The 72,089-nt window shown below is 47.7% G+C and overlaps 1 pseudogene across 1 annotated transcript; it reads right to left on the reverse strand.

The window, feature by feature from the left end:
• Positions 1–3,437: 3,437 nt before the first annotated feature.
• LOC147097325 (semaphorin-7A-like) lies at positions 3,438–60,306 on the reverse strand (annotated as a pseudogene). Its single transcript, XR_015074356.1, has 14 exons — positions 60,192–60,306; positions 50,176–50,315; positions 45,004–45,057; positions 43,325–43,423; positions 35,641–35,743; positions 35,439–35,555; positions 30,816–30,937; positions 28,107–28,285; positions 26,685–26,793; positions 20,140–20,334; positions 16,510–16,625; positions 16,229–16,386; positions 6,396–6,451; positions 3,438–4,727 (listed from the first exon to the last, which is right to left on the reverse strand). The product of XR_015074356.1 is annotated as a semaphorin-7A-like (transcript).
• Positions 60,307–72,089: the final 11,783 nt, after the last annotated feature.

A 72,089-nucleotide genomic window follows, 5' to 3' on the forward strand; every position in this document is an offset into this window, starting at 1 on the left:
TTGATATGGGCTCTTTCAGGACTCCACGAGAACGATTCACTTCACAAACAACTCCTTCTCAAGGGCAATTAGGGATGGGCAATAAATGCCGGCCTTGCCAGCGACGTCCACATCCCATGAACGAATAAAAAAACCTCCCTATGGTCTAGTACGAGATAGAGATAGGTTACCAAGGTGGGTCGAATGAATCTAACGCAGAGGAACCCAGTCACATGTTAGTCTTGTTACACAGTTTCAGTTATAACTCACTTTGTTTTCCCAATTTTTTCCCCTCTTCTGAAAGTACCTGGTGTCCAACAGGGGCAAATAGCTCTCTAGTACCGTGCACTGATGACCATTCTTTAGCCGCGAGTCCACACACTGACTATTCAGCTGTGGATGCATCACAGCCGAGCCGGTCCTCAACCATCGTCCACACTGTCCAGCAAGAGTCACTGGGCTGGACAGCAATCCTGACTGATTGTCCCATTCCTGGCCCAGAAGCTGAGGCTAACATTAGTAACCCAGGTCACCACCTTATCTGAGGTCAGCTCGCTCAGTACAGACCAGGGGTGAAACCTGGGGCCCTCCACTCTGGACAGCTGAGAACCACAGTTTGGGATACATACTCTCAAAGGGCCATCAGTGGGGCATGTTTAACACCCACAGCCAATGTAAGACATCCAGAGCTGCAACCTTAGAGCAGAACACTGTTGTTACATAGGATTTACAGCACAGAAACAGGCCATTTGACCCAACAGGTCCATGCCAATGTTTATGCTCCACACGAGCCTCTTCACACTTTACTTCATCTCACCCTATCAACATATCCTTCTATTCCTTTCTCCCTCATGTGTTCATCTAGCTTCCCCTTAAATACACCTACGCTAATCGCCTCAATCACACTGTTTGATAGCGAGTTCTACATCCTCATCACTCTCTGAGTTAAGGAAATGTACAAGAAACACACAAAGGGCAAGTGATCCTGACCTTGAGTTATCTTAGCTCTTTTCCCCATTTGCATGTTCCTTATTCAATCATCCTTCTGCCTTAGAATAGAGTATGGAAAAATATTGACATTGATATTTACAGGGAACGGTAGCATAGTGGTTATGTTACTGGACTAGTAATCCAGCAAAGCCTGGGCTAATGATCTGGCAATACATGAGTTCAAATCCCACCACAGCAGTGGGGGAATTTAAAATAAATCTGAAATAAAAAGCTAGTATCAGTAATGGTGACCATGAAACTACTGGATTGTTGTAAAAACCCATCTGGTTCACTAATGTCCTTTAGAGAAGGAAATCTACTGTCCTTACCCGGTCTGGCCTATATGTGACTCCAGACCCACAGCAATGTGGTTGACCCTTAACTGCTCTCTGAAATGGCCACTAGCAAGCCACTCAGTTGTCTCACCACCTTCTCAAGGACAATTAGGGATGGGCAATAAATGCTGGCCTTGCCAGCGACACCCACATCCCATAAACAATTAAAAACATAATATGGAGCTCTCTGGTTCCTGTTATACAACTTTTCTGAGCTGTTTGCAATTTCCATATTTGATTGCTTGTGGATTCCTGCACTGGAAACTCAGATTAATTGCTGACAGGTTCACGTAGGTGACACCCAGAAACTGTCCGGTTTTGCCCTGGTAATTACCAGAAAGTTCAACATGTGGAAAGATTCCAGTAACAAACGGTCAACATTTAGAAACTAGCGCGGGTGAATAGACTGGGTGAATGGGTGACATGTTTCTAGGACGTCCCCTGGCCCCTCTTCGGCTCATTTAAGAGGTATGCAAAATCAGAATCATGGAATGACGGCGCATTCTGCAGACAGGCGCTGGCAATCTATCCATTTAGTCCTTTCCCATTGCTCTATTTAAGTTTTTCTCATTCAAATTTTTGCCCACTTCCCTTTTAAGAGCTATTATGGATTCCGCTTCCAGCACTGTTTCCATGTGCTAACAACCCTCTGCATTAAGAAAAAATTGTCCTAACTGCTCCCCTTGTTGTTTGGTGTTGGTCTTTATGCCCTCCGGTTACTCACTCCCCAAAGAATGGAAATAGTTTTTCCTTATCAAAACCCCCTCAGAATGTTCAGCACCTCACAGAATGATACTGGGGCTACATACATATGAATTAGGAGCAGGAGTAGGACACTCGGCCCCTCGAGTCTGCTCCGCCATTCAATAAGATCATGGCAGACCTGATTACTGATCTGATTACTAAAAGGGTTAAATTACGAGGACAGGTTGCATAGACCGGGTTGTGTTCCCTTGAGTTTAGAAGATTAAGGGGTGATTAATTGAGGTGTTTAAGATGATTAAAGGATTTGATAGGGGAGACAGAGAGAAGCTGTTTCTTCTAGTGGGGAATCCAGAACAAGGGGGCAGAACCTTAAAATTAGAGCCAGGCCGTTCAGGGGTGATGTCAGGAAACATTTCTTCACACAAAGGGTAGTGGAAATCTGGAGCTCTCTCCCCCAAAAAGCTGTGGATGCTGGGGGACCAACTGAAAATGTCAAAACTGAGATTGATCGATTTTTGTTAAAACATAAGAACACCTTGGGCTGGATTTTACCAGCCCTGAGGAGGCGGGTCTGGAGGCAGGACTGCTGGGAAAATCCCCAGAAATGGGAGCAGGTCCCAAACCCGCTCCCAACCCGCCTCCAACCAATCTTCCCGGGAGTCGGGTCCCCGATTTGCGCAGGCAGCTAAGAGACTTTTCCCAATTCGACTGCTGCTGCGGGCTTCCCAATGTCGGGGATCCCCGCCAGGGCAAGTGAGGCGTGCTGTGGGTCTGTTGTTATGTGGGTGTTTGGATGACAGCTGCAGAAGTGGTGTGAAGCATGCAATCGGACACAGGTTAGTATCAGAGCGAAGGAAATGTTGTGAAAGTAATTTTTAATGTGGTTAGCTGTTTCTGCAGGTGACAAGCTGCGAGGTGTTTGTGTAGGCTCATCTCATTGGGAGAAGTGACAGATGGCTTCTGCAAATCTCAGCTTCAGCTGCCATCTGTTTTATCCTAAGGAGAGAGTAATTGGAGAGCCTGGGTGCAAGGGCTCACCTTTGGACAGTGATTGTCAGTGTTTGACAGCACCTCAATGCTGTCAAACACTGTCAAATCATCTGTTGTAGCACTTTTTCTTACTACTGTTCAGACCTCGAGAATTACGAATTCGCTTAACAATGACAGACAAGGATGGGGATAGGGTGGGATATGTGTTGGTATAGGGGTTACGGGGATCGGGTGGGATATGTGTCGGTGCAGGCTCGATGGGCCGAAATGGCCTCTATCTGCACTGTGGGGTTTCTGTGATTGATTCTGTGATGTGATCAATAAAATTGGTCTTTTAATCAGACTATAGTTCAAAATTCAAGTGTACATAAAAGCACCTTGGCAATAAGTTCAAAGAACTCCCGGCAATAAATATGCCGGCAACTTATTAATTCAAAGTATATAAACATGCCCCTTTAATGATTCAATTGTACATAAAAGTACCTCCTTTAACAATATCTAAGCCCATGTCCAATTTTCATACATACTTCTTCATTTATGGGTGATCGGTTAAAGGAAACTAAGTCGAAACATAAACTGGCCAGTTTTCTCACTTCAATCTTCCTCCTGCTTGGTCTTCTCTGTTCTTCTTATTTCTGAAAACTCCCGCCACTGGGTTATAAGGCCTCGTTGATCGTAAATTACTCTCTGCCTCCCTTGGATAGGTCTGTTCCACTCCAAACCTTCCCTCATTGGGGTTCCATCCACATGACACATTCCTGTTCCTGTGAGATGTATGTTCTCCCCTTCTTGTTCAGGTGGCCTCTCAAACAAAGAACACATACTGACCACCATTTTATGTCTTCACAAACAAAGAACACATGCTGATTTCTTATATTTTAAATCCGTCTATTATCATCTTTCAATTCGTTCGCAATTTCGATCTCCACACAGTAGCAGCGGTTTTATTACAGTTTTTAGAATCTTAACATTGTCAAACAAGTGTGGTGCATATGTCTTTAAGAAAACCGGCAGATGAAGAGTCAGCAACTGACGTCATCTGACACCGGCTTTCCCTTAATTGGCTAGCCAATTAGGGCAAACGAGCGTCTGTTCATCAGACGTCGCTGGGGGCGGGACTAGAACCCGAAAACCAGCAGTCCCACCTCGAACTCGGCCTGGAAGGAAAGATCCCACCCCTTAAATCTGTGCCCTCTGGTTATCAACCCTTCAGCCATTGGAAACAGTTTCTCTTCATTTTCTCTATCTGAACTTTTCATGGTTTTAAACACCTCCATCAAATCTCCTCTTAGCCTTCTCTGCTCTAAAGAGACCAACCCCAGGGTACAAGAAGATGAATTGTTGCTCAAATTCAGTGCAAAAAGAGAGCTATGACTGTCATCAAAACAGAATACAAAGCAACAGTGTATCTGGATAAATATACTGAAGATCCACTGTTGTCCTGAATGAAATAAGAAATATGAAGCTGTTCATGTCCTCCTTCATTTGAAGTACATTTGTAAGAGCCACCCACACCTTCAGAAAGGTTGTTTAAGAAGAGCAGACATTCATCTTCATCCGAAGAACAGTCCAGCTTCTTGGAGTTATTGACCTTCCATGAGTAATCTGCATGAAGGGAGTGCTTTGGACAGGACAGGTACACTGGTATATATCCTTCGAGGGGGAGAGAGAGGAGCATATCATGGTCCGGTTCGTCACTGTTTCTCTGTGAAGAACGCAAATATCCAACTAGGAGGAAGAAAATCGAAATCATTAGTTTGCTGTCTTGTTAAAGCTGTCTTCAACAAACTCAGACTTCTGAACTGTTGAGATTCTGCATATTTTGGTGTTAAACTGCTTTTTATAATTATTTCAGTTCAGACTTTCCACCTCAGAGAACCCTAAACATTTACAGCACAGAAGGAGGCCATTCAGCCCATCGTATCCGTGCAAGCTCTTTGCTAGAACAATCCAAACTGATCCCACTCCTCTGTGCCTTCCCCAGAGCTCTGTATTTTCCTTGGCTTCAAACTGCTCTATAATGATCTTTGCCTCAACCACTGCCTTTTACAAAGCAGTCTATGCTCCAACAACTCTCTGCATTAAGAAATATTCTCCTAACATTACTCCTCACTCCCCTAGTGACAATTTTAAATCGGAGACCCCTTGTCACTGACTCCCTAACCAGAGGAAATAGTCTTTCTCTATTCACTCCATCAAAACGCTTCATAATTTTAAAAAACCTCTTATTAAATCTCCTCTTAACTTTCTCTGTTCCAGTGTAAGTAGTTCCAGTATCTTAAGTCCCTCCTCTTAACTCTAGTTTCTCATCACGGCCTGTGTCAACACCTATCTCAACTGAGATATTTTTAGTTGTTTGGGCACTTGGTGCTTTGCAAATGATTTGTTTTTGTTGCTTGGGGGTCATTTTAAGCTGACTCCCCGGGCGGGAAACCCCTGGGATCAGATGCGACGCTGGTTTTACATCCCGCCCAATCTCACTCTCTGCTGACATCGATGGAGAGTAAAATTCGGGCGAGGAGTCAAACTCCCGATCCCATAGTTTTCCCGCCCAGGGAAAGATGGTCAAACTACCCCAGTTGGGAGGGAATTTTATCGGGAGGTGGGTTTCTGGCGAAGGTGCAGGACAGCTGTCATCTGTTTGAGGCCCAGGCCATTTTAACTCCCTGGGCCCTATTTGCACCCCACCGGCTAGCGCCCCCCCGCCCCCCGCCCTGAAACAGACCAGTTTCGGACCGGTTAAAATCGCGGGAACTCGAGGCCGCCCACTAACACCAAGGTAAGTCGTGTGCGGGGGAGGGGGGGTGGAAATCAGGACTGTTTCCTGGGTGGGAAGGGGGCGATCCGGTGGCAGCAGAAGGCCAAACCCTTGTCGGACCCGGGGGGAAGCACTCTTGCGTAAAGTTCTTGACTTGCCTTGGAGGACCTCCTCTTCTTCCTTGCCAGGTTTTACCGAGGGGGGAAGGATTTGAAAATCGGGCGGAGTGTGACGCAGGTAGCTGATGTACCCTCGCCGGTTTTGCGCTACCCCCACCCCAGATTAATTTCACCCCCAGCAAATGTTATAACCTGGGGCTGATGCCCAAATGTTTAAAAGGGGAAGAAAGTCGGGCGTCATCTCATCACTCAAAAACAAAAATGGAAACTTTTTGGAAATTTAAAAATAGGAGAGGTTACCTTAGAATTTCTCACCAAAGTGTAAGCCTTTCAGCTAGAAATGTTTCTGATTATTTTTGCACCATTATATTCGAGCTGCTTGCCTAGAAATCATCTACTCACAAAATAAAGTGACCTCCATAATTTATGTGCCCATGAGATATATCTCTGAACTGGATTGAGACCTGAATCTGTGACCAGAGCAATGAATGTGCGCATCATTTCTCAAAGCAATCTCACCTTTTCGGTGATCACACTTTCTGAAATCACCTTTTTCAGGATCTTGGACAAGGTACCTGCAAAAGGAAGTACGATATAAAGTTTAGAGTCTGTGTGCTGGGGTGATGAATTTGCACAGTTTCCAATCCTTCCCTGTGCGGTTAGTTGCTAGTACAATACTGCCTTCACAGCCCTAAACAGCACTAATTTAATAACTTCATTACAGGGGTCACAAGGAAGATATGGACAGAGCAGTGTTAGACTTCCATTTAAAAATAATTTTCCTTTTAATTCGTGTTATCCAGATTCTCTGCTCTCACACCTCTTGCTTTTATAGGTTACTTCTTTTACAAAATATTTTGGTGTGAGGAAAACTGCTGCCCGTATCCTGATGGGCACCAAGTCCCGTTCACCCATCACCCCATCTGCTCGCTGACCTACACTAGCTCCCAGTCCAGCAAACCCCCCTCGTCTTCAAATCCCTCCACGGCCTCGCCCCTCCCTATCCCAGTCGCCTCCTCCAGCCCCTACAACCCTCCCAGATCTCTGCGTTCCTCCAGCTCTGGCCCCTGGTGCATCCCCCACTTCCTTTGTCTCAATACTGGCGGCTGTGCCTTCAGCTGTCTAAGCTCTGGAATTCCCTCCCTAAACCTCTCCACCTCTCTCTCCTCCTTTATGACGCTCCTTAAAACCTGCCTCTTTGACCAAGCTTTAGGTCACCTGTCCTAATATCTCCTCATGTGACTCGGTGTCAACTTTTGTCTGATTACATGCCTGTGCAGCACCTTGGGACGTTCTACTACTTTAAAGGCGCTATATAAATGTAAGTTGTGTGTGTATATTATATATAGATATACTGGTTTCAACTGTCTTTCATTTTTTATTCCTCCTCTAATGATCCTATAGACTGAGTTAGTGAATGCTCCACCTCCCAAAATCGTGACCTCTTCCACCTAGAAGAACAAGGGCAGCAGGCGCATGGGAACACCACCAACTCCAAGTTCCCCTCCAAGTCACACACCATCCTGACTTAGAAATATAATCCCCGTTCCTTCATCGTCGCTGGGTCAAAATCCTGGAACTCCCTCCCTAACAGCACTGTGGGAGTGCCTTCACCGCACGGACTGCAGCAGTTCAAGAAGGCGGCTCACCACCACCTTCTCAAGGGCAATTAGGAATGGGCAATAAATGCCGGCCTTGCCAGTGACGCCCACATCCCAGGAATGAATTTTTTAAAATGGTGTAACACTGAGCTCTACAGACAGCAACATTCCAAGTTCAATCCCGGATTTGTACTGGGTAATGGGCACTGTAATGGGTAATGATCGTGGGCACTCCACTGACAGGAACAAGCACTCTGACTTGAAAACTTCCCCTTCAGTGCTGTGGAAGTACAGTTTCTCACTTAGACACAAAATGGCTTCCTGGGCATAGAATAAAAACTTAAATGGCCGACAGCATGATTCACTAACCAGTCTCTAGGGAATTAGACAATTTAGGAATGCTACATACGTACTCCTTATCTGTAATAAGCTTACAAAGAGCCTCATTCACCAAACAAATAGCCAAGGACATGATAAGGTAAACATCGGCCCACAGGCCCAGTTGATACAGTGAGAGAACAGAAGGTACAGAGGGATCCCATAATAAAGGATTAGTTAATCTTATCCCAAGGTATTTCTGTTCGTTATTCTAACGCAGCCCGGAATACGTTGTTTCAGTAATTCGCAAGGTCTGTGCCTTTGTAATCAGGTATGATTCAATACTATGTCATGTGGCATAGAAAGCCTGTTTTGTTTCTGTACTGTATAAATATGTTACAACTTCTGTATTACTTTGAAGAGGTCTGATGTAGCCTTTGACTACACAACCCTTCCCTTGCAAGTAAATAAAGCCTGTCTTTGGCGATACTTTGTGTTTAAGAGTCTTACTCGGGAGTCGAGACTTCGACAGTATTACTTGGAGGTCCCACCGAGATCGCTTGCTGCCTTTCGGTAAGTCACGGACAAGGGCATCGTGAATCTCTAATGACAGATCCTGAATGGCCACAGTGATGTTTTATCACATAAAAGGATTTCTCATTAGATATTGAATTGGTGTGGTCTGTTTCTTCCGACGGGAGTACTGCGATCAAGTTAAGACTTGTGTTTCGGACTTGAGTTGAATCCTGTAACTTTTGCTTCTTTTATTGTTGACCACTGAAAGGAGGAGAATACTGACAACTCAAGTCTTTAAAAAAAAAAAGTATCGGGCAAAGAAGGCAAGAGGAAAGTCGACAGGGCTGAGTCCCAGACAGATAAGGTACCAAGTTAAAACTGCAGTATCAAGGGTGAGTCCCTTGAGCCGGGGTGAGAGACCCACGGCAGAAAGTATCGTTTGAGGATTGTCACTGTGTTTTAATGACCTGTATTACCAGGCTCGGGACTATTCTCCGTTGAGATACCTTCTACGAGGGTTCAAGCCCCTCGCATTAAAGCATAAGGATTTTATATGAATATAGAGGTTAAGAATTATCGCAACCATTGTTTTCCGTTTTGTTTGTTGATTATTGACAATGTTAAGACAGAAGACTCTCACATAAAGTATAAGTTAAATGTTAAGGACTCAGCTTGTAGTGGCGTACAACGCAAACTGAGAATTGACTATTTGTTTAGTTTAGAGTGTAAGATAAATGTCTGAATATTTGGTCTGTTTGCCTGTTTGGGCGGCTGCATTACTTGTCATTTCTTTGACTGTTGTTATTACTTGTTATTTTTCATCACTTGTGGTCCTTTGGACAGTCAGTAATAGTCGTAAGGGGGTAAGGGGTGAAACTTGCGATCTAGAAGAAAAGAGCCTAGTGAAAAAAAAAACCATACAAACTAAGATGGGAGCTGCACAGAGCAAGATCCCAGAAAAAAAAGGAACTCCCGCTTCTTATGTCTTTACCTACTATGGTCAGATATCCATAAATGATTTACCTAAGTGGGCTAGATGGACCAAGAAAGACAGACACCCTTTCCCCGTGGATGGTACATTTAATCTAGATAGAATCACGTGTCTAGAAAACTGCCTAGCAGGCAGAGACCCAATAATAATAATAATAATAATTCAACTTTATTGTCATTGCACAAGTACATGAACAACGAAAGTCAGTAAATTGGTCTGCCTTCTCAGATTGGAAAAGGGAAGCAGAAAAACGTAAGGAACGCAGCATATTAGCTAGTAAAATTGAGAACAAAAATAAGAGATCTAATGAATAAATTGATTAAACAAGAAAAGGTTACGCTAATGCCTTTAAGACAAAACCCGAAGCCTACCGCTCCTCCCTGTGAATATCCTCCCATGCCCACGGCTCATTCCAGTGATGACGAGGATCAGGGATGGTTCAGAAGACCAGCCCCGCCTCCTGAATACGAAGTGCAACAACAAGGCGCAGCGGGTGGTGAATCACCCGACCCCAGTGCTGTAAGTCAGGAGAATATAATCAACACTAGATAAGATAATTGAGACAACTCAGAAAAGGGATGAAGACGTTGAGGATTATATAGAAAGAATGGAAGCAGTTATGGGACAGCATTCGGGTATGACAAAAGAAAATTACCAAATCCCTTTAATTAACGCCCTTGTAAACGGCCTCAGAACAGAACTCAAGGAACCGTTGACTTTAGTTTGCCTTGACTGGAGACATAAAACCATTCCTGAATTGACACAAATCTGGAAAGGAATAAAGATCAAAAGAGTAAAGTTTCCTTGTTAATGGAGCAAGCAGCTTCTCCAGCCCCGACCGCCCAGACTACTATTTAATACCAGGGTCAAAACAGGGGATGAGGTAGAGGGTATAACAGAGGCGGATTTAGAGGAAATAGTAGAGGAGGGACTGGCAGAGGCCAGTGGAACGGAAGAGGCACAAACTCTCCGTGTTTTAACTGTGGTCAGATCGGACACTGGAAGTCCAATTGCCCGTTCCCCAAACAGCAAAATCAAGGCTGGGGAGGTGCCCCAGTAAATACAAATACCCAAGCCCAGGTTCACACTCGTCCACAAGCAGGCTTTACAACAGGGGATCCTTGGGGAGGTCAGATTATGGAAGGACAATTCGGACCCCCAGGGCAAAATTATTCAGCATGACACGGAGAAACGGCCCCGAACAATACCCACACTCTCCAATTACCACTAGTATTGCTAAATTCTAGAGATGAGCCATATCTATCCATAAATATGCAAGGCAAGAAAGTCCCTTTTCTCGTCGACACAGGAGCCACAACCTCACTATTGACAAAACAATACGCTACAGGAATTCCATGCACTGACAAGGATGTTACCTGCATAGGACTTTCTGGTGTCTCACAGACTCTGACATGGTCACAACCGTTACAAATACGAGCAGATAATTTTTCTGGCCAACATGCTTTTTTGTTATCAGACGACGCCCCTATGAATCTCTTAGGGAGAGATTTATTGTGCAAAATGCAAGCAACAATAATTTGCTCAGAAAAGGGAATACAGGTGTACATACCTATTGACAGATGCACCATGTATCCCTTACGCAAATGTTCCCCTCAAGTTATCCCACGGGAGACGGAGCAACTGCTCGATCAGATCCCGCCACAGGTATGGTCCAGTCACCCAAATGAAGTTGGCAAAATGCTAACTGCTCAGCCATATAGTCACATTAAAGCCATCCGTTCGATTGCCCCGTAGACCGCAGTACCCGATCTCAGCAGCAGCTGAACAAGGAATTCAGCCTGTCATTAACTCTTTGTTGGAGCAAGGAATAATTGTTCCAACCCAGAGTCAATGCAACACTCCAATTTTGCCGGTAGAAAAGAAAGAAAGTGGAAGGTGGAGACTGGTGCAGGATCTTAGAGCAGTGAACGAATCAGTATTACCCGTTTATCCAGTTGTGCCAAATCCTGCCACTATCCTGACCAGTATTCCCTCCGGATCAAAGTTTTACACTGTCATTGATCTTTGCTCAGCCTTCTTTAGTATCCCTATCCACCAAGATTCGCAATTCCTGTTTGCATTTACATTTAAAGGAACACAGTACACTTGGACGAAACTCCCGCAGGGCTACACAGAAAGCCCCACAATTTTTTCACAAAGCCTTAAACGCGATTTAGAAGACATACACTTTACCGGAGGGTCCACACTTATTCAATATGTCGATGATTTGCTGATAGCTTCACCTGACACACAGTCATGCCAGACTGACTCGCTTATCATGCTATGCGCCCTAGCGGCAAAAGGACATAAGATATCACGTTCTAAGCTGCAATTTGTGTCAGAGACAGTACAATATTTGGGACATGAACTTCATGGTGATAGCCGCCGTTTGATGCAAGGAAGAATTAAAGCCATTTGTGAGGCACCCTTGCCTACTACTAAACAGCAATTGAAACATTTTCTCGGCATGTCAGGATACTGTAGGCAATGGATCAATGGGATATTCAGATCTGGTACGCCCACTGCTAGATATCTCCGCACCCACAGGGGAAGATCCTCTCATCTGGAGTAAAAAGGCAGAAGACGCCTTTGAAAATGTTAAACAAGCCCTTACGTCAGCTCCAGCATTAGGGCTACCAGACTATCAGAAACAGTTTAACCTTTTCGTCCATCATAAATCGGGTTTTGCTCAATCTGTCCTGACTCAATCCCACGGGGATAAACAGCGACCCTTAGCGTATTTCAGTACTCAATTGGATCCCGTTGCATGCGGCCTGCCTGGATGCCTGCCAATTCTAGCTGCTGCCTATTACGCTGTACAACAGGCTCAAGGCATCACGCTTAATCACTGAACTGTTTTGTTTGTACCACAGTCAGTGGAGGTTCTGTTATCAAAATACGCCACTCAGCATCTAACATCAGCCCGTAGCAGCAAATATCAGGTTGCACTGTTATCCAACTCCAATCTCCTAATGCAAAGATGTTCAGTTTTGAATCCAGCCACGCTGCTACCAACAGAAGAGGATGGAATCCCACACTGCTGTGACACGGTTACCCAGTTAGCTACCAAGCCCCGAACAGATCTATCTGAAACTCCTGTTCCTAATAGTGACTTGGTATTCTACGTAGATGGATCAGCCCTTAGGGATGATAAAGGATCACCTAGGGCTGGGTATGCCGTTTCAGATGATCATTCAGTTGTGGAAGCGCTCTCACTACCTCAATCATTTTCAGCGCAACAAGCAGAACTCTTCGCTCTTACCAGAGCTTGTATATTGGCTACTGATCAAACTGTTAACATTTATACCGACTCCAGGTATGCTTTTGGAGTTGCTCACGATTATGGACAGATCTGGAAATTAAGGGGGTTTCTAACTTCCTCAGGATCGACTATTGAGAATGCTGAGCAAATCAATAATCTTTTGAAGGCTCTAGTGTGCCCCACTAAGATTTCAGTTATTAAATGTCAGGCTCATACAGGTAGTCAGGATCAGATATCCCTGGGTAACGAGCGGTCAGATAGAGCTGCTAAATCAGCCGCTCTGTCGGACACAGGGCCACTGGTCTCAGCCTTTGTTTTGCGTCAACAAAAATCAGATAATGACCCACCTTCTATTAATGATGTTTTAGCCTTTCAGTCACAGGCTAACTCGGACGAAGTGTTAAGTTGGGCAAGGGATTTTTGCTTTAAAACGCCTGAAGGGGTATGGGTTCACCATGACGGCCGCATGGTGGCTCCAAAGTCTTTACTTCCATGGATTGCCCGATGTGTTCATGTTTTCACGCATGCGGGCAAAGGGGGGATGGCAGACTATATTAATCAAACATGGTATGCACCAGGTATTTCGGCAATTGCAAAACAAATTAGTGAAAGGTGCACCATTTGCCAGGAAATGAATCCAGGCAAGACAGAGAAAGTACAGGCTGCCTCCCACCCAAATCCATCAGGCCCTTTCGTACATTTACAAATGGATTTTATTGAATTACCTCCATGTTTAGGATTTAAGTATGTGTTAGTAATTATAGATATGTTTTCAAGATGGGTCGAAGCTTTCCCATGTAAAAAGAATGATGCTGTAACAGTAGCAAAGTGCTTGTTAAAAGAAATCATACCAAGGTTTGGAATACCTATGCAGCTTTCAAGCGACAGAGGATCGCACTTCACTGGAGCAATTATAAAAGAACTATGTAAAGCTTTGCAGATTAACCAGCATTTTCACTGCAGTTATCATCCACAATCCGCAGGACTGGTGGAAAGGCATAACGGAGTACTGAAGAATAAAATTTCTAAACTTTGCAGTGAAACTGGACTTAAATGGGTCGAACTATTACCCTTAGCATTGATGATAATGCGAGCAGCAACTAACAGGACAAATGGACTGTCTCCACATGAGATTGTTATGGGACGACCCCTAAGACTGCCATTCTCAGCACCATTTACGGTGAAACAAATGGACATTCATAAAATGGACGAGGCTATGCTAAACTATTGCATTGCATTAACTAAATGTATTTCCAGCTTTCACCAACAGGTAAAGGAAGCTCAAACGAGTCCAGCAGAGGGAAAGTGCCATGACTTGGAACCTGGAGATGACGTCTACGTGAAGGTTTTTAAAAGGAAGAATGGTCTGCAACCACGCTTCGAAGGACCATATCAAGTGCTCCTGACTACAAACACAGCCGTAAAAGTCAAGGAAAGATCTTCCTGGATTCACGCATCCCACTGCAAGAAGGCACCGAATAGAGACAATTGAATTTTGAAAGACTCTAACAATGAAGACGTTACTTATATTTTGTATACTAATCGGACTACTGAGTCTAATATGCCAAGGAGATGGGGAAAGATCCCGAAAGAAACGAGAATTACACGTGAATACTTTTTTGTACATGTCTTACGAATATGCTAGACGCAGTAAGTCAGTATGAAAACCCAAAGAACCAAGGCTGGGCTGACTGGATATTGGGAGGATGGCTGGGATCAGTAGGGCAAATATTATTGCATGGACTAATAGTAGTAATAGCCCTGATTGTATGCATTGCTCTGTTTGTCACAACGATTAAGTGTTGTTGCAATAGGTTAGGCAAGGCAGTCTTGCCTGCAATGAATATGATGATAGAGAGAGAAGTAAAGTCAGTAGAGAAAAAGAATGGTCCCCTGGATGAGGAACTGAGACGATTGAATAAAATACAATTATAGAGATTAGAAACTTAGACAAATATATATATATATATATACTCCACATGCTCTCCTCTTTCTGCAAAACATATTTTCCACTCAAATGGGAACTGCAGGCTAGGAAAAAGAGAGAGGACTCCTTTCAACAACAAGCCAGTGTCGTCGACCTTGTATATCACTTGGTCCGCACTTTGGGGGCTTACATAGAAGCACTTGTGCTTAGGAGAACCCCACAGGTTAGTTATAAACTGTGTGGGCCATGAATTAGTCCTCCTCTATAAGCTGCTGTTCCCTATCTTTTAGAAAGTGCATAGTGGCACCCGCACTGCAGGCTAATATAAGCTGCAGGGAAAATTAGAACTGCAGGCTAATATAAGCTGCAGAAATATACAAAGACATAAACCTGAAATCAAATCAAACACAATTAAACCCCTACAAGAAAACACGCCCAAACACTAAGAATAAACAGAAGAAAGACGATCTTAGATAAGGTCAACCATCAATACAGGTATATCCCGAGGATGGTTCAAAACGGCAAAGAAGTCGGTATCCTTGGCTAAAATCTAAATTTGGTATGAGGACCGATAGGAAGAGGTTAATTTCAGTTATGTTGTCCTTGTAAGGACAAAAGGGAAGAATGTGGAAGTACAGTTTCTCACTTAGACACAAAATGGCTTCCTGGGCATAGAATAAAAACTTAAATGGCCGACAGCATGATTCACTAACCGGTCTCTAGGGAATTAGACAATTTAGGAATGCTACATACGTACTCCTTATCTGTAATAAGCTTACAAAGAGCCTCATTCACCAAACAAATAGCCAAGGACATGATAAGGTAAACATCGGCCCACAGGCCCAGTTGATACAGTGAGAGAACAGAAGGTACAGAGGGATCCCATAATAAAGGATTAGTTAATCTTATCCCAAGGTATTTCTGTTCGTTATTCTAACGCAGCCCAGAATACGTTGTTTCAGTAATTCGCAAGGTCTGTGCCTTTGTAATCAGGTATGATTCAATACTATGTCATGTGGCATAGAAAGCCTGTTTTGTTTCTGTACTGTATAAATATGTTACAACTTCTGTATTACTTTGAAGAGGTCTGATGTAGCCTTTGACTACACAACCCTTCCCTTGCAAGTAAATAAAGCCTGTCTTTGATGATACTTTGTGTTTAAGAGTCTTACTCGGGAGTTGAGACTTCGACAGAGCCCACTGTCATGAATGAGGAACAGTCTCTTCAGTGAGGCACAGGTGGGTTCATGTGGAATCACACACACTGATGACTTAGAGAGAAAGGCTCGCATTTATATACGACTTCAGCACGTCCCAAAGTGCTTTACAGCCAATGAAGTACTTTTTGAAGTAACGTAGTACACTGTTGTAACATAGGAAACGCAGCAGCCAATTTGCACACAGCAAGCTCCCACAAACAGCAATGTGATAATGACCAGATCATCTGCTTTAGTAATGTTGGTTGAGGGATAAATATGGGCCCAGGATACCGGGGATAACTCCCCCTGCTCTTCTTCGAAATAGTGCAGTGGGATCTTTTACATCCACCTGAGAGAGCAGACGGGGCCTCGGTTTAACGTCTCATCCGAAAGACTGCACCTCCGACAGTGCAGCACTCCCTCAGCACTGCACTGGAGTGTCAGCCTAGATTAGGTGCCTTTATGAGAGGAGGAAGAAGGTGGTTTGAAAAAAATTAGCATAAGAGATTTAAAATATAGAAAACTGTTCAAGACATACTTATTAGCTGTGAAGGGGACACATTTCTTTTCTCCAAAATTCCATCCACAGTAAGGGTCTCTGGCCATAACACAGCTGTCACAACTTTTGTTATATTTTTCACACTGCGCCAGTGGGAACCGAACCAGCTCTTTGGCAGTGGTAACGTACAGAAGCTTCTAGAAAGAAAAATTTTAAAATATATTTTCAATGTCTATTTTTTTTAAACAGAGAGAAAAATTATTTCTTATTGAGGTTATCATTTCCAGGTCAGGACGATGACCCTTGACCTTTGCACTTACAGTTTCAGAATCGAGAGACATTGATAAGATCGGTCCTGGCTCCTTTAACACCTCAAGTTCTGATATGGTGAAGGCTGACTGACCGGTCTCAAGAACCTTCTGGATTTTATCATTTCCTGTGGCGGGGTGGGGGGCGGAGGGAGAGGGAAAAGAGGCCCAAGGTTTCAATAATGTGAAAACAATATAAATTCTCATTCCTTATGGCATGGCAGCTGAAACCTAGAAGGGCCAAGAATCATGGGTGATTTTAATCTCCATATTGATTGGATAATCAAATTGGCCATGGTAGCCTTGAGGAGGAGTTCATAGAGTGCATCTGGGATGGTTTCCTAGAACAGTATGTAATGGAACCAACCAGGGAGCAGGCTATCTTGGATCTGTTACTATGTAATGAGACAGAATTAATAAATGATCTCATAGTAAAGGATCCTCTAGGAAAGAGTGATCATAGCATGGTTGAATTTCAAATTCAGTTGGAGGGTGAGAAAGTTGTATCCCAAACCAGTGTCCTGATCTTAAACAAAGGCAATTATAGTGGCATGAGGGCAGAACTGGCTAAAGTGGACTGGAAAAATAAATTAAAGGGTAAGACAATTGAAATGCAGTGGCGAACATTTAAAGAGATATTTTATAACTCTCAACAAAAATATATTCCAGTGAGAAAGAAAGATTTTAAGAGAAGGGAGCACCATCCGTGGCTAACTAAGGAAGTAAAGGATGGTATCAAATTGAAAATGAAGGCATACAATGTTGCCAAGATTGGTAGGAGACCAGAGGATTGGGAAATTTTTAAAAACCAGCAAAGGATGACTAAAAAAATAAAGAGAAGATGAATTATGAGAGTAAACTGGCAAGAAACATTAAAACAGATAGTAAGAGCTTCTACAGGTATATAAAAAGGAAGAGGGTAGCTAAAGTAAATGTTGGTCCCTTAGAGGATGAGACTGGGGAATTAATAATGGGAACGGGGGAATGGCAGAGACGCTGAACAAATATTTTGTATCTGTCTTCATGGTAGAAGACACTAACAACATCCCAATAATGGATAATCAAGGGGCCAGAGGGAGGGGGGAACTAAAGACAATCACTATCACTAAGGAAATAGTACTTGGTAAAATAATGGGACTAAAAGACGACAAGTTCCCTGAACCAGATGGCCTGCATCCCAGGGTCTTGAAAGAAGTGGCTGCAGAGATAGTGGATGCATTGGTTGCAATCTACCAAAATTCCCTGGACTCTGGAGAGGTCCCAGCGGATTGGAAAACCGCAAATGTAACACCCCTATTTAAGAAAGGAGGGAGACAGAAAGCAGGAAACTATACGATAGCAAAATACTGCAGATGCTGGAAATCCGAAATAACAGAAAATGCTGGAAAAACTCAGCAGGCCAGGCAACATCCGTGGAGAGAAATTAAAAGTCGACGTTTCAGGTGAACCCTTTTTCAAAACTGGAAAGGAAATAAAATAGATCGAAGGCAGGGCTGCGATAGAACAAAAGAGAAGTAAAGAGACATTAAGAGGTATTCAAAACCAGACGAGATAGTGATAGGACAGAGGAGACAAAAGACGGCTCAGATTAGGATGAGAAACAGCTGCCATGTGGGAGAGAGAAAAAAAAAGGAAAGGTTGGGGGGGGGGGGGGGGGGGAAGGGAAGACCCAAAACAAAGGGGTGGAAAAAAAATATAAGTAAAAATGTAATAGGGGCCGAGGTTATGATCTGAAATTGTTGAACTCGATATTGAGTCTGGAAGGCTGCAAAGTGCCTAATCGGAAGATGAGGTGCTGTTCCTCGAGTTTACGTTGAGATTCTGTGGAACAATGCAAGAGGCCGAGGATGGTGAGGTCCAAGTGGGAATGGAGTGGTGAATTAAAATGACAGATGACTGGAAGCTCGGGGTCACCCTTACGAACTGAACGGAGGTGTTCCGCAAAGCGGTCACCCAATCTGCGTTTGGTCTCCCCAATGTAGAGGAGACCGCATCGTGAGCAGCGAATACAGTATACTAGATTGCAAGAGGTACAAGTCACAGATCACAGAATCACAGAAACCCCACAGTGCAGATAGAGGCCATTTCGGCCCATCGAGCCTGCACCGACACATATCCCACCCGATCCCCGTAACCCCTACACCAACACATATCCCACCCTATCCCCGTAACCCCACGTATTTAATCCCCCTAACACTAAGGGTCAATTTATCATAGCCAATCAACCTAACCCGCACATCTTTGGACTGTGGGAGGAAACCGGAGCACCCGGAGGAAACCCACGCAAACACGGGGAGAATGTGCAACAGACAGTCACCCGAGGCCGGATTCGAACCCGGGTCCCTGGCGCTGTGAGGCAACAGTGCTAACCACTATGCCACCGTGCTGCCCATAAGTAATCGCTGTTTCACCTGGAAGGGGTGTTTGGGGCCCTGGACAGTGGGAAGGGGGGAGGTATAGGGGCAGGTGTTATATCTCCTGCGCTTGCACGGGAAGGTACCAGGCGAAGGGGAAGGGCTGTTGGGGGTGATAGAGGAGTGGACTAGGGTGTCACGGAGGGAGTGGTCCCTACGGAATGCTGAAAGGGGAGGGGAGGGGAAGATGTGTTTGGTGATGGGATCACTTTGGAGGTGGCAGAAATGGCGGAGGATGATCCGTTGAATGTGGAGGCTGGTGGGGTGAAAGGTGAGGACAAGGGATCTTTTGTCTCCTCTGTCCTATCACTATCTCGTCTGGTTTTGAATACCTCTTAATGTCTCTTTACTTCTCTTTTGTTCTATCGCAGCCCTGCCTTCGATCTATTTTATTTCCTTTCCAGTTTTGAAAAAGGGTTTCGACCCGAAACGGCGACTTTTAATTTCTCTCCACGGATGTTGCCTGGCCTGCTGAGTTTTTCCAGCATTTTCTGTTGTTATTAGCAGGAAACTATAGACCAGTTAGCCTAACATCTGTCGTTGGGAAAATGCTGGAGTCCTTCATTAAGGAAGCAGTAGCAGGGCATTTGGAAAATCATAATGCTGTCAAGCAGAGTCAGCATGGTTTTATGAAAGGGAAATCATATTTAACAAACTTGCTGGTGTTCTTTGAGGATGTAATGAGCAGGGTGGACAAAGGTGAACCAGTGGATGTGGTGTATTTAGATTTCCAGAAGGTATTCGATAAGGTGCCACATAAAAGGTCACTGCATAAGATAAGAGTTCACAGAATTGGGGGTAATATGTTAGCATGGATAGAGAATTGGCTAACTAATAGAAAGCAGAGAGTCGGGATAAATGGGTCATTTTCTGGTTGGCATATGGTAACTAGTGGGTTGCCACAGGGTGTTTATGCTCCACACCAGCCTCCTCCCACTCTATTTACTTCATCTAACTCTATCAGCATATCTTTCTATTGCTTTCTCCCTCATGTACTTATCTAGCTTCCCCTTAAAGGCTATTTGTCTGAAGTATTCCCTGTGGGAGCGAGTTCCACATTCTCCCCACTCTCTGGGTAAAGAAGTTGCTCTTGAATTCCTTATTAGATTTATTGCTGACCATCTTATATTTATGGTCCCTAGCTGACAATCAATGTATTGGTCATCCAGTAAAGTACAATGGCAGAATCAGGTATATTCTAAACAAACCATTAGCTGGCAGGACCTACCCATAGCCAGGAAAAGGACACGGGACACGTTTCCATTGAAGCCAACAACGGAATCCACTACTAGTTTCTTGAAGTGATGCCCATTCTGGATCATGAATGGGATTTTTCCGATGGGATGGATCCGAGTCTCCATTTCAGGATAATCCCCACAATGCTCAGTATTTTAACTGGAAGCCTTTGAGTGTCATTGACGCACTGCAACAATGTGGGAACAATAAGAGCCTGTAAGTTATTTACCGATTAGACGCACTTTTGAAATCCCTCTGCACCACATGGTTCCCTACCCAAGACAAGAGGTCGGAGAGCCCCTTGCACTCCCAGACTTCAGTCCAAACAGCTCCATGACCAGCAATGAGTGCATGACTCCAGCCCAGGCATCTCCTGGGACTACCTTGCGCTAAAGAAAGGTGGATCTGGCAGTTGTACTCCTGGGGGTGTTTGACGGATAAGTGATTTACTATACGACGTACGATAGCAAAATACTGCGGATGCTGGAAATCCGAAATAACAACAGAAAATGCTGGAATAACTCAGCGGGCCAGGCAACATCTGTGGAGAGAAAATAGAGTCAACGTTTCGAGTCAAACTCTTTGTCAAGACTGGAAAGGCACAGGAAATGAAATAGATTGAGGGGCCAGGCTGGGAGAGAACAAAAGAGAAGTGAAGAGACATTAAGAGGTATTCAAAACAAGACGAGATGGTGATAGGACTAGTGGAGACAAAAGACGGCTCTAGATTAGGTGTGAAATGCGCTGGCAGAATGAGACAGCTGCCATGTGGGAGAGAAAAAAAGGGGGGGGGGGGGGAGAGGAAAAGGGCCAAAACAAAGGTGTGGATAAAAAATAAGTAAAAATGTAACAGGGGCCGAGGTTATGATCTGAAATTGTTGAACTCGATATGGAGTCCGGAAGGCTGTAAAGTGCCTAATCGGAAGATGAGGTGCTGTTCCTCGAGTTTACGCTGGGCTTCCGTGGAACAATGCAAGAGCCCAAGTACAGTGAGGTCCGAGTGGGAATGGGGCGGTGAATTAAAATGACAGGCGACCGGAAGCTTGGGGTCATCCTTACGGACTGAACGGAGGTGTTCCACAAAGCGGTCACCCAATCTGCGTTTGGTCTCCCCAATGTAGAGGAGACCACATCGTGAGCAGCGAATACAGTATACTAGATTGCAGGAAGTACAAGTAAATTGCCGTTTCACCTGGAAGGGGAAGCTCGACCTCTCTCTTCAGCAGCACTGACGCACTCTGTCTCAAAGCTGTCCGGGTCCACTTCCATTTCATCCTTCGACTCATCCGACGCTTCAACAAAAAACTTTTTTTCTTCCTTTCCGATGTCAAGGATCGCAAGCTTCAGCAACTCTTGAACACCAACGCCCCTCCGGAACCTTCTTCTCCTTCACTTTCCTCTGACCCCCCTTCTCCCAATCTCACCCCCTGCCACGTCTTCAGTAGCCCCTCTGACCTTCCCCTCTCTGACCCTGAACGATCAGTCCTCAGCAAAGGCCTGAGCTTCATCCCCTTACACCCCCACCTCAATGAATTTCGAGCTTGACACGATGTTGAGCTCTTTTTCCGCCGCCTTCGTCTCCGTGCCCACTTCTCTGGCCAGGAGTCTTCCCCCCGCACGACTGACCCTTTCTCCTGCTTTCAGAATTCCCGTTCTACCTGGACCCCTCCCCCTAGTCTCTTACCCTCTCTAGATCTTTTCATCGCTAACTGCCGCCGTGACATCGGCCGTCTCCATTTCTCTGCTCCCCTCACTCACTCCAACCTACCTCCCTCTGAACTTGCAGCACTCCATTCTCTTAGATCCAACCCTGACATTGTCATTAAACCCACTGACAAGGGTGGTGCTGTTGTTTGGCGCACTGACCTCTACCTAGCGGAAGCTGAACGCCAACTCTCCGACACCTCCTCCTACCTCCACCTGGACCATGACCCCACTAGCGAACATCAAACCACCGTTTCCAAGACTGTCACTGACCTCATCTCCTCTGGAGATCTTTCCCCTGCGGCCACCAACCTCATAGTTCCCCAACCCCGCACAGCCCGCTTCTACCTCCTTCCCAAGATCCACAAACAGGACTGCCCTGGTAGACCCATCGTTTCAGCCTGTTCTTGCCCCACTGAACTTATCTCTTCCTATCTCGACTCTATCTTTTCTCCCCTTGTCGAGTCTCTTCCCACCTACATCCGCAACTCTTCGGACGCCCTCCGCCACTTTAACAGTTTCCAGTTTCCTGGCCCCACCGCCTCCTTTTCACCATGGACGTATAATCCCTCTACACCTCCATCCCCCACCAGGATGGCCTGAGGGCGCTCCGCTTCTTCCTTGAACAGAGGCCCGACCAGTCCCCATCCACCACCACCCTCCTCCGCCTGGCTGAACTTGTTCTCACATTGAACAACTTCTCCTTTAACTCCACTCATTTCCTCCAAATCAAAGGTGTTGCTATGGGTACCCGCATGGGTCCTAGCTATGCCTGCCTTTTCGTGGGATATGTGGAACACTCTTTGTTCCAGTCCTACTCAGGTCCCCTCCCTCACCTCTTTTTCCGGTACATTGATGACTGCATCGGTGCCATTTCCTGCTCTCGCCCTGAACTAGACAATTTCATTCACTTTGCCTCCAATTTCCACCCTTCCCTCACCTTCACATGGTCCATCTCCGACTCTTCCCTTCCTCGACTTCTCCGTCTCCATCTCTGGGGATAGGTTATCGACCAACATTCACTACAAGCCCACTGACTCCCACAGCTACCTGGACTACACTTCCTCCCACCCCACCTCCTGTAAGGACTCTATTCCATTCTCCCAGTTTCTCCGTCTCCGCCGCATCTGCTCCGACGATGCCACCTTCCACACCAGTGCTTCCGATATGCCTTCCTTTTTCCTCAATTGAGGATTACCCTCTACCGTGGTTGACACGGCCCTCGACCATGTCCGTTCTATCCCCCGCACTTCTGCCCTCACCCCTGCCCCTCCCTCCCGGAACCACGATAGGGTTCCCCTTGTCCTCACCTTTCACCCCACCAGCCTCCACATTCAACTGATCATTCTCCGCCATTTCCGCCACCTTCAAAGTGATCCCACCACCAAATGCATCTTCCCCTCCCCTTTCAGCTTTCCGTAGGGACCGCTCCCTCCGAGACACCCTAGTCCACTCCTCTATCACCCCCAGCACCCCTTCCCCTTCGCCCGGCACCTTCCCGTGCAAGCGCAAGAGATGCAACACCTGCCCTTATACCTCCCCCCTTCCCACTGTCCAGGGCCCCAAACACCCCTTCCAGGTGAAACAGCGATTTACTTGTACTTCTTGCAATCTAGTATACTGTATTCACTGCTCACGATGTGGTCTCCTCTACACTGGGGAGACCAAACGCAGATTGGGTGACCGCTTTGCGGAACACCTCCGTTCAGTCCGTAAGGATGACCCCGAGCTTCCGGCTGCCTGTCATTTGAATTCACCGCCCCATTCCCACTCAGACCTCACCGTCTGCGGCCTCTTGCATTGTTCCACGGAGGCTCAACATAAACTCGAGGAACAGCACCTCATCTTCCGATTAGGCACTTTACAGCCTTCCGGACTCAATATCGAGTTCAACAATTCAGATCATAACCTCGGCCCCCATTACATTTTTACTTATTTTTTATCCCCACCTTTGTTTTGGCCCTTTTCCTCCCCCCTTTTTTTTTTTCTCTCCCACATGGCAGCTGTCTCTCATTCTGCCAGCGCATTTCACACCTAATCTAGAGCCGTCTTTTGTCTCCACTAGTCCTATCACCATCTCGTCTTGTTTTGAATACCTCTTAATGTCGCTTCACTTCTCTTTTGTTCTCTCCCAGCCTGGCCTCTCAATCTATTTCATTTCCTGTGCCTTTCCAGTCTTGACAAAGAGTTTGACTCGAAACGTTGACTCTATTTTCTCTCCACGGGTGTTGCCTGGCCTGCTGAGTTATTCCAGCATTTTCTGTTGTTATTTAGTGATTTACTACAGATTGTGCCTGGTTGCTTGCCAAGAAGATTGTGTACCCAGCCAGTGGGGAGAAGGTACCTGAAGGCCAGGTTGTGCAGAGGCAAGGTGTGCCATGCTACTTGGGGAAGGGGCAGATGTTGGAACCACTTTCAGGACTGTGGTTGCGACTTTTCATGTGCTTTTCATGTTATAAATGCTATGATTCAAGGTTTATAGCAGGGAGTGTGAGGAACTGTCATGGCGGCTGCAACTCACAGACCTATTGTTTGATGAAAAGTGATTGGATATATTTTTTGCTGGTAGAGTATGAATTGTAGCAATGATGAGGGGAAAATATTTGAAATTGAGGCGAAAGCTTTTGTGTAATATGATTGGTGAATGTTGAAGGGAGACAAAATCTTATGTCCTGTCCACTAATCCTTACGTCGTCACATTTTTGTTACACTTTTTGTCAACATTTTCCATTATAAATTTTTATCAACATTTATAATGAGAACTATCTATGTAAACATGTCACGCTGTAATTACACCCTCCCACCAGCTGTGGCACTGTGGTGCCTCAGATTTGTGTTTTCCAGCAAATCAGCTTGTAATGCAGAGAAATTCCTAGGCTTCAACCAACTCAAAATCTTTGCTTCTTAAATTGCTGCAAATTTTGCTACTTAACTAGGGAAGTGTGAAGTGATAAATTTTGGTAGGAAGAATGAGGAGAGGCAGTGTACAATTTTAAAGGGGTGCAGGAACAGAGAGACCTTGTTGTGTATGTACAACAAGTCTTTGAAGATGGCAGGACAAGTTGAGAAGGTTGTTTAAAAAGCACATGGGACACTTGGCTTTATTAATAGAGGCATAGGGCTGGATTTTCATTGAGAAGTCAGGTAGGAGGCGGGACTACAACTTTCGGGGTTGTAGTCCCGCCTCCATTGAGTTCTAGCCAACCCACGCGATTTTGACTTGATTGACCTTGTTGAGCCCGCCCAGCGGGCTCAGCAGGCCAATTAGGGGCCACCCAGCAACAGGTGACGTCACAGATTGATATTTCATCTGTCAAGACCTTTTGACAGATGAAATATCAGCGTTTCACAGCTGTTTGAAGCTGTCAAACACTGGCAATCTGTATTCCAAGTTAATTCCTTCCTCTCAGGATGATTTAGAGATCTCCCCGGAACAGAAGGCTGAATGCTGCAATTTTTGACAGATCATGGCCATTCTGCTTTCTGTGCCGGTGAGATGAGGGACTCCCGAGACCTGAAGGAAGGAAGGCTGTAAAGGTAAGTAAAGGTATGTAAAACTTATTTAAACACTTTACACACATCAAACACACTTACCTTTGCTCTCATGCACCCATCACTCACCTGAACACCGGGCATCTCGACCCCTCCAAGCCCTTCATCCCGACGGTCCGCCTCCTCTAACTTGGCGTGGTTTGGAGCCATCGGGAATCCCACACTTCAACATTAAAAATAGGGATTAGGCTAAAAACTGTCCGTTAACTACCTGTTAACAGGCAGTTAATTGGCACTAATCCCCTTCCCGCCTCGGGGAGGTGGGTCCCAGTGTGGAGCGGGTACCCACCTCCTTTGAAACTGGCATGGAGGCGGGTTGGGGGCAGGATGGGTTCGGGACCCCCGATTTCGGGATTTTAATCCCCCGCACGTCGCCAATCCCGCCTCCAAGGCCCAATGAAAATCCTGCCCATAGAGTTCAAAAGCAAGGAATTTATGCTAAACCTTTATAAAACACTGCTGGAGTATTGTGTTCAATTCTGGGCACCACACTTTAGGATGGATGTCAAAACCTTGGAGAGGGTGCAGACATAAGTTATGTGGAGAGACTGGAGAAGCTGGGGTTGTTCTCCTTAGAGCAGGGAAGGTTAAGAGGCGCTTTGATGGAGGTGTTTAAAAGTATGAAAGGTTTTGATAGAGTAAATAAGGAGAAACTGTTTCCAGTAGCAGACGGGTCGGTAACCAGGGGACACAAATTTAAGATGATTGGCAAAAGAACCACAGGGTACATGAGAAAACATTTTTTTTTACACAGTGAGTTGTTGTGATCGGGAATGCACTGCCTGAAAGTGTGGTGGAAGCAGATTCAATAGTAACTTTCAAAAGAGAATTGGATAAAAACTTGAAGATGCAAAGAATTCTGGGTAATGGGAAAGAGCAGGGGAGTGGGATTAATTGGACAGCTCTACCAAAGAGCTGGCATAGGCACGATGGGCCAAATGGCCTCCTTCTGTGCTGTATCATTCTATGATTAACCATAAATATTACTATAAAATTCGAAGAATCATGTAAAAATAAGCACAGGATGTAGGTCTATAAAGTGGTCACTGAATTGCTATCCACATGCCCTGGTCCAAAATCCCTCACCCTCTAAGCTTGCTTCACCTGAAGACTATACTGCTCATGTGCGACACCATGAGAGAGTGACTAACGTAATAAAAATATAGACAGTCCAGCTCTTCAAAGAATAATTAGTCAATTACCCCTAAGTATATCAGTCATATTTTCTGCATCACAAAAAACTCAATGCATCCAATCGATGAACACTCAGTCGTTTCTTACCGTGCCAGGTCTGGGCTCAGGAATACCTTCAGTGAAACCTTTAAAAGCAGAAGTTCTAAACACGTCACTAATGTCCTTCATGGAGTACACGCATATTGCTGTTCCATTCCTGAGAAAAAGCAAGATATTTGATTGCATGTTCAGGTTAAGAAATAGAAATAAGACGAACTGTATTGAGTCTCCTGCAAGGTACCAAAACTGAAGACCCAAACCTTGGTTTTCCTGGCTGGGTTTGGACAAAATGTCCTCCACCCAGTGGAACAGTTTAAAAACTGTCTCTTAATTTTCTACTTTCATCTCCTGAGTGCAGAATCTGAACCTGATGGATATTAGAGTGTAGGATCTGAACATGATGGATATTAGAGTGTAGGATCTGAATATGATGGATATTAGAGTGTAGGATCTGAACATGATGGATATTAGAGTGTAGGATCTGAATATGATGGATATTAGAGTGCAGAATCTGAACATGATGGACATTAGGATCTGAATATGATGGATATTAGAGTGTAGGATCTGAACATGATGGATATTAGAGTGTAGGATCTGAATATGATGGATATTAGAGTGTAGGATCTGAATATGATGGATATTAGAGTGTAGGATCTGAACATGATGGATATTAGAGTGTAGGATCTGAATATGATGGACATTAGGATCTGAATATGATGGATATTAGAGTGCAGGATCTGAATATGATGGATATTAGAGTGTAGGATCTGAATATGATGGGTATTAGAGTGCAGGATCTGACTATGATGGATATTAGAGTGTAGGATCTTAATAGGATTGCGTGGAGCTCCATGGGCACTGGGACTCTCTGGAACTTCACTCAGGCAGCCTTTCTCCGTGTATGAGTCCACATACTGGGAATCACAACTAAACCCAACCCTGCCCTCTCTCCATGTCCACGATAGTGCAATAATGCCCAGGTGCACATTAAATGGTAAGGTTTTATTGCCCTCTCCCCCGTCCCCACATGGTTTGTTGCACCTTTTTCCCCTGGGAGAAACTGCCCCTTTAACCATGGACAAGGCCCGAAGTGTACTTCCTGCAAAGAACGTTCCTCGGATGAGAAACCTCTCTGACCTCAACCTGCTCACCCCCACATCACTTACACACATTTCATGAAGTGGGGTTGAATGCCTCTTGCTCGATTGGATTCTAAAGACCTTCTAATGCCCAAGAAAGAGTTCATACATTTTTGCGATATTTATTCATGGTTCATTGAATCTCACTGCTTGGGAAAAGTGAAGCAATTTCTAACGTGCAATGAAGATGTGACTGTGCGGGGCGGGGGATTGCGTCAATAACCTGAGCAGGTTCTTCCATGTCGGGATGGGTCAGACTTTGATGGACCAGCTTTTATTTTGCGTTGTGTTTCTATGTCCGAGGACCTAGTTTGCAATTCATGTGACTCACCAATTACTGTAAAAAATTCCATAAACTCTGTCTTCACTCTCATCGCTTGATCTAGCAATGAAGACGTCTTCAATCCTGTTGAAATGCACGTTGTCGGTAGGAATATTACACAGCAGTCGTGCTTTCAGAAAGGTCGTCCATTTATTTTGCAAGCGCTGCCTGGAACCGCCACTGTCATCCTTCAGAGAAAAGAGATCAGAGCCTGTAATATTGCATCACATGTACAGTAAACCTATTAGGAGAAGTGGAATGAAACTTGTCTACCATGAGGTGACCACAATGTGTGGTCCCAATGACTGAGTACTTAGAGCCACCTTAAATCCTTATGCTGTGACATCAATGAGCACCTCTTGCAAGCACTGTGATATAAACAAATGCAAGGTATCGATCGGAATTGTGTGAGTATAAGGTAAGGCTTTCACAATAAGATATGGATTTACAGAGATATGTGTGAATACAGACTGCCCTTGCTGCAATGTACCTTTCTGTAGGAATAGCACCAGTTACAGATAGTGATCATTGGATTCAACACTAGGTTCTACTAGATTGCTCCATGAAGCAACAGCAACAACAACTTGCGTTTATATAGTGCTTTTAACATAGTAAAATGTCCCAGGGGGCTTCACAGGAGCGTTATCAGACAAAACTTGACACCGAGCCACATAAGGAGATATTAGGGCAGATGACCAAAAGCTTGGTCAAAGAGGTAGGTTTTAAGGAGCATCTTAAAGGAAGAGTGAAAGGTAGAGAGGTTTAGGCAGGGATTTCCAGAACTTAGGGCCTAGACGGCTGAAGTCACAGCCACCAATGGTGGAGTGATTAAAATCGGAGATGCGCAAGAGGCCGGAATTGGAGAGGCGCAGAGATCTTGGAGGGCTGTAGGAGGTTACGGAGATAGGGCGTCCCTCGATGTTGTAAGTGGAGTTAGTGATCTGGCCACCTGATGGCTCAGTAAGGAACAATGGGCTAAAAATTGGGTGACTAGCGCCACATTTTAGCGCCTAAAGAGGCAGTCAGTGGCTGTAGCGCCACTGGCTGCGCCTCCTGCGATATTCAGCAGGGGCGCTAATGGTGGCGTTAGCCTGTTGCGCTGCGCCTCCACCGATGACGTCATTGGTGTGCGCAGCGCCCCATTAGCGCCCCGATCACAAACAGCGCCAGGTTCCCAGGGCCTTGCTGCACCGGCAGAGGTGCAAGTTAAGGTGGAGGTGCGGGGCGGCCGCTTTTTTCGGCGGCCGCCTGCCAGCACCTCCGTCGCCGGCCTCCTGGCACCCCCCCCGTGGCAATGCCGGCTGTTTCCCGAGAGCCCGGCACTTCTCCTTGGTGCCGGGCTCTTCTGCCGGCACCCGCAATCGGGGATCATGCTGTTGCAGGCCCCTCCCCCTTAACAGGGGGAGGAAGGCCTGTCGTATCGCTGCGGCACGTTGCGCTGTGAAATTCAGTTTCTGCGCCCTAAGAGGGACGCGGAGTGCCTCGAGCCGCGCCCCGTGTCCCTCTTGGGGCGCTCAAGCTGAATTTGCGGCGCTCGCTAATGCGGCGATCGCGGCGCAAATTCCAGCACCCAGGCGAACTTTGCCTAATGGTGGCGCCTCAGGCCAATTTTTAGCCCAATGAGTCAAACAAACCCCAGAAAATCTCAGGTTCACTCTGTGGCCTGAGCGGAGTTGGATGATCTCAACTGGGATGATGGGGCTGCTCCGAGTGGCCCTTGTTGACTGCAGGTTAAAGGAGTGGAATATCGGCCGGGGTTCCCGCTTCCCAATCAGCCAATGACTCAGACTGGAAGGGAGGAGGTCGAGCGAGGACAGGATCGAGCTCAACTTTATCATCTTGTAACTCCGGGTTCTGCCTTTCAAAGCCAACAACGGCTCGTGGGGTTCGTCTGTGGCCGTTTTGTAGCCCAAAGAGGAGGGAGACCGGGACAGGTCAGCGTCAGAGCAAAAGATGCAGAGATGGATTTAAATACATTCAACGCTTTTATCAACAAAGTGGATCGGCCACTGGCTATCAAAAGAAATGAAACTCGGGCGGTTTCTGTAACAAGCATCCGATCTGCATCGTCAGTTGTACACTCAGTCAGTAAGTTGAAAACCTACCCCAGTGTAGGGATATGATTTTAAACAGGGCCCTAAAGGTGCTCTACAGAACACTGAGAACAGACAGCAGGAGCGCTCTACTCCCATCTCTCAGGAAAGTGTGACAACAGGTTAGAAACATAGAAGATAGGAGCAGGAGTAGGCCATTCAGCCCCTCGAGCCTGTACCGCCATTTAATGAGATCATGGCTGATCATCCAAATTCAGTACCCTGTCCCTGCCTTCTCCCCATATCCCTTGATCCCTTTAGCCTTAAGAAATATATCTAACTCCTTCTTGAATATATTTAATGAATTGGCCTCTACTGCCTTCTGTGGTAGAGAATTCCACAGGTTCACCACTCTCTCTGGGTGAAGAAATTCTTCCTCATTTCTGTCCTAATTGGCCTACCCCCTTATCCTTAGACTGTGACCCCTGGTTCTGGACTCCCCGACCATCGGGAACATCCTTCCTGCATCTAGTCTGTCCAGTCCTGTTAGAATTTTATAAGTTTCAATGAGATCCCCTCTCATTCTTGTAAACTCCAGTGATTATAGTGAAGTTTCGCGGTGATGTAATAAACACCCAGCTGAGAACGGCAGCAAGTCACGACATGATACGTTGGGCTCACCCACCTTACATACACGAGCAATCCGGGATATCCAGGGGTCAATGTCCGGGTTATCCGGCAAATTCTTTTCTCTGAAGAACATGTAAACCAGATCGTCCATCTGTGACATTCCTACAAACTTAGGATCTAAACGGAAGAAAGCAGGATTATAGATAAATAATATGAAGGCTCGGAGAGAACAGTCTGATGCAGATCAGGGGCAGCACATCTTAAACTGGAAACTGGAGACACAGTAAATAAAAGATGGCTGGCAGTCTGTGACAAGATGTAAAGAAAGAACTTGCATTTATATAGCGCGCTTCACGATCTCAGGGCGCCCCAAAGCGACTTTGTAAAGTGTAGTCACTGTTGTAATGTAGAAAACGCGGCAGCCAATTTGCAGACAACAGGCTCCCACAAACAGCACCGTGCTAAATGATCAGATCATCTTTCACTGATGGTGGTTGAGGAATAAATATTGGTCAGGATACTGGGGAGAAATAGTGCCATTGGATCTTTTACATCTACCCGAGAGGCAGCCGAAAGACGGCACCTCCGACAGTGCAGCACTCCCTCAGTACTGCACTGAAGCGTCAACCTAGAGTTTGTGCTCAAATCTCTGGAGTGGGACTCGAACCCGCGTGATGCTATCTAAGGGTCCTGATGACATTCCAAACAATTGAAAGATTTGAAGCTCCAGCTTTTTCTATATCCTGTTGTCACGCACCTCCCCAATGTCAGGGAAAGTCTTCAGCCTTTCTCCCCGTGTGAGTCTGCGCTCATTCATGCCGTCACTGATGGTGCAAGTGCTGAGTTTTCCATGTGGCTTTATGTCACGTCAAAAACGAAGGAGTTCGACCGAGATTACAGAATGTGTGAAACTCTCTGTCTTGTATATATCTCCCAAGCCCACGGGTTCCATTGAAGACACTAATGCAGGCGTGAAACCAACTGAAGCCTTGAACTGTGGAGCCCTGCTAACCAATTTGGGTCAGGCTTTGCAACAGAGCTACCCTACATAACAGAATAGAAACTATTTGCTGCTATAAGTGTCTCCACAGACCTCAGTTTCCTCATATTGGGTTCCTTGTCGGTGAGTCAGTCACAATACACGATATTGCTTCACTCGTTGTCCCTGCTACATTAATATGTCACTTGGGTTTAGTTTTTTTGAGCAACCCAGTCTGTGCGTCACTGCACAGAGAGGAAACCCGAAGCACAAGATAAGAACATAAAAACATAAGAAATAGGAGCAGGAGTCGGCCATTTGGCCCCTTGAGCCTGCTCCACCATTCAATGAGATCCTGGCTGATCTTCTACCTCATCTCCACTTTCCTGCACTATCCCCATATCCCTCGATTCTCTTAATATTTAAAAATCTATCGATCTCTGTCTTGAGAGTGTGACCCCTGGTTCTAGACTCCCCAGCCAGGGGAAACATCCTCCCTGCATCTACCCTGTCAAGCCCTGTAAGAATTTTGTATGTTTCAATGAGATCACCTCTCATTCTTCTAAACTCTAGAGAATATAGGCCTAGTCTACTCAATCTGGCATAGGACAATCCTCCCCCATCCCAGGAATCAGTCTGGTGAACCTTCGTTGCACTCCCTCTATGGCAAGTATATCCTTCCTTAGGTAAGGAGATCAAAACTGTACACAATACTCCAGGTGTGGTCTCACCAGGGCCCTATATAATCACAGTAAGATGTCTTTACTCTTATTCTTAAATCCTCTTGTAATAAAGGCCAACATACCATTTGCTTTCCTAATTGCTTGCTATACCTGCATGTTAACTTTCTGTGCCACAGAAGTGCCAAACAATTACTATCTCCAACAAGCGAGTGTCTAACCACCTCCCCTTGACATTCAACGGCATTACCATCACCGAATCCCCCACCATCAACATCCTGGGGGTCACCATTGACCAGAAACTTAACTGGACCAGCCACATAAATACAGTGGTAACAAGAGCAGGTCAGAGGCTGGGTATTCTGCGGCGAGTGTCTCACCTCCTGACTCCCCAAAGCCTTTCCACCATCTGCAAGGCACAAGTCAGGAGTGTGATGGAATACTCTCCACGTGCCTGGATGAGTGCAGCTCCAACAACATTCAAGAAGCTCGACACCATCCAGAACAAAGCAGCCCGCTTGATGGGCACCCCATCCACCACCTTAAACATTCACGTTCTCCATCACCAGCGTACCGTGGCTGCAGTGTGTACCATCTACAAGATGCACTGCAGCAACTCGCCAAGGCTTCTTCGGCAGCACCTCCCAAACCCACGACCTCTTCCACCTAGAAGGACAAGGGCAGCAGGCGTATGGGAACACCACCACCTCCAAGTTCCCCTCCAAGGCACACAACATCCTGACTTAGAAATATATCAGCCGTTCCTTCATCGTCGCTGGGTCAAAATCCTGGAACTCCCTCCCTAACAGCGCTGTGGGAGCACCTTCACCACACAGACTGCTCCAGTTCAAGAAGGCGGCTCACCACCACCTTCTCAAGGGCAATTAGGGATGGGCAATAAATGCTGGCCTTGCCAGCGATGCTCAGATCCCATAAACGAATAAAAAAAAACTTGGATATATTACATTTAGTCCCCTCATCCAAATCATTGATATGGATTGTGAATAGCTGAGGCCCAAACACTGATCCTTGCAGTACCCCACTAGTTACAGCCTGCCAACCCGAAAGTGACCCGTTTATTCCTATTCTGTTTTCTGTCCGTTAACTAATCCTCAATCCATGCTAGTATATTACCCCCAATCCCATGAGCCCGAATTTTGTTTAATAACCTCGTGTGGCACCTTATCGAATGCCTTCTGAAAATCCAAATACACCACATCCACTGGTTCCCCCTTATCTATTCTGCGAATTACAACCGCAAAAAACAATAAGACGTCTTTACTCTTATACTGAAATCCTCTTGTAATAAAGGCCAACATATAATTTGCTTTCCTAATTGCTTGCTGTACCTGCATGTTGACTTTCAGTGATTCGTGTACAAGGACACCCAGGTCCCGCTGAACACCAACATTTCCCAATCTCTCATCATGCTTTTCTATTTTTCCTACCAAAGTGGAAAACTTTATATCCCCTTGAAGCCTCTTTGCATCTTCCTCACAACTTACATTCCCAGCCAGCTTTGTATCATCAGCAAACTTGGATATTTTACATTTGGTCCCCTCATCCAAGTCATTGATGTAGATTGTGACTAGCTAAGGCCCAAGCACTGATCCTTGCGGTATCCCACTAGTTACAGCTTGCCAACCTGAAAATTACCCATTTATTCCTACTCTCTGTTTTCTGTCCGTTAACCAATCCTCAATCCATGCTACCCCCAATCCCATGAGCCCAAATTTTGTTTAATAACCTTATCGAACCTTTTGTTTAATAACCTTATCGAACCTTATGGCACCTTATCGAATGCCTTCTGAAAATCCAAATACACCACATCCATTGGTTCCCCCTTATCTATTCTGCTAGTTACAACCTCAAAAACAGATTCATCAAACCTGATTTCCCTTTCATAAATCAATGTTGACTGCCCAATCCTACTATGATTTTCTAAGTGCCCTGTTACCACGTCATTAATAATAGATTCTAGCATTTTCCCTACTACTGATGTCAGGCTAACTGGTCTGTAGTTCCTCGTTTTCTCTCTCCCTCCTTTCTTAAAGTTGACTCCAATCCTTTCCTCACCCGACATCCCCAAATGCGCGCTTCCGGCTAAGATCGCAGCTGGATATTTAGCAAACGAAATCCAGGATCCCTGGCATCGGCTGCAGTCATTCGCTAATATTGGTAGACAGGAAAGCAGCAGTTCTTCTGTGGTCACCTCACCCTTCTAAAGGGGACGGATGTTGTGCTGAACTGTCTCGTGAGTCCCTCGATGTCACAAGTTGAGCAAATCCCATCTGGCCCCCTGAATGGCTCAGCGAATTTAGCCAATGACTCGCTGAGCCACACAGACCAAGGAAATGTCAAGTTGACCAGTCTGGTCTGTGCTGAGTTCACTGATCAAAGCTGGGGGCTATTGAGGGGGCCACAACTGGTCTCGTTGCCCATAGGTCAAGGGGGGATAACGGCTCGGGATCCCGATCATTATCCAAAGGCTGCTGCTGGAAGTGCACATTTGGGAATGTCGGGTGAGGAAAGGATCGGTGTGAACTTTAATCCCTCCCCCCACCTTCCAGAATGCAGCAGTTCTTAAAGGGCTGTTGCTCTTTCTGTTGTAGCACACTGTTCTGCCTGGGTATGGTGAAGAAGATGGAGTGCCAAGGGCCAAGTGCCAGAAATGTCCTCTTCATTGGGGGAGATTTGGATGTGTTACATGAGCAGCGTCTCCAATTTTTGTGGCAGAGGAAGCCCTCCTCTCAGAACCAATGTGCAGCGAGTGCGACAGGAGGGGAAGTCCCAGACCTATTCCCCGGCCTATAACTTCTGGTGCTTGTTAGTGAACCTCAGGAGGCACTCACGGAACTGATCCTGTCATGAGGTACTGCTATTAAGAGAGGAGGGGTCACGGAAGAAAATTGGAGATGGAAAAAAAATATGACGACCCTGCAGCAGTGACATGGGAGAGAGATACGCGGAGATCGAAACATTTAACAAGGGTGGGAAAAACGATTGTGTTCACACTTACCATCCATCCATTGGTCAATAGAATGTAACCATGACATTGCACCTGCTCTTCTATACCCTCGAAGATGCACACTGTTTCCATTATCATATAAAGGTGCTACGGAATAGAGTCGTTCTTCTGTAATTAGAAGTAAACACACACACTGAGTGAGCTGGTCCTTGGTGTCCAAAGGATTCTTAGCTTGAATTGCAAGGGGACCTACCCACAACCAATGAAGTGACGGCCTGTTTTGGAGTGTAAGGACAGACACCCATTCCTAAGGAATGTCCTTGTCCGCTGATAATTAGATTAAATTCACCGTTGAACTGTGTAAAAAAAAAAAAGGTTGGTTAGCATTTTTATTTTCTAAAATGAATGGTTTAATCTGATGTAACAGATGACCAGTGGTCCAGGAGGGATTATTACTTAAATGGAAAGAAAATATTGCGTGCGGAAGCAACTCCATTATCGTTGTATCACCCGACTGCCAGGATGGGAGATGACGATCTAGTTGGACTTAGGAATTGTTAAAGTTAAAAAGGCCAATGTTGTTGTCCCAGGATTCCTTGGGGTGCCGCAGGGATCAGTGCTGGGGCCTCAGCTATTTACAATCTATATTAATGGCTTAGATGAATGGACCGAGCGTAATGCATCCACGTTTGCTGATGATACAAAGCTAGGTGGGAAAGTAAGCTGTGAGGAGGATACAAAGGGCTCGATTTTCCTGCAGGTGTGAGGAATTGTCGGGTTCCCCGAATGTCGGGGTTCCCACACGAATCTAAATGGGTCTGCCAGATTGATGCAATTTTCCCTCAATTGGCCAATTCATTTCCAGCGTGTGGGAACCCTTGCTAATTGACTATTTCCAGTCAGAAAGCCACACAGTATGATGTCACCATTCGTGGTGCTTTTAAGGTCCACAGCAAGCATTGCTTCCTCTGCAGGCTTCCAAACGAACCATACAGGATGGCAGAGGAGCCTGCAGCAGCTGTGGCCAGTGCCAGACCCCGAGCTGCCTCCAAATTCGACGAGGCTTCACTCCAGGCATTATTGGATGGGGTTAGGGCCCACAGGGAGGTCCTCGTCCCTAGGTCAGGGAGGACGAGGCCTCCCACTGAGACCAAGGCTGCATGGATGCAGGTGTCAGCAGATGTCAGCTCGCTGGGAGTCACCAGAAGAACCTGGATACAGTGTCGGAAACGACTCCATGACCTTCACCGTACAGGAAAAGTAAGTATGAAGTTTCCATCACCCTCAAACTGATCCCCATTGCCTTTCCTCACCAGCACTCAGCTTCAGCACTCTCTTCCTCCACATCCCACTTCACAGTCACATCCATGCACCCTTACCCATTCCCTCTCTCTCTATGCTCACATTCACCTACCTATTCCACCATGCAGCCCTCACACTCCCTCTCACTCTGATGCTTTGAACACAACTGACAACACACAGGGAGGGCCCTTGGTCTTGCAGCCTCACACCATCCCTCTACGTATCTTTGCTATGCAATCTCTACACTCACTCCTTCATTCTCACTCAAACTCCACTTGTCTCCCTCATTGCAGGAAAAGAGAGCTCACAACAACAGAGTGCGAGCCAGGACTGGAGGAGGCCCACCCTCAATAGCCCACCTGACCCCCTGGGAGGAAGGAGTGCTGGAAATTGTCGGGGCTGATGTGGCTGCGGAAGCTGGGGAAGGAGAGACAGGGGCAGGCCTGCAAGCTGGTGACAGAATAGTTTTCCATCTCTCTCATTGACACAGCATGAGTCGCTGTTATGATTCTGAAGCTACATCATTTGGACTTATGAACATCGCAAAATCCAATGTGCATGTAACCTTGGCATCACATCTCTAACTCTTTCCTTTACTCCCCCACAGGACCATCCAGAGCCCCCGTCCCCACTGTGGAGGAGGAAGAGGCTGAGCAGCCAGACTCCTCAGAGGAAGCTCCAACCTCTGAGGGCGCAGCGTCAGCAGAAGTAAGCGCAACCAGCACCAGCGCAGTCACTCACACCTCGGGGGGACCTTCGGGACATAGAGTAGTGTTGTCACCTGGTGTTTCACAGCTCACAAGTGAGCCTCAGCAGATTCTGGAGACAGGGACGGCAGTGGGGAGTCCTCGTCGGAGGGCGCAGGACTCTGCCAGCTCGGCTCAGCTGCATGTCGACCCTGTGTCTCTGGGTCCATCCGCAAGAGAAGAGGTGATGGATCTCCATGCACAGATGCAGGAGTCTCTGGCAGGTTTTGTTTCCAGGGTCGCTGCGAGTGTGGAGCGAATGGAGGAGTCCATAGCGTACATGAGCAGAGCCTTAGTGGAGTCATTGGCGCATGAACGCATCACCACGGAAAGGATGGCTACCTCCGTGGTAAGGCTGGCTACCGTAGAGGAGAGGAGGGCTGAGGCCGAGGAGAGGAGGGCTACGGCCGAGGAGAGGAGGGCTACGGCCGAGGAGAGGAGGGCTACGGCCGAGGAGAGGAGGGCTACGGCCGAGGAGAGGAGGGCTACGGCCGAGGAGAGGAGGGCTACGGCCATGGAGGAGCTTAGTCGCCAGGCTATGGAAAACATGGTGAGTGTTCAGAATAGAATGACATCTCTTGAGGAGCGATGGGCATCTATTGAACACAGAAACCAGACCTTCATGGAAGTCCTTCTGAGTAGGACTTCCAGTGTAGATACGGGTCCCCATGGCCCCGCTGATGTGCAGCAACTTGCAGGCGCTGAGGGGGACCTGATCCATGAGAGGGAGGTTGTTGGCACACCTCAAGGAAGTGGGGGCTCCTCTCCACGCGCTCACACTTCCATGTCACTGCAGAGCCCTCGGTCAGAGCCCCGCCGGCGTCCACACCCAAGTGAGAGAGGTGTCTCAACCCCTGCACAGCCGCAGGAGCAGCAGACTGCTTGCGAGCCCTCACAGGCTCGCCACCCCAGAGGACGCCCGCCAAAGGTGTCGAGACAGGAGCAGCAGGAAAGTCAGCAAGGGGCCTCCACATCTGCTGAAGCCACAGGGGAACCACTACGTAGGAGCACGCGTAAGAGAAAAATAAAGCACCACTAATCACAAGGGTAGTCACTTGGGTGAAAAGTTTTGTATATAGTTATTATGTCACCAGTATCTTGTTTATAAAAAATCTGATGGCAACTGCTGCAGTTGTGGCGTGTGTCATTTGGCAAATGGGGATTTCGCATTGAGGCCTTAGGATTGCTTGCCATTGTCAGGATGCTGGTCAAATAGGTAGAATGCACAGGGTTTGGCCATTGTTCATGCTCAGGTAAGAAGCAGCGAGGCTACAGTGTTTGATGTACTAGGCTAAGCAAATCTGGACAGGATGAGTGCGTTCCTTGCATCCCGGGCAGCAATGTTCTCGCGTAATGGTGCCGCTGGTTGATGGGCCTCTGCAGGATGGTCATTTTCGCACTCCTCCTCCTCCTCCTCCTCAGCATCATCTTCATCCGAGGCGGGTCTGTGAGGAGCCACTTGGTCCTGAGGAATCTGCAAGCCACGACGCTGTGCCATGTTGTGAAGTGCACAGCAAACCACGATGATTTTGGAGACCCTGGCTGCTGAGTACTGTAGGGCTCCACCTGATCTATCCAGGCATCTGAAGCGCATCTTCAGCAATCCGATGGTTTGCTCGATAATGCATCTGGTGGAAATGTGGCTGGAGTTGTAGCGCTCCTCAGCTTCGTTGGTCTCCTCAACGGCGTCATTAGCCAAGTCCTCAGGGGATAGCCCTTGTCTCTAAGTAGCCATCCCTGAAGTTCGTCTGGCGGCCTGAATAGCGGAGGCACAGTAGACTGGCACAGTATGAAGGAGTCATGGCAGCTGCCAGGGTACTTGGCACAAACATGCAAAATCTCCTTGTGGTCATACACCAGCTGAACGTTAAGGGAGTGGAAGCCCTTGCGGTTGACAAAAACTCCTGAATTGCGATGGGGTGCCCTAAGGGCCACATGTGTGCAGTCAATGACGCCCTGCACCTTTGGAAAGTCTGCCAGATGAGCTAATCCAAGCGCTCGTGCCCTCACACTTGCGCGATCCCTGGTGAAATGGATGTGACTGTGCGCGAGGGCAAAGTGGGCATCGGTTACCTATGTGATGCATGTGTGTGCGGCCGCCTGGGAGATGCCGCTGATGTCTGCTGCTGATCCCTGGAAGGAGCCTGAGGCAAAAAAGTTGAGTGCGGTGGTGACTTTGAGGGCCACTGGTAAGGAGTGTCGACCTGGTCCTCTGGGCTCCAGGTCTTGCTGCAGCATTGCGCAGATGTCAGTCACTACCTTTCGCGAAAGTCGGAGCCGCCTTTGGCACTGCTGCTCAGTCATGTTGAGCTAGCTGACCCTGTGTCTGTAGGCCCTGTTTGGGGGGTATCTCCTGCGTCGACGGCCTTCCATGCGCTGGCCCCTTCTGGCCTGTGCTGCCTCAGGTGGCTGAGCCGCAGCCTGTCGCTCCTGCTGGTGCTGGTGCTGTTGCTGCTGGATCTGCTGCTGGAGATCCTCTAATGCCAAGAAGGGAAGGAAAAAAAGGCCTCCCATGCTTCTGGTAGATGCCTCCGTTGAGGAGGCGCTGAGTTAGGGTGGCGAGAGGGGCTTCCCAGGAGCTCACACTGGAGAAGTGTGTGAGGCTCCAACCTTCCACAGCTGTGCCTAAGCCTGGAACAAGTTGCCCCAAGCCTGAAACAACAAGGTCCTGCAACCTACAAATGATGTCTGATTAAATCTCTTCTTTCCTGATTGACCTGCAGCTGATAGTCAGCAATCCGATATTGTTCACACCAGGTTTCATCAGCGGGGTTCCCACCAGGCGTGTTTAACGTGGGAAAAGGCTGAAAATAGCAAGGGCCCCTTAAAATGGCATTATAGATGCCAATTATTGGTGATTAAGGTGCCTGAAGACCAGTCCCGCCTGCTGCAGGCAGGACTGATTTGGGTCGGACAGAAACGCCGGGGTGAAAATTGGACGGGGCGGGGAATCAGGAGGGGGGGGGGTCGCGACCCCCCTATTTTTGCGATTTCCTCCCCCCCCCACACGCCTGAAAGCCTGCCTGACGGCTCCAGGAAAATCACCCCCAAAGAGTCTGCTAAGGGATATAGACAGGCTAAGTGAGTGGACAAGAATGTGGCACGATGGAGTATAATGTGGGGAAATGTGAGGCTATTCACTTTGGTAGGATGAATACAAAAAGAGACTAGCCCAGGAATTCGGGTCCCAACGCGTGAGTACGCACGGGGTACTCACGCGTGGACCCAGTGGAAGTGCCGGTTTCTTGCATGCACTGCGCATGCGCGGGAAACCGGCACTTCCGATCCTCTGAACAGAGGTTCAGAGGTCGAACGCGCGCGCAGGGGAGGCTGCGCGTGCGCTTTGAACGTAGTTTTTTTTTTGCAGGTTTTCACGAGAGGTTAAGCCTGTAGGATTTACACATTTAAAAAGCAGGCGGAAGGCCTGCTTTTTACAAGGTAAGTGGTCAATTAATTAAAATTAAAACATTTTTTCCACAGGTTTAATATTTTTTAATACTTTAAAGCAAGGTAAGTTTATTTTTAGTCCCTTTTTTTATAAAATTATTTTTTTCAAAAATTTAAATTATTGTTTAAAATAGTTATTTAATGTAATTTATAGTTTATTTAAAAAGTGTGATGTTTTTTAAAAATTTATTTGAAGGTTTACTGTTATTTTGAGGCCTGTAGTATTCATAAGTTTAGACAGGTCTTCCTGTAAATGCTATGAATGGGCTTTTCCCTCCTCCGATTGGCTGCCCATGACCACGTGATCCCAGGGGACACATCGCACTAACTACGCCCCTGGGACACGCAAGCACAGCGCGCCGGCAGCTGGGCCAGGCCCAGGAGCGGAATTCCACGGGGCCCTACAGCTCAACTGCCGGTGCGCAAGGTAAGTGCAGGTCGGGGGCTTGCACCCGCGGGAAGCCCTCGACCCGAATTTCTGGGCCACTATTTTTTAAATGGTGAGAAACTATTAAATGCCCTTCCACACAAAACACAGAGGGCTAAAAATTCAGTGGCGCCCCATTTGGCCCGCCAGTCTCGCCTGGGCGCCGGAAGTCCCGCCCCGGAAGGAGCCGCGAGCGCCAGCCCGATATTCAGTTTCAGTGCCCCAAACGGAAGCGCGGCGCTGCTCGAGGCGCCTCGTATCCCTCTTGGGGTGCTGCAACTGAATATCGCAGCGCAACATGCCGCAGCGCCACACGCTGCGGCACGGTGCGCTGCGGTACTGCAGGCCTTCCTCCCCTTCTTAAAGGGGAGGGGCCTGCACCAGCGCGATAGGAGACAGCGAGTGCCGGCAAAAGAGCCCGGCACCGAGGAGAAGTGCCGGGCTCTTGGGACACAGCCGGCACTGCCCGGGGGGGGGGGCTCAGGAGGCCGGGGACGGCAGCGCGAGGAGGTGCTGGCAGGCGGCGGGCAAAAAAAATGGCCGCCCCGCACCTCCCCTTTAATTAGCGCCACTACCGCCGCAGGTAGGCCCCCCTGAACTGGTCGCAGTTACAGCGGGGGGCGCGACCAACTATCGTGATTGGGGCGGTAGCGGGGCGCTGCGCACACCGATGACGTCATCGGTGGCGGCACAGCACTACAGGCTAAAGCCGCCATTAGCGCCCCGCTAAATTTCACAGGAGGCGTGGCCAGTGGCGCTAAAACCACTAAGTGCCCTCTTTGGGCGCAAACTGGTGGCGCAGCCCACCGAATTTCGAGGCCAGAAAGTTAACATGCAGGTACAGCAAACAATTAGGAAGGCAAATGGTATGTTGGCCTTTATTGCAAGGGGCTTGGAGTTCAAGAGTAAGGAAGTCTTGCTGCAATTGTACAGGGCTTTGGTGAGGCCACACCTGGAGTACTGTGCACAGTTTTGGTTTCCGTACCTAAGGAAGGACATACATGTCTTCAAGGGGGTGTAACGAAGGTTCACTAGATTGATTCCTGGGATGAGAGGGTTGTCCTAGGAGGAGAAATTGAGTAGACTGGGCCTATACACTCTGGAGTTTAGAAGAATGAGAGGTGATCTCATTTGAAACATACAAGATTCTGAGAGGGGTAGTCAGGGTAGATGTGGAGAGGCTGTTTCCCCTGGCTGGAGAGTCTAGCTAGGGGGCATAGTCTCAGGATAAGGGGTCGGCCATTTAGGACTGAGATGAGGAGGAATTTCTTCACTCAGAGGGTGGTGAATCTTTGGAATTCTCTGCCCCAGAGGGCTGTGGAGGCTCAGTCGTTGAGTATATTCAAGACAGAGATTGATAGATTTTTGGTCTCTAAGGGAATCATGGGTTGTGGTGATTGGGAGGGAAAGTGGGGCTGAGATCGAAGATCAGCCATGATCTTATTGAATGGTGGAGCAGGCTCGAGGGGCCGAATGGCCGACTCCTGCTCCTATTTCTTACGTTCTTATGTTCTTGTCTCAGAATGTATTTCATCAGAAATAAGCATGCTCAGGGACAGTGCAATTACCAAAGTAGTCGAGATACATGATACGTTTATTACAATTTGACTCCTTCCTTTGAAATGATGTCAGGCATTTTAGAGGCATGGCCATGAAATTGGGTTTGTGAAATTTGCTTTGTAGAAGGAGGAACACCATTTGCATCACACTAATGTCCATGGGATTTCCTCGATTACGTTGCAGGTTTGTGGCGCATTGGGGGGTAATTCTGACTTTGGGAAATAGTGTATAACAGGCAATAACGGCTTAACCACCAAATATACACTCTGACCGATCGGGAGAGGTGTATAACGGTCGAATGATCCGATATCACCCGCTGTACACTATCGAACAAAGTCAGAATTGCCCCCAGTGTGTCTGAGCTCCCTCCCATGCTGTCTCTCTACCCAACTTTGGCTACAACTTTAAAGGTGAAACTCACAATTAGGAGGAATAAATTATCCAAAATTACTTACGAATAGCCAACATCGTGGTTCCTTGGCATTGGTTCCACACAGAAGAATGTGAGTTGCGTTGAATCTTTGTAAGACCATGACAAAATTCTCACAGTAACCCTGGAGTTAAATAAAGGTCATAAATGTTTAAACCTTGTTAAAGAAATGGGACAGCACAATACCGCAGATACCCATTGAAAGAGATATCATTCAAAATGTGTTTAGGAAGGTTTCTATATAATATATGAAAAATCTCAGGCCCAAAATGCCACAGCCCGTCCAGCACAACAACCTCAGCAACTCCAACGGGTGTGTGGCCTGGAAATAGGCCGAGACCTGCAGGAGCTTTTGTTTGGAGTGGAGGCCAGGGCCTTGCTCCAAACAAGGCCACGGACGCTGACTCCCTGAGGCCTGACAAATCCTCGGAGGCTGATATGTTGAGAAGAAGGAGATGGCGGAATTGGGGGTCTAATTCTGGGCCATGAGGAGGGAATGGAACAATTTTTAAAAACTTTTTTTTAAAGACGGTTGCTGGGGATATAGTCTAGCTTTTCAGAGGGAGGAGGGAGGACACAGCATCCTTCCCAAGCCAACAGGCATTTTGCAGCTTCCTTTGATTAGCGGGCACCCGAGATGAATCCATAGAGTCATAACGGCACAGAAGGAGGCCATTCGGCCCATTGAGTCCACGCCGGCTCTCTGTAGAGCAATCCAGTCAGTCCCATTCCCCCGCTCTATCCCCGTAGCCCTGCAAGTTTATTTCCCTCAAGTGCCTATCCAGTCTCCCCTTGAAAACATTGAGTGTCTCCGCTTCCACCACTTCCGTCGGCAGCGAGTTCCAGGTCCTCACCACTCGCTGCATAAAAAAAGTTTTTCCTCACACCCCCCCTGTATCTCTTGCCCTAAATCTGTGTCCCCTAGTCCTTGTACCATCAACTAGTGGGAACAGCCTTTCCCCGTCTAGCCTATCCAAACCCGTCATAATCTTGTACACCTCTATCAAATCACCCCTCAGCCTCCTTTGCTCTAATGAAAACAAATCCAGCTTCTCCAACCTGTCCTTGTAGCTAAGACTCCCCATCCCCGGAACCATTCTGGTAAATCTCCTCTGCATCATCTCAAGGGCCTTCACATCCTTAACACAGTATCCCTAGTAGCACATGTGCCCACTAGCCCTATGCAAATGAGGTGCCAGCCACCAACCCCACCTACTCTGAAAGGGACAATGCTGGAGGTCTTGGGCAGTCAATGCCTGAAATTTCACGTTGGAAAAGCCGGTCGCGGGCTGCGCGGGACTAGCAGACAGCTGTGCGTCTGCGCGGCTCAGGGGGAACGTTGCTTATGTCTGACCTTTACATGTTAGTGATTCCCATGTCCACATTGATAATAAAAACTGCACGTTATTAACTGGCCTCTGAAACGGCCGAGCAACGTTGGATCATTGGGGAGGGGGTCTGCCGGGAGCCATGTTATAGTTCAGGAGTGGTGCAAAAAGTGGTAGCTCTCATTGGAAAGCTAGTTAGCCACGGGAGAATGTTTCCACTTAATAATAACAAATAAATGTTTGAGAGAAACAGCTGGGGAGGAAGTTGTACTCGATTAGAAGACCATATTACCGAGCCTTCTCCTGGGAAATTCCTTTAATTGTAGAGTTTAAACAACATGAAATGGACTGACACGTTTTCCAGAGCAGAACTCACCAAGTTGTCATTGTTGCATCGTGTGGTGGCATCGGAATCAATAGGCACTGCAATCTGGAGGGTGAAGAGATAAAGGTGGTGACTGATGTTGGACAATGCTCTTTAATATAAAAGATAACACAGCTGATCTTACTCCGTTGTTGCACCATTGTGAGGCTGTGCACAATCCTGCCCCAATTACGATGCCAATACAGCAGTTTAATAATGTTGTAGTATCTTACAGTGGGGCTGTAATGAAGAAAGACTTGTATTTATATAGCGCCTTTCACAACCTCAGGACGTCCCAAAGCGCTTTACAGCCAAGAGATACTTTTAAAGTTTGGTCACTGTTGTAATGTAGGAAACGCGGCAGCCAATTTGCGCACAGCAAGCTCCCGCAAACAGATCATGGGCCAGAACTTCGGGTCCCCACGTGTGAGTACGCGCTGGGTACTCACGCGTAGGGCCCAGCGAAAGTGCCGGTTTCGTGCATGCACTGTGCATGCATGGGAAACCGGGACTTCCGTTCCCTTGAAGAAAGGGGTTCGCAGGTCAAACGCGTGCGCCGGAGAGGCAGCGCGTACGCCTGGAACTTCCGTTTTTTTTGCAGGTTTCTCCAGGAGGGTAAGTCTCCAGCAGCTACGCTTATAAAAAGCAGTCGCAAGGCCTGCTTTTAACAAGGTAAGTGGTGAATTAAGTAAAATTAAAACATTTTTTGCACAGGTTTATTATTTTTAAATACTTTAAAGAAAGGTAAGTTTATTCTTAGCCCCGTTAGAAACTGTAATTAATTTTTTCAAAATATTAAATTATTGTTTAAAATAGTTATTTTATGTAATTTATAGTTATTTTAAAAATGTGATTTAAAAAAAAAATTTATTTGAAGTTTTAGTTATGTTTTGGGGCTGAACTCTATTCATAAATTTGACAGGTCTTCCTGTCAAACCTAATCATACAGATTCCCTGCTACCATTGGCTCTCCATGGCCCACGTGATCCCAGGGGACGCATCGAACTAACTGCGCCCCTGGGATACGCAAGCACTGCGCGCTGGCAGTTGGAGCAGGTCCAGGATCGCAATTCCACGCGGGCCCACAGCTCAACGGCCGGCGCGCTAGGTAAGTGCAGGTCGGGGGCTTGCACCCGCGGGAAGCCCCCGACCCGAATTTCTGGCCCCATGTGTTTTAAGGTGCTGGCGGAGGGATAAATATTAACCGGAACACCAGGACGAGCTCCCGTGTTCCTCTTCAAATAGTGCCATGAGATCTTTTACGTCTACCTGAGGGGGCAGACGGGGCGCAAGCAAATTACAGAGACACTGCGTTCTGCTGAACCCCAATGTACCGGATCACCGGCTTTACCAAAGGTTGCCAGCACGGTCTCACCGTGTCAGGGCGGGGATGGACGCTGTGTTCGAGAAACAGACATAATGAAACTCATTGGTTGTTCCCGATGAATTCAGCAGATTGAAAAATACTTGATTTTTGCTGCTGTAGTCTTTTTGAAAAATCTGTTTCTTTCTGTTCCACCATCACCGAACACTAGTTAGATAAAGCCATTGTTGGACGTACGCCACTGGTATTCTCTGCATAGCGGAGACACTGGTCAGGAACTGCTACTCCCAACATTTGTATTGTTCCAGTTTCCTGTTTGGCTCAGAGCTGAGTTTCCACAACTCAACCTCACAAAGATCAGCGTTTCCACCTCAGTAACATCGCCCACCTCCGCTCCTACCCTCAGCCCATCTGCTGCTAAAACCCTCATAGGTGACTTCACCACCTTCCGATTCAGTTACACCATCCTTCTCCTGGTCGGCCCCCCCATCCTCCCTTAACTTCAGCTCCCATGCCCATATCCTATCCTGCACCAAGTCCCACTCACCCATCACACTCGTCCTTGCTGACCCACATTGGCTCACGTGTCTTAAATTTATCTCTGTAATCGCCGGCAGGCTTGCAACCCCCCACAAACTCTTTGTACCTCTGACTCTGAACTATTGTGCATCACCCCCTTCCTTCACCACATCAGTGGCCATGCCTTCAACCACCCAAGTCTCATTCTCTAGAATTCCTTCCCTAAACCCCTCGACCTCTCTACCTCCTTCTCTTCTTTTAAGACCCTCTTTAAAACACAACTCTTTGACCAATCTTTCAATCACCCCTCCTCTGGGTCAGTTTCCGTTTTCCTCACACCTCCATGAAGCAGGTTGGGACATTTTTTTCTACAATGACGCTATATAAATGCACGTTGTTGTGTGGCTGTTATAGATTTATAGAATAATACAGCACAGAAAGAGGCCATTGAACTGAATGTAATTCAAAACGTTGCTGGCAACCACACATAATAGCCAACGATGCATAATGAAGCAAGTCGCAGCTTCACGTTAAGCGTTCCGTGACATTTCCTTGACGTCCAAGACACACAACATAAATACGAGTTCGTGCAGTTGGCACTGAGCCCCGCGGACCAGGACGGGCCCGAGTTTGATTCCTGATCTGTGCTGGGTTTGGGGAATGGAGTACAGAGCTGGAGACGCAGAGCGCTTGCGTCTGATTCTCCCTTGATAATCAATCGCGTGGTTTCACCGTCCGCTGACATGGCTCAAAACAACAGGCGCAATCTTAGAGTCCCTTTCTGTCCTGTCCGTGAGGTGAAATATTTCCCTGATTTTTACCTAGATCTTTTTTATGTAGAAAAATGACGATGCTGTCCTATGCAGTCTTAGAATAGATAAGGGAGAACCAGTGGATGTGGTGTATTTGGACTTTCAGAAGGCTTTCGATAAGGTCCCGCATAAGAGATTAGCGTGTAAGGTTAAGGCACATGGGATTGGGGGCAAGGGATTGACTTGGATAGAGAACTGGTTGGCATACAGGAAGCAAAGAGTTGGGATAAACGGGTCTTTTTCTGAGTGGCAGGCAGTGACTAGTGGGGTATCGCAGGGATCGGTCCTAGGACCCCAGCTATTCACAATATATATAAATGATGATCTAGACGAGGGAACTAGATGTAATATCTCCCAGTTTGCAGACGACACAAAGCTGGGTGGGCGTGTGTGCTGTGAAAAGGATGCCAAGAAACTCCAGTATGATTTGGACAGGTTGGGTGACTGGGCAGAAGAATGGCAGATGCAGTATAATGTGGACAAATGCGAGGTTATCCACTTTGGTGGCAAAAACAGGAAGGCAGATTATTATCTGAACGGCAGTACATTGGGAGAAGGGGAAGTGCAACGAGACCTGGGTGTCCTTGTGCACCAGTCGCTGAAGGTAAGCATGCAGGTGCAGCAGGCGGTTAAGAAAGCAAATGGTATGTTGGCCTTCGTAGCGAGAGGGTTTGAGTACAGGAACAAGGATGTCTTGCTGCAGTTGTACAGGGCCTTGGTGAGACCACATCTTGAGTATTGTGTGCAGTTTTGGTCGCCTTATCTGAGGAAGGATGTTCTTGCCATGGAGGGAGTGCAGCGAAGATTCACCAGACTGATACCTGGGATGGCAGGAATGACGTATGAGGAGAGATTGGGTCGATTGGGCTTATACTCGCTGGAGTTTAGAAGAATGAGAGAAGATCTCATTGAAACTTATAAAATTCTGGCAGGACTAGACAGACTAGATGCAGAAAGGATGTTCCCGATGGCCGGGGAGTCCAGAACCAGGGGTCACAGTCCAAAGATAAGGGGTAAGCCATTTAGGACAGAGATGAGGAGGAATTTCTTCACCCAGAGAATGGTGAACCTGTGGAATTCTCTACCACAGAAGGCAGTTCAGGCCAGTCATTAAATATATTCAAGAAGGAGTTAGATATATTTCTTAAGGCTAAAGGGATCAAGGGAGAAGGCAGGGACAGGGTACTGAATTTGGATGATCAGCCATGATCTCATCGAATGGCGGAGCAGGCTCGAGGGGCCGAATGGCCTACTCCTGCTCCTATTTTCTATGTTTCTGTGTTTCTTTACATTAAAGGCGCTATACAAATGCAATAGTGACTGAGGTCAACTAATGCAGCATAGGCGTGACTGGAGTGGCTCAGTACCGGCCCTTGCTGTGCATTTTCCCACTGAGTCACTGGACGGGCAGACCAATTTGTTAATTCTACATTTGTGAATTTCCTAAATAAATCTGAGCCAAGTTCTCATCCATCTTTAATTCCTTTCCCCAATGCAAACCGAGTCTCTTGGGCATGCAGCACAATCCTAGAAATGGGCCTTAATATGTGCAAGCAAGAACAGCGGATAACAAAACAAATGTCCCTGGGTAGTTGCCACACTCGATGTGACAAAACAGGCCTGGAAAATGCACGCGCCTCCACAGATAGAAACATAGAAACATAGAGGTAGGAACAGGAGTAGGCCATTCGGCCCTTCGAGCCTGCTCCGCCATTCAATGAGATCATGGCTGATCTTCGTCTGAGATCATAGCTGATCTTACCAGTTCAGTACCCCGTCCCCGCCTTTTCTCCGTAACCCTTAATCCCCTTAGCCTTCAGAAATATATCCAATTCTCTCTTGAAAATATTTATTGAATTAGCCTTCACAGCCCTCTGTGGCAGGGAATTCCACAGGCTCACCACTCTTTGAGTGAAGAAATTCTTCCTCATCTCTGTTTTAAATGATTTGCCCGCTATTTTTAGACTGTGGCCCCTGGTTCTGTGCTCCCCGGCCATTGGAAACATTCTCTCTGAATTCAGCCTGTCCAGGCCTGCCATAATTTTATATGTTTCGATGAGATCCCCTCTCAATCTTCTAAACTCCAGTGAGTACAAGCCCAAACTATTTAATCTCTCTTCGTAGGTCATTCCCGCCATTCCAGGTATCAGCCTGGTGAATCGCCGTTGCACTCTTTCCATGGCAAGAACATCCTTCCGCAGATGGGGCGACCAAAACTGTACACAATACTCCAGATGCGGTCTCACCAGCACCTTGTACAGCTGTAGTAAGGTATCCCTATTCCTATACTCGAACCCCCTTGATATGAAGGCCAACATACCATTTGCCTTCTTAATCGCCTGTTGCACCTGCATGCTCTCCTTCAGTGACTGGTGCACAAGAACACCCAGGTCCCTCTGCACTTCCCCATCTCCCAATCTATTGCCATTTAGATATGTCTATGGTCCATCCGTAATTCAACAAGTAACGAATACTGGTCAAGATGCTGCAACCTATTAACACACCAGGAGCAGGTTGATACTACCGTACCTTTACTACTGATCTAGGAGATTCTTCAAAGTTTATCTGATAAAGAACTGCTTTTCCACCAACATAAATGGTGTTTCCATTACGAAGAGTGGTCGTGTAGACTTCAATTAGGTCAAATTTGACTCGACCTTCAATTTCATCTGTAAAGATATAAAAGAGCAGGGCTTTACTGATTAATGATGAGCACAATAGACAAGGAAAGGAACAATTGAAAGAAATGGCATTCACGGTGATGGAAATCAAGGATTCACTGAAGTGACCCAGTTTCTCATGACTGTGACACTATGTAAACACAATATGCAAGCACAGGAGGATGAGATTATTCTCTGTATGTGCTCAGCCGTTATATTTTCTCCACTGGGATAGCAAGTGGTGGGTGAGCGACTGCCTGAGACTGGAGCCAGCTCACTAATGTAGGTCAGCTCACCATCTTTGGAGAAGCCCTGATTGAGATACTTCCACAAGGCAAGGTGCACAGCAATGATTGGTTGGGAGAATTGCACACAATCTCAGCATTTACTCAACTGTCCTCAACTTATGCACTCCTACAACTAAAACAGGTTATGAATATTCACTTACACTTAAACATAGACGATGGCTGTCTGGATCGTTTAGTCTATTTATCCAGCACTTAAGTAGCCAATTCAAGGTGATAGGATCACTCCCTGGCATGTGCTGAATTTGCTGATCTCAGGTAACATTAAAGGACAGTGTGCTATCATGAAACAATAGCAATTCAGCATTTTATGATTTCCTGGACCCTTGGGGGTAAAGCTCCTCCTGTTGGGACGAAAATCCCATTTTCAGCTCATACTCAGTTTGGCAAAATTATCGCGAGCAGGACTTTTACACACATAATACAGTCTAAAAGAAATTGTATGGCAGTTTCTTCTGCTTCAGTTACTGTGATTCCTTCCTCTACCTGATAATGAATATAGAACCATTGAATTATACAGCACTGAAGGAGGCCATTCGGCCCATCAAGCCTCCTTGAAAGAGCTCTCCAATTAATCCCATTCCCTGCTCCTTCCCCATAGCTCTGTAAATGTTTCCTTTTCAAGTATATATCCAATTCCCTTTTGAAAGTATTGAATCTAATTCCTCTACCCTTTCAGGCAGCGCATTCCCGATCATAACAATTCGTTGCGTTAAATAATTTCTCCTGATCTCCCCTCTGGTTCTTTTACCAATTACCTTAAATCTGTGTCCTCTGGTTACCGACCTTCCTGCCAATATAAACAATTTCTCCTTATTTACTCTATCAAAACCCCTCATAATTTTGAACACCTCTATTAAATCTCCCCTTTAACCTTCTCTGCTCCAAGGAGAACAATTCCAACTTCTCCAGTCTCTCCACATAACTGAAGTCCCTCATTCCTGGTACCATTCTGGTAAATCTCTGCTGCACCCTCTCCAAAGCCTTGACATCCTTCTGAAAGTGTGGTGCCCAGAAGTGTTTTATTTGTTTTAGTACTCTATTCCTCTGGTAATAAAGCCCAGGGTCCCATACATCAGCCTTCTCAACTTGCCCTGCCACCTTCAAAGACTTGTGTACGTACACTCCCAGGTCTCTCTGATCCTGCACCCCCTTTAAAATTGTACCATTTCGTTCATATTGCTTCTCCTCGTTCTTCCTACCAAAATGTATCACTTCACACTTCGCTGCGTTAAACTTCATCTGCCACCTGTCTGCCCATTTCACCAGCCTGCCTTTTCCTCCTGAAGTCTGTTACTGTCCTCCTCATTGCTCACTACATTAGCAAGTTTTGTATCATCTGAAAACTTTGAAACTGTGCCCTGTATATCCAAATGTAAGAAGTCACACAACACCAGGTTATAGTCCAACAGCTTTATTTGAAATCACAAGCTTTCGGAGCGCTGCTCCTTCTTCAGGTGAAGTATATCCAAGTCCAGGTCATTCATATATATCAAAAAGAGCAGTGATCCTAATACCGATCCCTGGTGACACCACTGTATACTTCCCTCCAGTCTGAAAAACAACCGACCATTCACACTACTCTCTGCTTTCTGTCCCTTACCCAATTTTGTATCCACGCTGCCAATGCCCCCTAAATCCCATGGGCTTTAATTTTGCTAACAAATCTATTATGTAGTTCTTTGTCAAACACCTTTTGAAAGTCCATATCAAACCCTCAACAACCCTCACTGTTACTTCATCAATGAACCCAGTCAAATTACTCAAACATGATTTACCTTTAACAAACCAATGCTGACTTTCATTTATTAGCTCATACGTTTTCAAATGACTTCATTTTGTCCCAGAATATTATTTCTAAAAGTTTACCCACCACTGACATTAGGCTGACCAGCCTATATTGCCGGGTTTATCCCTCTCCCCTTTTTTAATCAGGGGTGTAACAATTGCAATTATCTCGTTCTATATAAGAACATACAAGATTCTGAAGGGGATTGACAGGGTAGATGCAGAGAGGTTGTTTCACCTGGCTGGAGTGTCTAGAGCTAGGGGGTATAGTCTCAGGATAAGGGGTCGACCATTTAAGACTAAGATGAGGAGGAATTTCTTTACGCAGAGGGTTGTGAATCTTTGGAATTCTCTATCCCAAAGGGCTGTGGATGCTGAGTCGTTGGGTATATTCAAAACAGAAGTCGATAGATTTCTGACTAGTAAGGGCATCAAGGGATATGGCGATAGGGCCGGTGAATGGAGTTGAGGCAGAAGATCAGCCATGATCTCATTGAATGGCGGAGCAGGCTCGAGGGGCTGAATGGCCGACTCCTGCTCCTATTTCTTATGTTCTTATATCTTAGTCCCACGTGCCTGCAGCTCACCAACCTTATTTACCATGCTCCAGGCATTTACGTACATGCACTCCTCACATTTGCCCCCTTGGCTGATTCCTCCTATTTCTGAACTATTCTTTATTCTAGAGCTATTTGCAGAATGTGTCTGGTAAGACCACATGCAGTGATACAATGTAACGTCGGTATTACAACAGATCACCTCCGCGGTCACAAGATGTGATCATCAGTGGTAAATGTGCTTTGTCCAAAGCATATCAGTTTTACTTAAAACTATTTAAACAAGAGGCATCGATTGTGTAAAAGATCCCAGGGTGTTACTCCAAGCAGAACAGAGGAGTTCTCCCAGTGTCCCGGCCAAGATTCGCCCCCCAAACACCACCACTAAAATCCGATCATCTCACTGCTGTTTGTGGGACGTTGCTGTGTGCAAATCAAGTGCTACAAAAACATTAGCAACTACACTAAGATAGAGAGATAGATCAATAGAGGAATAGATCAATAGATATAGATAGTGAAATATAGATCAATATACATCGATAGAGATAAAGAGAGATATAGAAACATAGAAGATAGAAGCAGGAGTAGGCCATTCGGCCCCTCGAGCCTGCTCCGCCATTCAATGAGATCATGGCTGATCATCCAAATTCAGTACCCTGTCCCTGCCTTCTCCCCATATCCCTTGATCCCTTTAGCCTTAAGAAATATATCCAACTCTTTCTTGAATATATTTAATGAACTGGCCTCCACCGCCCTCTGTGGCGAGAATTCCACAGGTTCACCACTCTCTGGGTGAAGAAATTCCTCCTCATTTCAGTCCTAAATGGCTTACCCCTTATCCTTAGACTATGACCCCTGGTTCTGGACTTCCCGGCCATCAGAAATATCCTTCCTGCATCTAGTCTGTCCAGGCCTGACAGAATTTTATAGGTTTCGATGAGATCCCCTCTCAATCTTCTAAACTCCAGTGAGTATAAGCCCAATCGACACAATCTCTCCTCATACGTCATTCCTGCCATCCCAGGTATCAGCCTGGTGAATCTTCGCTGCACTCCTTCCATGGCAAGAACGTCCTTCCTCAGGTAAGGCGACCAAAACTGCACACAATACTCAAGGTGCAGTCTCACCAAGGCCCTGTACAACTGTAGCAAGACATCCTTGTTCCTGTACTCGAACCCTCTCGCTACGAAGATAGAGAGAGATGATAAATATAGATGACAGAGAGATATAGGTCAATAGAGAAACAGAGCAATAGTTAGATATAGATAGTGAAATATAGATCAATATACATCGATAGAGATAAAGAGAGATATAGATAGAGAGAGATGATAAATATAGATAATAGAGAGGCAGTTAGAGATATAGGTCAATAGAGGAATAGATAGATCAATAGAAATATAGATCAATACATAGACAGAGATGGCTTGATAGAGATAGAGATTGATAGAGATATAGATCAATAGATATAGTTTGATAGAGAGATCGATAGAGATATACACATGTATTAATAAAGATATAGATTGATCAATATATAGATAGAGATATAGATAGTATAGGTATAGATGGATAAGATAGATTGTTAGAGCGATATAGATAGATTAATATATAGATAAATCGATAGAGATATAGATAGCTATAAATGGACAGATATAGATAGAGACAAATAGAAATATATAAAATAACAACAAAAAATGCTGGAAACACTCAGCAGGCCAGGCAGCATCCGTGGAGAGAGAAACAGAGTTAACGTTTCAGGTCTGGGACCCTTCACCAGAACTGGAAAAAGCTGGAGATGTAACGGATATTAAGCAGGTGCAGAGGGGGGGGGGGATTTAGGAGGGGAGGAAGTAATTGAAAGAACATATTGTGTTTATGTAAGAGGCAGGAAAGATAAAATGTTGTAAATGGGAATGGCAAAATTATACAGCATGAAAAATGGGGGCAGGGATAATTATCTGAAATTGTTGAACTCGATGTTGAGTCCGGCAGGCTGCAAAGTGCCCAATCGAAAGAGGAGGTGCTGTTCCTCGAGCTTACGTTGAGCTTCATTGGAACAATGCAATAGGCCGAGGACAGAGAGATCAGAGCGGGAGTGAAGCGGAGAATTAAAGTGACAGGCGACCGAAAGCTCAGGGTCAACCTTACGGACTGAACGGAGGTGTTCCGCAAAGCGGTCGCCCAATCTGCGTTTGGTCTCCCCAATGTAGAGGAGACCGCATCGTGAGCAGCGAATACAGTATACTAGATTGCGAGAAGTACAAGTAAATCGCTGTTTCACCTGGAAGGGGTGTTTGGGGCCCTGGACAGTGGGAAGGGAGGAGGTAAAAGGGCAGGTGTAGCACCTCCTGCATGATACGCTTATCAATTACTTCATAAAAGGTGATGAGTCGAAGAAGAGATGACGAGTCGAAAGAAGAGATGAATAAGGCTTTTATTAGCTAAGAAGAGACCATGCTTCTTCGTGAGTGACTGAACAAGTCTGAACGAAACCCACACAGTGGTGGGTGGAGTCAGCTGAGGCATGCCTCCATACACAGCGCCACCCAGAGGTGGCAATATACAATACAGTGGTTTACCACATTCACCCCTTGTTTAATGTGAAGTCCGGCGGGGTGAAGGGTACTACAAGTTAAGTCTATCAGGAGGCCTTGTCTGACGTCCTGATCGTCGTGGTGGCGGCGGTGTTGCAGCATCCGACGTCGGGTCTGGTGTCTGGGTGGTTGGCGAAGATTCCTGGGGCTTTGGCATGCCGTCTGCAGGGGTTGGGTTGGGAGGGGTGGTGGGGGATAACAGTGGTAAGGGGGATAACGGTCGTAAGGGGGATAACGGTGGTAATTCAGGGGTACCCGAGGGTGCGAGATCTCGTATGGAGACCGTGTCCTCCCGCCCGTCTGGGTATGTCACCCAGGCATACTGGGGGTTGGCGTGTAGGAGGTGCACCCGCTCGACCAGGGGGTCCGTTTTATGCGTCCTCACGTGCCTCCGCAGTAGGACGGGCCCAGGAGAAGTCAACCATGCCGGTAGCGAGGTTCCCGATGTAGACTTCCGGGGGAAAACGAACATTTTCTCATGAGGGGTCGCATTAGTGGCAGTACAAAGCAGTGACCGAATGGAGTGGAGCGCTGCAGGGAGGACCTCCTGCCAGCGGGAGGTCGGAAGGCCCTTAGATTTTAGTGCTAAGAGGACTGCCTTCCAAACCGTCGCGTTCTCCCTTTCCACCTGGCCGTTCCCCCGGGGGTTGTAACTGGTGGTCCTGCTCGTGGCGATACCTCTTGTTAGCAGGTACTGCCGAAGTTCGTCGCTCATGAACGATGAGCCCCTGTCGCTATGTATATAGCTGGGGAACCCGAACAGAGCGAAGATGTCATTCAGACACTTGATGACCGTGGTACTGGTCATGTCTGGGCAAGGGATGGCAAAGGGGAAACGGGAGTACTCATCAACTATGTTGAGGAAGTACACATTGCGGTCAGCGGAGGGGAGGGGCCCTTTAAAATCGACGCTCAGGCGTTCGAAGGGGCGGGTGGCCTTGATCAGGCTTGCTCTGTCCGGCCTATAGAAGTGCGGTTTGCACTCGGCGCAGATTTGGCAGCTCTTGGTCATGGTCCTGACCTCCTCGATGGAGTAGGGCAGGTTACGGGATTTGATAAAATGGAAAAACCTGGTGACCCCCGGGTGGCAGAGGTCATTGTGGAGGGACTGCAGCCTATCACTCTGCGCGTTGGCGCATGTACCACGTGATAGGGCATCTGGGGGCTCATTGAGTTTCCCTGGCCGATACAAGATATCATAATTGTAGGTGGAGAGTTCGATTCTCCACCTCAAGATCTTGTCGTTCTTGATTTTACCCCTCTGCTTATTATTAAACATAAAAGCTACTGAACGCTGGTCAGTGAGCAGGGTAAATCGTTTCCCGGCCAGGTAATGCCTCCAGTGACGCACCGCTTCTACAATAGCCTGGGCCTCCTTTTCGACGGAGGAGTGTCTCGTCTCAGGGCCCTGGAGGGTCCTTGAGAAAAAGGCCACGGGTCTGCCCGCCTGGTTAAGGGTCGCGGCTAGGGCGAAGTTGGAGGCATCGCTCTCCACTTGGAAGGGGATGGACTCATCCACCGCGTGCATTGCGGCCTTCGCGATATCGTTCTTGATAAGAGTGAAGGCTGCACACGCCTCTGGTGTCAGGGGGAAGGAGGTGGCTTTGATGAGGGGCCTGGCTTTGTCTGCATAGAGGGGCACCCACTGGGCGTAGTAGGAGAAAAACCCCAGGCATCTCTTCAGTGCTTTTTGGCAGTGGGGAAGGGGTAGCTCCATTAGGGGGCGCATTCTGTCGGGGTCGGGCCCGATGACTCCGTTCTCCACCACGCAGCCGAGGATGGCCAGGCGCTTGGTGTGAAACATACATTTTTCCTTATTGTACGTTAGGTTCAGCCGTTGGGCCGTACGGAGGAAATTTGCTAGATTAACGTCGTGGTCCTGCTGGTCGTGGCCGCAGATGGTGACGTTATCCAAATAGGGGAAGGTTGCCCGCAGCGCGTTCTGGTCAACCATTCGGTCCATCTCCCTTTGGAAGACCGAAACCCCGTTGGTGACGCCGAAGGGGACCCTAAGGAAGTGGTAGAGGCGGCCGTTTGCCTCGAAGGCAGTATACTGGCGGTCCTCATGGCGGATGGGCAGCTGGTGGTACGCTGACTTAAGGTCGATGGTGGAGAATACTTTGTATTGCGCAATCTGATTGACCATATCAGATATGCGAGGGAGGGGGTACGCGTCCAGCTGGGTGTACCGGTTTATGGTTTGGCTGTAGTCGATTACCATGCGGCGTTTTGCAGTGGTTTTAACGACTACAACCTGGGCTCGCCAGGGGCTAGTGCTACCTTCGATAATGCCCTCCTTCAATAGCCGCTCCACCTCAGAGCTGATAAAAGCTCTGTCCCCGGCACTGTACCGCCTGCTTTTGGTAGCGATGGGTTTACAGTCGCGGGTGAGGTTAGCGAACAGGGGAGGGGGGGGGACTTTTAATGTGGAAAGGCTGCAGGTGGTTTGCAGCGGGCGATTTAAAAGTTGTTGGTTGCAGACTGTGAGTGGGGGGAGGGGTCCACCGTATGCTAGTGTGACACTCTTAAGGTGGCACTGAAAATCCAACCCTAGCAGGACGGCAGCGCAAAGACGGGGCAGGACTAGCAGTTTAAATTTTTTATATTCAGTGCCCCCTACTGACAGGGTCACCACACAGTAGCCGCTGATGTCCATTGACTGGGACTTGGACGCCATAGAAATGCGATGGTGCGTTGGCAGAATCGTGAGGGAGTGGCTACGTACCGTGTCGGGGTGGACGAAACTCTCTGTGCTCCCGCTGTCGATCAGGCAACTGGTGGCGCGGCCGTTTACCGCGATATCCATCATGGAGCTGGATAGATGGTGAGGGAGGGCTTGATCCAGCGTCACGGAGGCCAGTATGTGGCTTAGTGAGTCACTATAGTCATCCGCCGAGACGGTGGTCGGTTCCGGTGACGAAATGGCGGTTGAGTGCGTTGGATACGATGGCGGCGGATGCCATGCGGCCGGGGGTACACAAAATGGCGGATAAGATGGCTGCTCCCACGGCCCGCACGCTGCGCTGCTGGCTGGCTTCCCCTTGCAGGCGTTAGCGTAATGGCCTTTCTTCCCGCAGCCCGAGCAGGTAGCTGTCTTAGCTGGGCAGTGCGCTCTGGGATGTTTTAACTGGCCACAGAAATAGCATTTTTGGGCCTGGTTACTGGGCATCGAAGCAGTTCTTACCGGAGGCTGCTGTCTCGGTTGGGTCGCTGCAGCGGTTGGTGCCGGGGGCGGCGGTCCCGTGTCCCACGGTTTCGATTGCCATGTCTCGGCGCCGTTACGGGGGTATGCCTCGAGGTTTCGGTGGGCCTCCTCTAACGAGAGCGCAAGGGCAATGGCCGTCTTCAGGTCGGGTTCCTTGCTTTCTAGCAGTCTCTGCCGGGTGTGGTCTGACTGGAGGCCCCTGACGAAGGCATCACAGGCGAGTCCCTGCGCGTGCTCCACAGCCGTTACCGCTTTACAATCGCAGTCTCTGCAGAGTGCCAGTAGCGCCCGTGCAAATGCCCCTACCGATTCTCCTGGTTGCTGCCTGCGGGATCCCAAGAGGTGTCGGGCGTAAATTGTGTTCACTGGGCGCGTATATTGCCCTTTTAGTAGCTCGAGGGCCGCCACGTACGTATTAGAGTCCCGGATTAGCATATATACTTGATGGCTCACCTGGGCGGTCAAAATTTTCAGTTTGTGATCCTCCTCTGTAACCTGTGAGATTGCGAGGAAGGATTCAAAGCAGCTCAGCCAGTGTTCAAACTTGGCTGATGCACCCACCTCTTGAGGGTCGAGGTCCAGGCGTGGTGGTCTGAGGGCTCTCAGCAATGTCTGCTGTATCCGTTGCTGTTGTTGCTCCTCAGGTGTCGCCATTTAACTTTTAGCTAATAAAATTGATACGCTTATCAATTACTTCATAAAAGGTGATGAGTCGAAGAAGAGATGACGAGTCGAAAGAAGAGATGAATAAGGCTTTTATTAGCTAAGAAGAGACCATGCTTCTTCGTGAGTGACTGAACAAGTCTGAACGAAACCCACACAGTGGTGGGTGGAGTCAGCTGAGGCATGCCTCCATACACAGCGCCACCCAGAGGTGGCAATATACAATACAGTGGTTTACCACACTGCACTTGCACGGGAAGGTGCCAGGCGAAGGAGAAGGGCTGCTGGGGGTGATTGAAGAGTGGACCAGGGTGTCGCGGAGGGAGCGGTCCCTTCAGAATGCTGAAAGGGGAGGTGAGGGGAAGATGTGTTTGGTGGTGGGATCACGCTGGAGGTGATGGAAATGGCGGAGGATGATCTGTTGAATGTGGAGGCTGGTGGGGTGAAAGGTGAGGACAAGGGGAACTCCATCGTGGTTCTGGGATAGAAATATATATATAGATGTATATAGATGGAATCGACAGATATAGAGATCGATAGATAGAAGAGATAATCAGAGATGTGGATTCAGGGATTGAATGGTGACCCGGACCCCAGGCTCGGTGCCCCATCGCTCCACAAATAACAAGGACAAAATATTAAACCGAGGTCTGAGAATCTGCGGCGACCCTGTGCCTGCCCTGGGAACAAGGGATCGCTCCTCACTGACAGCCGGAGCTGCCCAGTCCCCTCTTAAACCCCCCCAGGACACAGACCCCTCAGGACCCCCAGCTCACCTTTCAGGTCCAGTTTGAGTCGGGGTGAAGATCTGGCCGCAATGCAGCTGGGCAACAGCAAGAACAAGAATCCGAGCGCAGCCATAGTGTGAGAGAGAGATTGGAGACTGAGCCGGAGCACCAGGGAGGCGGCGCCTATACTCACTCACTCACTCGGGGGCGGTGCTGCACCGCGGCTGTTGTCCACACTGGAAGGGCTGTATTCTCCAGGAAGTGCAGCGATGCTCTTTGCTGCTGGCTGTGGGCCACATCCAGGATGCTGACTCAGGAACTAGGAAGGGGGAGGAGATCCGGGGGGCAAAGAGGAGCTCGGAGGGGGCAGAGGACTACTACACTATACCTCAAATATTATAGGACCGCACTTGACAAAAGCAGATATGCAATCTGTACAATACTCCTCTCTGTTGGTGTTTACAGTTGACCATCCAGCCATGGCATTGTTCCTTTTTAAATAGAATTACTTAGTATGTACAGCACAGAAACAGGCCATTCGGTCCAAGTGGTCGATGCCGGTGTTTATGCTCCACACGAGTCTCCACCCACCCCTACCTCATCTAACGCCATCAGCATATCCTGCTATTCCTTTCTCCCTCGTGTGTTTATCTAACGTTCCCTTAAATGCGTTCTGCGATTCGCTTCAACCACTCCCTGTGGTAGCGAGTTCCACGTTCTAACCACTCTCTGGATAAAGAAGTTTCTCCTGAATTCCCTATTGGATTTATTAGTGATTACTTTAGATTTATGACCCCTAGTTTGGGACTCCCCCAACAAGTGGAAACATCTCTACGTCCACTGTGACTAGTGGGGTACCGCAGGGATCGGTCCTTGGACCCCAGCTGTTCACAATATATATTAATGATCTAGACAAGGGAACTAGATGTAATATCTCCAAGTTTGCAGACGACACAAAGCTGGGTGGGCGTGTGTGCTGTGAGGAGGATGTCGAGAAACTACAGGATGATTTGGACAGGTTGGGTGATTCGGCAGAAACATGGCAGATGCAATATAACGTGGATAAATGTGAGGTTATCCACTTTGGTGGCAAAAACAGGAAGGCAGATTATTATCTGAATGGCAATAGATTGGGAGAAGGGGAAGTGCAACGAGACCTGGGTGTCCTTGTGCACCAGTCGCTGAAGGTAAGCATGCAGGTGCAGCAGGCGGTTAAGAAGGCAAATGGTATGTTGGCCTTCATAGCGAGAGGGTTTGAGTACAGGAACAAGGATGTCTTGCTGCAGTTGTACAGGGCCTTGGTGAGACCACATCTTGAGTATTGTGTGCAGTTTTGGTCGCCTTATCTGAGGAAGGATATTCTTGCCATGGAAGGAGTTCAGCGAAGATTCACCAGGCTGATACCTGGGATGGCAGGAATGACGTATGAGGAGAGATTGGGTCGATTGGGCTTGTACTCGCTGGAGTTTAGAAGAATGAGAGGGGATCTCATTGAAACTTATAAAATTCTGGCAGGACTAGACAGACTAGATGCAGGGAGGATGTTCCCGATGGTCGGGGAATCCAGAACCAGGGGTCACAGTCTAAGGATAAGGGGTAAGCCATTTAGGACAGAAATGAGGAGGAATTTCTTTACCCAGAGAGTGGTGAACCTGTGGAATTCTCTACCACAGAGGGCAGTGGAGGCCAATTCATTAAATATATTCAAGAAGGAGTTGGATATATTTCTTAAGGCTAAAGGGATCAAGGGATATGGGGAGAAAGCAGGGACAGGGTACTGAGTTTGGATGATCAGCCATGATCTCATTAAATGGCGGAGCAGGCTCGAGGGGCTGAATGGCCTACTCCTGCTCCTATCTTCTATGTTTCTATGTTTACCCTATGGAACCCCTTCATAATTTTAAAGACCTCATTCAGGTCAACCTTCAGTCGTCCATTTTCTAGAGAAAAAAGCCGCAGCCTGTTCAGTCTTTCCTGATAGTTATAACCTCTCAGTTCTGACCTTCTAGAATATTGGCCTGGATTTTGCGGTCAGCGGTGATCGAACGGCGCTCGCTGTTCATTAGGCTTACAACTGCCCACAGACTTTTAGCAGGCTTTTGCTTGGCAGTTTAGGGTAATTGGAGAGTCATTTCCGGGGAGCACCCTCTCCAGGGGATCTGGGACCTGCGTGAACAGGGTCGGCATCAGCGTGTCTCTCCAACCAATCAGATTGAAGAATCCTTACTGAGCCACACAGAGTCTAAACCAGGAAGTGTAAATTAGAATTTTTAATTTGATGTAAAATCATGTCCAGAAAGCGAAATAAAGAGAGGGAAAGAAAACTGGGATTAAGAGAGAGAGATAGTGCTGTTGGGGAGGGTTTAAACGAATTTGGCAGGGGGATGGGCACCAGGATGTAACATTAGAAAGAGGAAATAAAGTGCTCAAAGGATTGGGAGAAGCAGAGAGCACTAAAGTAAGAAATAGTAAGGTATTAGGTGGGGGTCCAACTAAGAGAGAATACAGGGTTGTCTAAGATGGGTTTACAGTGTATGTTTATCATAGAGCCATAGAGTTATACAGCACAGAAAGAGGCCCTTCGGCCCATCGTGTCCACGCCGGCCATCAAGCCCTGTCTATTCTAATCCCATTTTCCAGCACTTGGTCCATAGCCTTGTAGGCTATGGCGTTTCAAGTGCTCATCTAAATGCTTCTTGAATGTTGTGAGGGTTCCTGCCTCTACCACCCTTTCAGGCAGTGAGTTCCAGATTCCAACCACCCTCTGGGAGAAAAAGTTTTTCCTCAAATCCCCTCTAAACCTCCTGCCCCTTACCTTGAAACTATGCCCCCTGGTTATTGACCCCTCTACTAAGGGGAAAAGTTCCTTTCTATCTACCCTATCTATACCCCTCATAATTTTGTACACCTCAATCAGGTCCCCCCTCAGCCTTCTCTGCTCTAAGGAAAACAACCCCAGCCTGTCCAGTCTCTCTTCATAGCTGAAGCGCTCCAGCCCCGGTAACATCCTGGTGAATCTCCTCTGCACCCTCTCCAATGCAATCACATCCTTCCTATAGTGTGGCGACCAGAACAGCACACATTATTCCAGCTGTGGCCTAACTAGGGTTTTGTACAGCTCCATCATAACCTCCCTGCTCTTATATTCTATGCCTCGGCTAATGAAGGCAAGTATCCCATATGCCTTTTTAACCACCTTATCTACCTGTCCTGCTGCCTTCAGGGATCTATGTACATGCACACCAAGGTCCCTCTGATCCTCTGTCCTTCCTAGGGTCCTACCATTCATTGTGTATTCCCTTGCCTAGTTAGTCCTCCCAAAATGCATCACCTCACACTTTTCAGGGTTAAATTCCATTTGCCACTGTTCTGCCCATCTGACCAACCCGTCTATACCATCCTGTAGCCTGAGGCTTCCCTCCTCGCTATTTACCACTCCACCAATTTTCATGTCATCTGTGAACTTACTGATCATACCTCCTATATTCAATATCTAAATCATTAATGTACACTACAAACAGCAAAGGACCCAGCACCAATCCCTGCGGTACACCACTGGACACAGGCTTCCAGTCACAAAAACAACCTTCGACCATCACCCTCTGCCTCCTGCCACTAAGCCAATTTTGGATCCAATGTGCCAAATTGCCCTGGATCCCATGGGCTCTTACCTTCTTGACTAGTCTCTCATGTGGGACTTTGTCAAAAGTCTTACTGAAGTCCATGTAGACTACATCAACTGCACTACCCTCATCCACACACCTAGTCACCCCTCGAAAAATTCAGTCAAATTGGTTAGACATGATCTCCCCCTGACAAAGCTATGCTGACTATCCTTGATTAATCTTTGCCTCTCCATGTGGAGACTAATTCTGTCCCTCAGAATTTTTCCAATAATTTCCCTACCACTGATGTTAGGCTCACTGGTCTGTAATTCCCTGGTTTATCCCTACTACCCTTCTTGAATAATGGTACTACGTTAGCTGTCCTCCAGTCCTCTGACACCTCCCCTGTGGCCAGAGAGGTTCTGAATATTTGTGTGAGAGCCCCTGCAATCTCCTCCCTTGCCTCACACAGCAGCCTGGGATACATCTCGTCTGGGCCTGGGGATTTATCCACTTTTAAGCCCACTAAAACCGCTAGTACCTCCTCCCTCGCAATACTAATGGGGTCTTGGGTGAGAGAGGGAGACTGGGGAAAAGGGGCTCGGGGGGAGAGAGAGACTGGGCAATGGGGGCTCGGGGAGAGAGAGAGACTGGGGAATGGGGGCTCGGGGAGAGAGAGGGAGACTGGAGAATGGGGGCTCGGGGAGAGAGAGGGAGACTGGGGAATGGGGGCTCGTGAGGAAAAAGGGAAACTGGGGAATGGGGGCTTGGGGGAGAGAGGGGGAGACTGGGGAATGGGGGCTCGGGGAGAGAGAGGGAGACTGGGGAATGGGGGCTCGGGGGGGTGAGAGAGACTGGGGAATGGGGGCTCGGGGAGAGAGAGAGAGACTGGGGAATGGGGGCTCGGGGGAGAGAGGGAAACTGGGGAATGGGGGCTCGGGGAGAGAGAGAGACTGGGAAATGGGGGCTCAGGGGAGAGAGGGAAGCTGGGGAATGGGGGCTTGGGGGAGAGAGGGGGAGACTGGGAAATGGGGGCTCGGGGAGAGAGAGACTGGGGAATGGGGGCTTGGGGGAGAGAGGGAAACTGGGGAATGGGGGCTTGGGGGAGAGAGGGAAACTGGGGAATGGGGGCTTGGGGGAGAGAGGGGGAGACTGGGGAATGGGGGCTCGGGGAGAGAGTGGGAGTCTGGGGAATGGAGGCTTGGGGGAGAGAGGGAGACTGGGGAATAGGGGCTCGGGGGAGAGGGGGAGACTGGGGAATGGGGGCTCGGGGGAGAGAGGGAGACTGGGGAATGGGGGCTCGGGGGAGAGAGAGAGAGACTGGGAAATGGGGGCTCGGTGGGAGAGAGACTGGGGAATGGGAGCTTGGGGAGAGAGACTGGGGAATGGGGGCTCGGGGGAGAGAGGGAAACTGGGTAATGGGGGCTTGGGGGAGAGAGAGAGACTGGGGAATGGGGGCTCGGGGGAGAGGGAAACTGTGGAATGGGGGATTGGGGGGGAGAGGGGGAGACTGAGGAAGGGGGGCTCGGGGAGAGAGAGAGAGAGACTGGGGAATGGGGGCTCGGGGAGAGATAGAGACTGGGGAATGGGGGCTCGGGGAGAGAGAGGGAGAGACTGGGGAATGGGGACTCGGGGAGAGAGGGAGACTGGGGAATGGGGGCTCGGGGGGAGAGAGACTGGGGAATGGGGGTTCGGGGGAGAGAGACTGGGGAATGGGGGCTCATGGGGAGAGGGAGACTGGGGAATGGGGGCTCGGTGGGAGAGAGGGAGACTGGGGAATGGGGGCTCGGTGGGAGAGAGGGAGACTGGGGAATGGGGGCTCATGGGGAGAGACTGGGGAATGGGGGCTCGGGGGAGAGAGACTGGGGAATGGGGGCTCGGGGGAGGGAGACTGGGGAATGGGGGCTCGGGGGAGAGAGGGAGACTGGGGAATGGGGGCTCGGGGGGAGCGAGAGACTGGGGAATGTGGGCTCGGGGGGAGAGAGAGACTGGGGAATGGGGGCTCAGGGGAGAGAGGGAGACTGGGAAATGGGGGCTCGGGGAGAGAGAGGGAGATGGGAATGGGGGCTCGGGGAGAGGGAGACTGGGGAATGGGGAGAGGGAGACTGGGGAATGTGGGCTTGGGGAGAGAGGGAGACTGGGGAATGGGGGCTCGGGAGGAAAGAGGGAGACTGGGGAATGGGGGCTCGGGGGAGAGAGGGAGACTGGGGAATGGGGGCTTCGGGGAGAGAGGGAGACTGGGGAATGGGGGCTCCGAGGGGAGAGAGACTGGGGAATGGTCATTTATTTCACTGCTGTTTGTGGGAGCTTGCTGTGCGCAATTTGGCTGCCGCGTTTCCCACAGTGCAACAGCGACTACACTTCAAAAAAAGTAGCTGATTGGCTGTAAAGCGCTGTGGGGCGCCCGGTGGCCATGAAAAGCGCTACAGAAATGTGAGTTCTTTCGCAAATGATAAAGCTGCGCCCTCTGCTGGTAACCAGTGAAGCTGCGAGACGCGCCGACCGGCGATGAGGCTGAGACTCGGGGCCAGTTTTACAAACTATTCTGCCCCCCAGTGGTTATTAATCAGCAGTGCCAGAATCCCAAAAGAATTGAACTGGTCACAGGTTTTGTGAGTTTTGGAACTTTTAAAATCCAGTGCCCTGACCCCCATCACAGTGATGCTCCCTCTGCAGCAGTAACACCAATCTCACCGATTACTGCCTCCGAAAAATAAACATTTAAATGAACTATCATCTTGTAATTCATTTTTAACTTGCAGATTGTAAATAGATATTTTAAAATTATCCCTGCACAAATGGGACAATTTAAACAAAACAGACAGGTCAGTGGGTATCAAGCAGTGAGATACAGGGCAATAATTAAACATACAGGTTCTGATAACATGCACCTTGTTCGCACATTGGCGTTTACTAACTGCTTCTCTCAGCCACTTATTACTTTTAGTTAAGGTTTCTGCTTTTTATTGTATCCATTTTCAGTGTTTATTTTTGGTCCCATCGGATTTTATTGACACCATCCAGGACAAAGCAGCCCGCTTGTTCAGCACCCCATCCACCACCTTAAACATTCACTCCCTCCACCACCGGCGCACCGTGGCTGCAGTGTGTACCATCTACAAGATGCACTGCAGCAACTCGCCAAGGCTTCTTCAGCAGCACCTCCCAAACTCACGACCTCTTCCACCTAGAAGGACAAGGGCAGCAGGCGCATGAGAACACCACCACCTCCAAGTTCCCCTCCAAGTTACACACCATCCTGGCTTGGAAATACATTGCCGATCCTTCATCGTTGCTGGGTCAAAATCCTGGAACTCCCTCCCTAACAGCACTGTGGGAGCACCTTCACCACACGGACTGCAGCGGTTCAAGAAGGCGGCTCACCACCACCTTCTCAGGGGCAACTAGGGATGGGCAATAAATGCTGGCCTTGCCAGCGACGTCCATTAATCAAGAAATAATATTTCTCAATCAGCAGCCCATCCACCACCTTAAACATCCAGTCCTTCCACCGCTCTCCAACCACTCCACCCGTCAAACAGCCTTCATGTCCCATCTGCAATATTTTTAGAACGAGTAAACAAAAGTGTTCAAAGGAAAAGGAAAGAATTCACGCGATATTTATTGACACCTCTCTGATTTTTCAATGGGAACATGGCTGATCTGTGATAACCCCATCTACCTGCCTTGGCTCCACATCCCTCGATACCCTAGGCCAGCAAAAAAACAATCACTCTCAGACCCAGCTATTCACAATATATATTAATGATCTAGATGAGGGAACTAGATGTAATATCTCCAAGTTTGCAGACGACACAAAGCTGGGTAGGCATGTGTGCTGTGAGGAGGATGCCGAGAAACTCCAGTATGATTTGGACAGGTTGGGTGATTGGGCAGAGGCATGGCAGATGCAATATAACGTGGATAAATGTGAGGTTATCCACTTCGGTGGCAAAAACAGGAAGGCAGATTATTATCTGAACGGCAATAGATTGGGAGAAGGGGAAGTGCAACGAGACCTGGGTGTCCTTGTGCACCAGTCGCTGAAGGTAAGCATGCAGGTGCAGCAGGCGGTTAAGAAGGCAAATGGTATGTTGGCCTTCGTAGCGAGAGGGTTTGAGTACAGGAGCAAGGATGTCTTGCTGCAGTTGTACAGGGCCTTGGTGAGACCACATCTTGAGTATTGTGTGCAGTTTTGGTCGCCTTATCCGAGGAAGGATGTTCTTACCATGGAGGGAGTTCAGCGAAGAATCACCAGGCTGATACCTGGGATGGCAGGAATGACGTATAAGGAGAGTTTGGGACGATTGGGCTTGTACTCGCTGGAGTTTAGAAGAATGAGAGGAGATCTCATTGAAACTTATAAAATTCTAACAGGACTAGACAGACTAGATGCAGGGAGGATGTTCCCGATGGCGGGGGAGTCCAGAACCAGGGGTCACAGTCTAAGGATAAGGGATAAGCCATTTAGGACAGAGATGAGGAGGAATTTCTTCACCCAGAGAGTGGTGAACCTGTGGAATTCTCTACCACAGAAGGCAGTAGAGGCCAATTCATTAAATATATTCAAGAAGGAGTTAGATATATTTCTTAAGGCTAAAGGGATCAAGGGATATGGAGAGAAGGCAGGGACAGGGTACTGAGTTTGGATGATCAGCCATGATGGCATTGAATGTCGGAGCAGGCTCGAGGGGCCGAATGGCCTACTCCTGCTCCTATCTTCTATGTTTCTATTTAGAATTGTTAATTGAGCCCCAGCATCTACTGCTTTTTGCGGGAGACGGTTCCACACTTCGACCACCCTTTGCATGAAGGCGTGTTTCCTAACGTCTCTCCTGAATGGCCTGGAACCACGGAGGCAAATTCTTCTCCCTAAAGTTTGATGTTCATGGTTGGCTAGAGGGACGCGTCTCCGACAAAATTGCCACTCTCATTTTCCCAATTTTTGAACTGGAAACCATCTCCCAGTGTGTGGTGAGAAAGAGAAATGTGATTCCAGCCCCACTACAAATAAATAGGTTCACGTGTGAGAAAAGAGACATTGCACTCGACCGGGAAACAGAGAGCAGCCTTGTTCGGCCATTGAGCCTTGCTGATGATCTCATCAGGGATCAGGCCTCAGTGGCCGTGAATCTGCAATACCATGGGCCAGCACTGGGTGGCAGTGCATGCTCACATCATCTCAGGAACAGCAGAAAAACTTGGGACTTGAGCAGGTGTACAGGAGAAAGCACCAACAACAGCTCTCATTTATAGAGTCCCTTTAATGTAGTAAAACGTCCTAAGGCGCTTCAGAGCGGGGTTACCAAACAAGATTTGACACCGAGCCACACAAGCAGCTATGAAGACAAAAGCTTGGTCAAAGAGGTGGGTTTTAAGGAGCGTCTTAAAGGAGGAGAGAGAGGTAGCGCTAAGGAAGATGGTTGTAGTTGTTGGAGGTCAATCATCACAGCCCCAGGACATCGCTGCAGGAGTTCCTCAGGGCAGTGTCCTAGGCCCAACCATCTTCAGCTGCTTCATCAACGAATTTCCCTCCAACATAAGGTCAGAAGTGGGGATGTTCGCTGATGACTGCACAGTGTTCAGCGCCATTCACAACTCCACAGATAATGAAGCAGTTCATGCCCGCATGCAACTTCATTCAGGCTTGGGCTGATAAGTGGCAGGTAACATTCGCGCCACACAAGTGCCAGGCAATGACCATCTCCAACAAGCGAGAGTCTAACCACCGCCCCATGACATTCAACGGTGTTACCATCGCTGAATCCCCCACCAACAACATCCTGGGGGGTCACCACACCGACTGCAGCGGTTCAAGAAGGCGGCTCACCACCACCTTCTCAAGGGCAATTAGGGATGGGCAATAAATGCCGGCCTTGTCAGCGACGCCCACATCCCATGAACGAATAAAAAAAAAATGCGGCAGCCAATTTGCGCACAGCAAGCTCCCGCAAACATCAATCCCAGGGCTGTCATCCTACTGAACTCCACAAATAAACTCTAAAGCCTGCACATCTGCCAATGCACTTTATTATGTTTATGTTAATGTATTACAAGCCAAATGAATGTTGAATGTTTAAATGTCTTAATCTAAATGTACTCTCTCAGGAGCCGCAAGCCTACATTTCGTTGTACTGCACTTGTGCACTAACAATGACAATAAAGTTGATTATGATTATGACCAGATAATCTGTTTTTGTGATGTTGATTGAGGGATAAATATTGGCCAGAACACTGGGCAGAACTCCCCTGCTCCTCTTCGAAATAGTGCCGTGGGATCTTTTACGTCCACCTGAGAGAACAGACGGGGCCTCGGTTTAACGTCTCATCTGAAAGACGGCCCCTCCGGCAGTGCAGCACTCCCTCAGCACTGCACTGGAGCATCAGCCTAGATATTTGTGCTCAAGTCTCTGGAGTGGGGCCTGATGACAGATCGGCAACACAATTTCTTTCATCATCTTCATAGACAGGAAGTTCTGCTGATGGCTCTGTAATGGTGATAGTCCCTTTTAATACTTTTTATGAAAACTGAGACTTGGCCAGACATGCAAATGTGGATATTCTACGGAAGAGTTTGATTACTGAGGGATTTAGTCCTTCTTTGCTGTCAATTATCTCCCATCCCCCCACCTCTCGGTGGCACTGGACACCCCTCCTCCCCCGGTCTGAGGACCAATTCCACAGACGATGGTCACCCTACAGTATCTCGGCCAAAGACCCTTTCTTCACCTGTGAGCCTTGATTGAACATCAGCAAGCTGCTCAAAGGTGGTGGGCATCACCTTGGTCTGGTCCTCACTTGACATTGGCTGGTTTCCCCCCTCCCTGGCCCAGCTGTATTGAGACCGATTGTAGCGCCCCCCCCCCAGTCACTGACACCCCCACCCCCCCCCAACCATGTGACCAGCTATCTCAGGATAGACAATGGGTCGAACCTGGGTCTGAGAAACATTTCCTCACACAGTGGGTTTGTGAGGCTGTGCAATGTACTACCAGAGTTAGTGACTCAAACAGAGACCACGGGGAGAATTCCCATGGGGATTCTCCCACTCATCCGCTGTAACTTTGACAAAAGAGCCACAAAATCCCTCCAAGAAGCGGTATAAACACTATTTACCCCATTTCAACAACAACAACTTGTATTTATATAGCGCCTTTAACGTAGTAAAACGTCCCAAGGTGCTGCACAGGAGTATTATAAGACAAAAAATTTGACACCAAACCACATAAGGAAAAATTAGGGCAGGTGACCAAAAGCTTGGTCAAAGAGGGAGGTTTTAAGGAGCGTCTTAAAGGAGAGAGAGGTAGCGAGGCGGAGAGGTTTAGGAAGGGAATTCCAGAGCTTAGGGCCCAGGCAGCTGAAGGCACGGCCACCAAAGGTTGAACGATTATAATCAGGGAGGCTCAAGAGGGCAGAATTAGAGGAGCGCAGATATCTCCGGGGGGTTGTGGGGCTGGAGGAGATTACAGAGATAGGGAGGGGGCGAGGCCATGGAGGGTTCCCAGGCTTCCCGCAGCTCCTTCGCTGAAATTACAACGGATGAGCAGGAGAATCCCTATGGAAAATCACCCGCCCACATCAACATTTAAGAATAGGTTAGATAGGTGGTGGAAGGAAAAGTGAATAAAGGGATATGGGAACAGGGCCAGCACTTGGGATTAGGAAGACTGCTTGTGTGGGGGATAAACACAACACAGACTCACTGGGCGGCCAGTTACTGTGTCGTCATTTCTATTAATGCTACGTATTGCTCAGCGAACAACCTCACTGAGTGACTCAGGAGTCTGTGGAAAGTTTTCAAACCCAACCCCTCCGTGCTAATAGAAAGGCTATTGTCCTTCGATGGATCCTGGTGAGACTGTGGCTCCTTGCATGATGACCTATAGATAGACGGATGTAATAATCCCTTGGTTTCAAACAGCCAGGCCAGACACTGACTCATTGCCCTGAGGACGATAGCTTGCTTGCTATACCACTGCTCCTAAGGTTATAGCACTAATGAGTTATTTAACACAGCTTGCTCCTTTGCTTTACCGCAATATCTCCAGCTTGATGACCCTAAGTGGCAGCTAACTATGAATTTTATTGAATGCTGTTTTATCACGACCTTTCATTTTGTGCTCAGAGGCTTTTGAGGAATCAAAAGAGGAAATGACTTACTTTGGAAATGTCGCCTCCCGTTCTCTTACTGCTTTAACCCTTGGCCGTGGACTTGGCGCTGGTTCTATTTTTGGAAAGGATCGGCTTCGGTTTCAGAGTGAAAATAACGTTTGTGGTTGTTTTTTTGGACCAAAAGCCTCGGTCCCACAGTCCAGCATTGCAAGTTCCTTAACCCAGTGAG

The sequence above is a fragment of the Somniosus microcephalus genome, chromosome 32, assembly GCF_052327205.1.
Source record: "Somniosus microcephalus isolate GS21.2 chromosome 32, FLI_Smic_1.0, whole genome shotgun sequence".
Lineage (NCBI taxonomy): Eukaryota > Metazoa > Chordata > Chondrichthyes > Squaliformes > Somniosidae > Somniosus > Somniosus microcephalus.